This window comes from Beta vulgaris, chromosome 8 (genome assembly GCF_026745355.1).
Source record: "Beta vulgaris subsp. vulgaris cultivar EL10 chromosome 8, EL10.2, whole genome shotgun sequence".
Lineage (NCBI taxonomy): Eukaryota > Viridiplantae > Streptophyta > Magnoliopsida > Caryophyllales > Amaranthaceae > Beta > Beta vulgaris.
The window spans coordinates 5,611,231-5,670,671 of record NC_079209.1 but is presented as its reverse complement, the minus strand read 5'-3'; the positions used below and the strand labels follow the sequence as shown (position 1 = coordinate 5,670,671).

At 36.6% G+C, this 59,441-nt stretch overlaps 2 protein-coding genes and 2 long non-coding RNA genes across 6 annotated transcripts; 2 read left to right on the top strand and 2 right to left on the bottom strand.

Annotated features, from left to right (window-relative positions):
- The first annotated feature begins 4,545 nt into the window (after positions 1-4,545).
- On the top strand, positions 4,546-7,620 carry LOC125492927 (uncharacterized). The gene is made up of 3 exons (XM_048635678.1): positions 4,546-5,085; positions 5,327-5,683; positions 5,740-7,620. The coding sequence occupies exons 1-3, from the start codon at positions 4,546-4,548 to the stop codon at positions 7,618-7,620; spliced, it is 2,778 nt and encodes a 925-aa protein (XP_048491635.1).
- An 18,146-nt stretch (positions 7,621-25,766) lies between these two features.
- On the top strand, positions 25,767-26,635 carry LOC104900774 (uncharacterized). The gene is made up of 2 exons (XR_791105.4): positions 25,767-26,008; positions 26,363-26,635. It is a non-coding gene; the product is annotated as an uncharacterized LOC104900774 (long non-coding RNA).
- A 2,843-nt stretch (positions 26,636-29,478) lies between these two features.
- LOC109135689 (uncharacterized) lies at positions 29,479-33,215 on the bottom strand. 3 transcript variants are annotated; one of them, XR_007269179.2, is made up of 3 exons: positions 32,124-33,211; positions 30,207-30,332; positions 29,479-29,839 (listed from the first exon to the last, which is right to left on the bottom strand). It is a non-coding gene; the product is annotated as an uncharacterized LOC109135689 (long non-coding RNA). The 3 variants fall into 3 exon arrangements; XR_002040583.3 differs by having other exon boundaries at positions 29,479-29,784; positions 30,226-30,332; XR_007269178.2 differs by having other exon boundaries at positions 29,479-30,332; positions 32,124-33,215.
- An 11,559-nt stretch (positions 33,216-44,774) lies between these two features.
- LOC109135719 (putative cysteine-rich receptor-like protein kinase 9) lies at positions 44,775-45,644 on the bottom strand. The gene has a single exon (XM_048635679.1). The coding sequence runs from the start codon at positions 45,642-45,644 to the stop codon at positions 44,775-44,777; it is 870 nt and encodes a 289-aa protein (XP_048491636.1).
- Between the last annotated feature and the right edge of the window lie 13,797 nt (positions 45,645-59,441).

Genomic DNA, 59,441 nt, shown 5'->3' with positions numbered 1-59,441 from the left:
CACGAAAAAACGAAAATTCTGAAACGTTGCTGGTGGTGTGTCGACCACCGTTCTCTCGCGGCCGTTGCTGGGGTGTTGTTAATACTGAAATGAAGATCGAAGGTTGAGAGGCGATGAGAGGAGATGAGGAGAAAGGCATTCGAAGGTTGCGAGAAGAAGAAAGGCGTGAAGATGAGAGGAGAGAGAGAAGAAAGGCGTGAGGATGAGAGGAGAGAGGCCTATCTCAAATAACAAACCCTAAAGCCTTGTAATTTCTTCAAATTAAAGTCTTTTTTTTAAAAAAAAAAACCCCATAAAGGGCTGCGTTTTTTAGTCAAGCGCAACCCTTCACTATAAAGGGCTGCGCTTGACTAAAAAACACAGCCCTTCTAACTGTAAGAAGGGCTGCGTTTTTTAGACAAGCGCAACCCTTTAACCAAAGGGCTGCGCTTTTCTTTAAAAACGCAGCACTACTGTAAAAAAGGGTTGCGTTTTATTTAAAACCGCAGCCCTACATAAAAGAAGGGCTGCGTTTTGAAGAATACGCAGCCCTTCCTTTTTTTTTCCTAGTGATTAGAGTTCAGAGATAATAATATAACTTTCTGTTTGTGGATTCGATCCTGACTTCCCTGACTACTAGTTAGTGGACCTTAGATTATTTTTGACTAGTTGATACGACTTTAGCCTGTCATTCTACAACAAGAGATTCATCTTGTCCACTTCAGTGAGTGGTTGAGGACTAATTCAAAATTCTCATTCTTTAACAATGTACTCACAGTTTTATCTAGTTTTAAAGTAGTCAACCAACAAGCAAACTAGTAATAAGGCTAAGAACTTCAACGTTAACGCCTTATCAATTATCATCATCTAGTAGCAAGTGAAGAGCAATAAAAAAAAAACCCTAGCAACAGGAACTTCTCTCTCTAGAGAATTACCCACTTCCAGTGGAATCCTTTCTAGCCGACAATTTCTGTCTTCCGCCGCCCTTCTTTCACCCGCCGCTTTCACTACCTGCAACTCCTTCTCCACCTGCCAGATGGTTTCCATGCAAAACTGTTTGATTCTCCTGCAGACAACTCATAATTTGACTTCCTTCACCTCCATTTATTAATACTAGACCACATCTTCTCTCTTCATTCATTCCTCTCTGTAACTTCCTCAATTACTAATTACAGTACCTTTAAAGATGAACAACCCTTCAAATTACCGTTCAAGCCAAAATGACCCAAACCATCCAAATCCACACCCCCCAGGTATCCAAAGGATGGGAATACTGATCCAACATCCACCTCAACCTTTCAATAACCAGAATATTACTTGGTCCCATGTAGTTGTTGGGATGTTCTTCGACACCTCGCCTCCCAATACTAGTTTCGTTTATAATATTGTCAACAATCATTGGGAAACACGTGAACCTATTCGAATCTTTCGTACAGGTACGTTTTTTATCTTCGAATGTCAGAATGTTGACGATAGAGATTCGCTTTTGCAACTGAACACAACTTTTACCGATGGGAAACCAATCACCTTTCGACCGACTTCTCCCTATCAAATTCCTACAAGTATTAATTTCAACATGGGTAGAATTTGGGTGCGGGTCCACGATCTGCCATGGAATTATCTGGATAATGACTGGACAGTACGCATATTGAGCCATGTGGGCCTGGTTGAAGCCATAGATAACCATGGATCTGGCCTGCCGCAACAGCCTTACTTGAGAGCCAAGCTTATCATTGACCTCTCTCAATCTCTCATCCCTGGCTGTTTCTTGCCTATTGATGGTGATAAGGTTTCATGGGTTTACTTTCGTTACGAAGGGATCTTTAAGTTTTGCAAGGAGTGCGGATGTATTGGCCACAATACTGGAAGATGCCATCTATCTGCGTTTGATGCTCGAAGAATAATACAACGAAGGGTCCGAGGATTTGAGGTCCATGGAATGACGGTACTCCAAAATCAGGCAGGTATCCCTCTATATACAAATTTAATTCGTGGCTTGCATGATCGGTTTGTGCATAGAAACCCTAGAGTTAACTTGCAGGCAATACTAGCTCATCTCAACCGACCTCCCTTTGACCCTTACCTTTATCCACATCTATACATCCATGACTATGAGGAATCAGAAAGTTCACCTGAGGACTTCTTTGATGCTACTCCAGACTTCCAAGCCCCACACTTTGGTTATTCTCACCAATATTATTCTGACGATAATTCGCAAAATCATACCAACCCCCCACCAGATTTTTCCAATGCCTCCCTTCAGAATCGAACTCCTATCCGATGGGAAGAAAATGTCACCCCATCACCGGGTACACGTTTTGGGAGAGGAATTGAATCTAGGGCCTCGATTAATCCTCCCCAACCTACTGAACAACAGACCTTACACACATCTACTCCCCTTGACCTGGATCTGAACCTCCTACCACACCACTCCAGTCCTCCTTTGAACCTAGCAGCCACTACTAAACCTAATAAACCTCTCTCTGCATGTAAAAACCTACTCCACCATTTGGGCTTCACTAATTGGGCTCGAAAATCGGTTAAAGTTGCTACCAACCTATGTGGTCATCATGACCTGGATTTTGGAGACCGGTCACCTACTCAAATGCCTACACATAACAGTATTTCCCCAAACACTTTGGAGGCCCTTGTTGAGGAAGGATGGACTATTAAACCTCCTGGACCCCATGAGGCCGGGCCTAGTAACTGGATGGAGAGGAATCCACCAAATATTCAATGGGACAGGATACAGGGAACAGTACCAGAGTCACCTTTGCTACATCAGGCTCCTTCACACTTCTCTACTGAACCTGAAGCTCTGCGCAACATCTCAACAACCATCCATAACAGGTTCCGTATCTCACCTCCTTCTCCAGATTCTCTTAACTTGATTTTGCAGGGACCACATGATTATCCTCACCTACTTCATGAACATGGCAACAATAATGAGCTCTATTCCCCTACGTCTCCGCTTGATATGGCTCATCTAAACTCGGATTCTAGTAACTCTCCAGATCACAGAACAGATCACTCTTCCCAGGATACCCATATGCGACACATAGCGCAAGTTCCACCTCTTCAGCCATCATTATTCAGTGGGAAAAAGAGAAGAGATGCTCCAGGAACCCGTAGCCAGTCCCTCAACAATTATTTTCAATATGATGGTGATGAATTTCAAGCGCGTTTCAAGAGACAGAAACGACGTATGGAAGAGTGGGATGCCAAAGGTGGCTTCAATATCAGAGGGGGACTGCTTCGTAGCAAGGTGCGAGGAAAAACTATTACAGATCCTCAGATGGCAGCAGTTTTTGGGGTACTCCCAGATCATAGTCTTCTACAATCTCTCAGGACAAAACGACAAGCTAAAGTTTCACCTCCTCTGCCACTTGAAGCATGGAACCTGAAAAGAAGTAAAAGAGATACCAGTTCAACGTCATCAATGTCTGATACTGATCATGAACAGGACACTAATATGATAGTTCACTTGCACCTCGAGATTGGTGATGTATCTGCTAATGCTACAAGGGACGTGGTTGACCCTAATCAACCACCACAGTCCCAGTGAATGTAATGGCTTGGAATTGCCGAGGGTTGAATGACAGGCAAAGCCCGGCAATTCCTTACCTTAGGTGGCTCATCTCGAGTTACCATCCTACCTTCCTGTTTCTCCAAGAAACAAAAATGTCTGTAAATAGTGTGGTTAGGTTAGTTAGAGCTACTGTTCCAACATCTTTTTGTGGGGTTGATGCTGTTGATACAAGGGGCGGTTTAGTAGTGTTTTGTTGGGGGCCTTTTGTGATGGATGTGGTTGTGCAATGTAGGAATTATGTCCTTTGTAAAATATCCTCTATGAATGGAAAATCCTGGCACTGCCTCTTTTTGTATGGTGAGCCTCAGTTCGAGCTTAGACTAGGATTATGGGAAGAACTTCACCATTTACTTTGCCAATACACTAACTACATTATCATAGGGGATATAAACCAAGTGGATTCATATGCGGATAAATTAGGGGGCGCCACAACTATCCGAGGTTGGGAGGACTTTAACAATTGGAAGAATGATTTACATTTACGCGACATTCCATTTCATGGACCGAGATTTACCTGGTCCAATAACAGAGATGATGACGACCTCATTATGGAGAGACTTGATAAAGCTTATGCTTCCCTCGAATGGTGGGATGATAACCCATTGGCAGTGGTGCAAAATTTCCCCATTTTACATTCTGATCACGCTCCAATTTGGTTGCACTTGGCACCTTCAACACTTAAACCAAAGCGTCCCTATCAAATTGAAAACTGGTGCTTAAGACACTCTGAGGTAATTCATTTTGTTCATGAAGTCTGGCAGCTCTACATAGTCGGATCCCCTATGTATGTGTTATCCAGAAAGTTGGATTTGTTACGACTTAAGTTGAAAAAATGGTGTTTAGATAAACGTCTCTTTTGGGGAGTTAATTGGCGAAGGATCTTTGACGAGTTATATTTTCAAGGCACTAATGTTCATACCCTTCCGCAAGCTGTGTCAGTGGAAAGAAATAAACGCTTGCTCACCAAAGACAGTTAGATGGCCACGACATACTGGCTTCAACGTATCAAAGAATATCATCTTCAGGTTGGAGATATCCCCTCTAAGCTATTATTTAATCGACTTCGGCAAAAAAAGCAGCGCAATTATGTGTATATGTTAAGGAACCAGGAGGGGAACTGGGTTGAAAATGGTCAGGAAATAGCCTTAATGATACAACACCATTTTAAGGCTTTATATCAACCATCCACTACTACCACTTTGGATAACTTGCTACATGGTTCAGAGATTGATTTAGTACTTCGTGAGCTTGATCTTCCATGTCTTCAGGAGCCTGATAAACAAATGTTGCTCCAACACATTTCGGACCAGGAGATTCGTGATGCGATGTTTAGTATTGCGAATAATAAATCACCAGGCATGGATGGCTTTACCTCGGAGTTTTACAAGTTATATTGGGATGACATTGGACCCCTAGTTATTCAGGCTGTGCAACGATTCTTTTCAACTGGACATCTTCTGAAGGAATGGAATAAAACTCTCCTAGTTCTCATTCCGAAAGTCTCACCTCCGGAGGAGGTAAGTCATTTTAGGCCGATAAGCCTCTGCAATGTTGTCTATAAATGTATTGCCAAATGCTTGGTTAACAGGATGCGACACCTTTTACCTCGGCTCATTTCCGATATGCAAAATGCTTTCATTCCGGGCCGTCATATGGATGATAATATTTTGATTTCGCATGAATTAACTCACATCATCAACAAACAACGATCGGGGGACAGACAGTTCGCCGCTTTAAAACTGGTTATTCATAATTAAGGTGTTAACTGCGTATGGCTTCCCTGCACATTGGATCCACATGATTCAACAATGTATATCAACTGTCACTTATACAGTTCTCAGCAATGGTAGTACTACTCCTATGTTTCAGCCGATTTGTGGTCTAAGACAGGGCGACCCTTTGTCCCCATACCTCTTTTTATTCTGCATGGAGATATTGTCAAGAATGACTACTCTTGCTACAGATTTGCGGAAATTTCAGGGCATCAAAATTGGTCAACAGGGGCCAACGTTAAGCCATTTGTTTTTGCAGATGATGCTTTGTTTTTCTTCCGAGCTTCAGAAGGGGCTTGTATTGCCCTCAACTCGATCACCAACCGCTTCTGTAACATCTCGGGTCAGATGATTAACCTAGGGAAATCCTTTATAAAGTTTAGTCCAAATATTCCGTAGGAGCAACGTCTCGTCTACAAACATCTTCTTCACTTGGAGGACAAACCTTCACTAGGGACATACCTGGGTTCTCCTATTGATATTCAAGATTCTAAAACCCGACATTTCAACCCTCTCTTGGACAAAGTGTCGGCTAAACTTGCTACCTGGAACCATAGCGCACTATCTCAACCTGCAAAACTCATCATCATTAATTCCATCCTGGTAGCTTCGATTATGAACCAACTTGCTATTTTTCAGATTCCAGCGTCAATCCTCCATAAATTGGATGCTCTGTTGATTCGTTTTTTCTGGCGCAACATAGAACATAAAGGGATCCATTGGAAGAGGAAAAATATTTTACAGCAACCTAAAGGTTCCGGGGGTCTTGGTATTCGTAATCTTGCTTGCTTTAATCAGGCCTTACTTATGAAGAAGGTATGGCGTATTGTCCATAACCCCCAACTGCTACTCTCTAAGGTTTTCAAAGCTGCTCCCCTTTCCCAGTCTTGGATACGTGCGACAAACCATAAACTCTTTTGGGGGCGAAGAGGCCTCTTGGTGGCCAGTAAACACCTACAAGCTCACTGTGCGTGGAAAGTCGGTGATGGCTTAACGATCAAGGCAGCAACCCATGCTTGGGTTAATGGGCATACTCCTACATTCCGGGACTCGATTACCCTGCGAGAAGCCAAGAACATAACAGTGGCCAACCTAATGTTCTGTGATCAGCGGGTTTGGAATGCAAGCATGATCAATCACCTCTTTATTCCACAAGATGCACGCCTCATTCAAGGTATCGAGCTTCCTTCTCACTCACACATGGAGGACAAAATCTACTGGCCCATAACTCGTACGGGGGATTGCTCCACCAAATCGGGGTACGGAATTCTCCTTCAACACTATCAACAAGAAACTTGCAGCATGACATCCACAGCGGCTACGAAATTCTTTCGTCAGCTCTGGGGATTGAACATCATGCCGAAATGGAAGATGTTTGTTTGGCGGTTGTGGCATAACTGTTTAGCTACTTCCTCTAATCTACGACATCGTGGTATAACCAGTTCCGGTTCATGCCTCACTTGTTTACATGAAGATGAGGATGCTCTCCATATATTTCGTTACTGCCCTCTCGCTATAGAGGCTTGGGACCTAGCTAACATACACCTCCGGGTTCCTATTCCTCAACTACTGTCCATATCTGCTTGGCTAGAATTTTGGATTGGCAACCTCATTATTGAAGATGGCCATAATGGGAGTCGCCTACCTACGTTCCTCGGAACTTTGTGGGCCATATGGAAAACGAGGAATCATCAAATTTTCAGGAATGTCCGAGCCACGCTGCACATTCTTTCAGCTTATGTTAAAGAAAGTGACAGACAACATCAACTTTTTATGGGAACGGATTCCTTTCCGCTGGACATTCCACCGGCTCCGAATGAAGTGGACCCACCTGGGTTCCTCTCTCATAATCTGGGTATGGCTCATCATGGTAACCCAGAAATTATGATTCAATTGGACGGGTCCTGGGATGCCAAGTTCGGTACTGGAGGCCTTGCTTGGGTAGTGCATGTTAGTAACCATTGTATCTACCGGAAAGGTCTTTTCTTCTACGCGTTATCTGCACTTCATACAGAAGCACAAGCCTGCCTACAAGCTATACGATGGGCCAGAGAGAACCACTACCAGAACATTTTACTCAACACGGATTCGGTCTTACTGGTTCAATATCTACGATCTACAAAGCAGGTGGACATTACGATTCAACACACGCTAGCATCCATCAAAGCTGAGGCTGCACATCTCAATTGGTGCTGTCTACTGAAGGTAAGCCGCCAACAGGTGCAAATGGCTCACTCAATAGCTACTACTTGTCGCCATTTGAGGACTACCTTAGATTAAGTTGTATGTTTTTCTTGATGTCAAAAAAAAAAATAAAAAAAAAAAAAAAAAATCATCATCTATAGACTTTTCATCTAAATTAGACGGTTGTGTAATCATCTCATCAATTTGTTTAAGACATCGATCTTGCAAATTACCTTATAAGCATCTACAGTTCGAAAGATGTTTCTTCAAAAATAATTTGTTGGGAACCTTCTCGAACAAGAAAACCATGAGAGAGAAAACTAGAGAGAGAAGGAGAGAAAAGAAAAAAAGAAAACCCAGCCACAAAGCCCCCAGAAAACCATCTCCTACATCTAGAACATTTCTACCTAACACTATTAGAATCCTATGCAGCCTAATTCTTTCGTGGAATGCATTACCAAGTTTCTCATCTTTTCCAATCAACTCAAAACAAGATCAAAGCCACAAAAATCAGAAAAAGCTGATAACCCCAAGCCCAAATTGCTCAAACAACTTCCTTTATCCAGCGGGTAAAAGAGTAAACCCTCATCACCTGATTTTCTTCAAAAAGCTGATTCAAGCAACATTAAAAGAAGACCAAAAAAGCTGGAATTTCAAAAACATTTTTAGATGGTTCTACTGGTTCCTATTCAGATTCAATAAGGCAAATTTGCCAGATCTAGGAATGGCTGGGGCTCCCCACCTCACGCAAATCAAAAAAATTTCCCCTGTGAAGATTAAGGTGAAGATGCCGAGGAGATCGACGGGCGAAAAAGTTGATTCCCCTCCCCAATTAGCGTCAACTCGTGACTCCTTCATCTATTATGGTTCGGATTTCAAGAATGAAAATATCTGTTTCAAGTCAAAGATGCAACACAATTTGAAAGCAGAAGATAGTCAATCCAAAAGCCCAAAGGTATCCCATCTCTATTTAAAGAGATTAAAGGTCAGTCTCTCTTATCCACTCTCTCCCAAGCCTAAGTCCTTTACTCACTACATTTTCAATTTCTTTAAGAAAAATTTTACGTTGTCTAATATGGCTGAAAAAAAATCTTTCAAAGAAGTGGTAATTCAGGGCTCTTCTTCAGAGCCTTTGAACAGTGAAACCCCCTCCCAGAATTTGAACTCTCCCTCTGAAACCCCCAATATGCACTCTGCTCCCCCCACCCCCTCTGAAAATGGCCCCCATCCCCCCCTCTCTAAAAATGATCCTTCTCCCCAGCCCCCCTTGGATGAACTCCCTCAGGTCCAACAAGACATAGAGGAGCTTTCAAAAACCTGTCTAATTGGCAAAATGCTTGGTGAACCACTAGATATTCGCACTGTCATGTCCCGCACTAAAGCGGATTGGAAAATGGTGAGGGGTGATGTGGATTACCATGATCTGGGTAATCAGTGGATCCTCTTACGATTCGCTAATGTGGCTGACAGAAACCTGGTTTGGGACGAGCGACCCTGGCATGTGCAAGGGGAGCTCCTAGTCCTACTACCATGGAGACCCTTTTTTGACCCTTTTTCGGAGGAAATTGAAAAAGTGGATCTTTGGATTCGCATCCCCCGCTTCCCCACTGAATTACTAAACTCCCAATCTGTGGCTAATCTGGTTGAAATGAATAAAATTGGAAAATTCATTAGACTTGACCAAAGGTCCCTTCTGAGAAACAAAATCCGTTTTGCTCGTGCTTGTATCACTGTTAACATTCTTGAGCCCCTAAAAACATATGCTGAAATTGTTAGACAAGGTGGTAAAAAGTTTGGTTATCTCATTTGGTTTGAGGATTTTTCGAAAGGATGTGCTTTTTGTGGTGATGATTCTCACCCAATAGAATCTTGTCCCCTTCTACATGCTCCTCCGAAAGAGGTCAAAATTGTGCTGGAAAAAGCCCCGAGTTTTTCGTCTATGGCAGGTGAGAAGCCTACTCATTGTACTAGGCCAGAATCGCATCCCACCACAGCTCAGTCAGCGTATGTGGTGCATGCTAAGCCTAGACAACGAGGCAAGGCTCCACTCCATGCTGAGGGTAGTGTGATAAACAAGAATGTCCAGGTTCCCCCTCCTCCCCCTCCCTCAGCCAGGGAGGTGGGACCTCTAAAAGACACGGTTATGCAGCAGCCAGATCATCAAGACACTGAAGTAGGGTGGATTTCAGTCCCACCTAGTGCTAAAGGTAAAAGATCACTCAGGGTGGCCTCTTCCAATGCACCCAAAAGCCCCTCTAATGATGAAAGTCATACAGTCCTACCTCAAGTACTTATCCCCTCTTCTCTATGTCAACACCCAGAAGGTGTGATGTGTATGCCTGATGCAGCTCCCCCAAATCTGATGTTTTGTGGAAAAGAAAGCAGTAGCAATCTCCAGTTAGCTATTCCAGGTAACAGTTCAGAATTTATTGAGGATGAACTTGATCGGTTGGAGAAGGAAATGTGGAATAATGACCCTGATAAGGGCCCAATTCTCCTGGAAAATTCAAACAACAGCACTAGCCATTCCAACCTCAATGTAAGCCCGTTCCACTCTCTTAATTCAGATGACTCTTTCCTCAAACAAATTGAAGGTTTGGAGGTTGAGCAGCCAGGTAATTCGAGCACATCTATCCCTTCGGATGTATCTAAGAGAAAGGGAAAGGAAAGTGATGAAGATGACTCAGCATCAACCTCTCTGAAGAGGGCAAGAAAATAGTTCTATAATCTAACGAATCATGACAATTGGCTTTTGGAATATTAGGGGAGTAATGAGAAAGAATGCAATGCAAGAAGTCAGGGATTTTTGCCTCGCCAACCAAATCAGTATTATGGCACTAAGTGAAATAAAACATGTATCCCCCCCTTCTCAAGGTTTAGCACGCAAATGTGGGTTTAGTTTTTGTGATTTTATTCCATCTTTTGGCCTCTCAGGAGGATTATGGTTGTTTTGGAAAGAAAATATTGTAAACCCATATAATTTAAATGTTATATTCAAAGCCAATAGATTTATCGCTACTAAAATCAGTTTGTTGAATGAAGACAAAAGTTTTATAGCAATCTTTATTTATGCTCCTCCCAATTATTCGGAAAAAGAAGCCTTTTGGAAAGAACTCATGCTATTTGTAAACTCATTATCCACATTGTTCATAATAATTGGAGATTATAATGAAATTGGGGCACCACATGAAAAAATTGGAGGTGCTGCCCCTAACTCTTCGAGATTCAAAAGAATTAACTTGTTAAAATCTAATTGTAACATTCTTGATATTCCGTTCTCTGGCCAAGTCTACACTTGGAGGAAAAAGGTAGCTGGAGAAAATAACATTTGGGAAAGACTTGATAGAGTAATGGCATCCCCCACTTTTATAGAACAATTTCCAACAGCAAATATTAAAAATCACCTCTTCACCTCTTCCGATCACTGCCAAGTACAACTATCCTTCACTAGTAATACCAGAGAGGTCAAAGCAACACCATTTCGATTTGAAAAGCAATGGACTTTTAGAAAAGATTTCTTAGTCTTAGTGGCCAAAATCTGGAATAAAAGATTGGTGGGCTCTAACATGTATTGTTTCACCCAAAAATGCAAACTATTGAAAAACAAAGCAAAGGAGTGGAGCAAAAGTAAATTCGGAAAAGTAACGGATCAAATTAGAAAAACTGATGCTCAACTAAATAATATTCAACCCAAAATAATAGACAACACTGCATCAATAGAGTTGATCTCTAAGTACAATAGACTTTTAAAGAAACGCCACAAATTAATTGATTTTTCAACTACGTATTGGCAACAAAGAAGCAAAATCAAATATCTAAAACTCGGGGATCAAAATAACACGTTTTTCCATAGAGCAGCCTCCATAAGAAAAAACCGCAACATGATAAATATCTATACAGCCCAAAATAATTCTTCCTCACAAAACCCAAACATTATACGTAAGCTAGTGGAAGAAGATTTCAAGGACAGATTCAAATCAGATGAAAATAGCAACTTTGATGCAAGGATAGACTTCCAATTATTAGATAATATAATTACCCCCGAGGATAATTATGAATTATGCGCACAAGTCTCAGACCAAGAAATCCACAACGCAGTATTTCAACTAGACCCAGATAAATCTCCAGGCCCAGATGGTTACCCCCCCTTATTCTTCCAGAAGTACTGGGGAATCATAGGTAAATCTGTAATAAGATCTGTTAAAGCATTCTTCCATTCTGGAAAACTATTAAAAGAAGTCAATCATACTTTCATAGCTCTTATCCCCAAAATAGAAAACCCTTCCTCGGCAAATCACTTTAGGCCAATAAGCTTATGCTCAACGATGTATAAGATAATTTCAAAAATTTTAGTCAACAGGCTTAAACAAGTTTTAGGGAAAATTGTCCACCCCCTCCAAGGAGCCTTTGTTCCAGATCGACTAATCCAGGATAACATACTTATGGCGCATGAAGTTTTCCATGCTTTTAGAAAAAAAACTGGAGCCTCCGGTTGGATTGCAATAAAGCTGGATATGGAAAAGGCGTATGATAGACTAGAATGGGGTTACATTTTTACTACGCTAGAAAAACTAGGTTTCTGCCAACAATGGATTGATTGGATCCGAGAGTGTGTTTCCACCGTTTCGTTTTCAGTAATAGTTAATGGAATACCTTCTGACCAATTTTTTCCTTCGAGAGGAATAAGACAGGGAGACCCTCTGTCACCCTACCTTTTTATTCTATGTGCAGAACTATTAGCTCGACAACTTCAGTATATAGGGCCAGAAAGAGTTCAAGCACTGGGGGTTAGCCCAGGTCAATCAGGAATGAGAATCCCATTTCTCACCTTTGCTGATGATACCATGATCTTTGCAAAAGCTAACGTTCAATCTTGCCATGTCATAAAAAACATACTAAATAAATATTGTTCCATGTCCGGACAATTAGTTAATTATCATAAATCGGCATTCCAATGTACGAGCAACGTGTCAGAACAACAAATCTCAGACTTCAAAACAATTCTAGCAATGGAGTATGTTACTTCCCTAGATTCTTACCTAGGATGTCCAATCATAGACAAAAGAGTGAATGCAAATACTTTCGAAAAAATCATAACAAACACAAATAATCAACTAGCCAAGTGGAAAGCAAATACTGTGTCCCAGGCAGGGAGAACAACGTTGATAAAATCTTGTCTGGCCACTAAGCCAAACCACCAAATGCAGAGCTTCACTTTGCCAAGCTCCACCCTAGTAAACATTGATAAGATATGTAGAAATTTTTTCTGGAATCGTGATCCAACAGCCTCTACCCCCAATCTTATTGGATGGGATAGAATCTGCAAGCCAAAATATCTAGGTGGACTAGGACTTCGTAAAGCTGAAGTCAATAACAAAGCAATGCAAATGAAGCTACTTTGGAGAATTCTAATGGATCCTAGCAACTTATGGGTTCAACTAGTCACGAAAAAATATCTGAAAAGCAAAACGCTCTTTGACTATGCACCCTCGCAGTCAAGCTCTTGGCAATGGAGAAATCTAATGAAATTAAGACCAATCTTTAGCAAAGGTCTTCAAATGGAAGGTTGGAAACGGGAAAACGATTCAATTTTGGAAAGATAGTTGGATTCTTCCATATCCTTTGTTAGACATCATCCCTACCTGCACCAATCCCAACCAACGAGTGGAAGAATTCATCCTTCCCAACAAAAATTGGAACATTGATGCCCTAAAAGTTTGTCTCCCAGATCACCTTGTCCAGTCAATTAGTCATACCCCTATCCCTTCTAATGATATTCAGGATGCAATGTATTGGAGACTCACTCCTAATGGTGAGTTCTCAACCAAATCTGCAGCACTTCTTATCCAGGGGATAACCCCAGAAAACATCCAAAAATGCTCCTATAGGTGGATTTGGAAGCTCAATGTCCCGCCAAAGGTAAGCAATTTCATTTGGAAAATTTGTAATGATGGACTCCCAACGAAGGAAAGATTATTTCGCAGTCATGTGTCAGTGCCCCTAGAGTGTGTCTTCTGTAGTCACCATACTGAGACAACTAACCATCTATTCCTAAATTGCCCGTTTACTTTGGATTTGTTCAAAGCAATAGCTAGATCATTTAAATGGCCAAGATGCTGGGAGATGACGTTCCAAACCGAAGAAATGGTAGAAGTCCTAAACAAGTTACGTGCTTCCATGACATCGGAAGAAATACAAAAAGTTATGATTGGATGGTGGTTCATTTGGTTTTTTAGAAACAAAGTGTGCTTCAATGAGGAAGCCATTAACATTCAAAATGCGGCTTTAATCATCATCAATTTCTGAGGCTTGGTCTAATTCTTTGGATGAGGATGTGGGTGGTAACCCATCCTCGAAAGGAGCTCCCACCCACCACCAGACAAATTACCCTATTTCGGTCGCCTGGACCCCCCCTCCCCGGATTGCTTCAAACTTAACTTTGACGGATCCAAGTCAGATTCTAAGCACTGCTCTTTTGGGTTCATTATTAGAGATAGCTATGGTATACCAATCCATTTTGGGGCTAAGGCCCTGCCAGCCTCGTGGTCTATCCTTATGGCGGAAGCAATGGGCATGTATATTGGCATAAAGACAGCGATTTCCCTGGGCATTAGCAAACTTCTTGTAGAAGGAGATAACTTAGTGGTAATTAATTCTATTAGGAGGGAGTGGCGTGTTCCTTGGGAGATTACTAACATCATCGAGGATGCAGGTCATGATATCAAGAGGATGGAGTTCTTCTCGGCCCAACACTGCTATAGGGAGGCTAATCAAGCGGCGGATCTGTTAGCAAATTGGGGCAAGAATCAACACCAACTCTGGGTTTCTTCTTCGGAGTTTCCTCCAGGGCTTCCCCTTATCATCCGCAAGGATGAGTTAGGTTTCGCTTCCACTAGAGTGTAACCTAGTTTCCTTTCCTTATCAAAAAAAAAAAAAAAAAAAAAAAAAAAAAAAAAATAATTTGTTGGTTCAACATATACATGCTCTCCAACTTCATCTACAACATATACATGATCTCTTCTTGTAAAAAAAAATAAAAATAAATAAATTCATCCTATATTTCAATTTTCGTCACTTTCTCCTGCTCTGAAGTTTTTTATAAGGCTTTTTGTTGCGCGAGAAGGGTCCTTCACACTAGCTTGTTGTAAGGGAAAAATAGTTCTCATCACATACTTCAACTTCAAATTTTCCACTAGATTATTGAAGATCACCATGTCAAACTAACTTCAAACGAATCTAGATTCTTAATACCAATTGTTAGAAGCTTAGAGGTCTAACTAAAAATAACAAGGAAAAGTTCCACAACTTTTATCATGGGTTATTACCATGAGTATAGTACATTTAAGATTTTTTTTTTTCTCATTGTTCGGCCGAAACCTCCAAATAAGCCAAATTTACACAATAGGGAGAGGCCCGATGAGCAAATAACTTGGACTGCGAAAAAAACTTGGGAGCAAATGAATGCCTTTGAAAAAAAATAAGCACATGAGCAAAAAAAAAAATGAATATGATACACTCCAACGACTCGTTTGGTAGTTGGTTATAAATGGTGGTAATGACAATGAATTTGTATGTAAATTTGTGAAGAAAATTATTGCTCATTCCCATGGTAATGTTAATCTATCCTAAAGTGGCTATTTTTTCTTCTTGAATTTTCATTCTCATCCAATACCACATTGTTAGATGGTAATGAGAGTAAGATTGCTTTCCCATGAAGAAAAAACAGAAACTTGGGGATTGAAATTTCCTCCCCATGGAGATTTTAAGGTTGCTTCCCTTGTAACCTACACTTAAATCCATTCTTATTAATTACCACAATTTATTAACAACTACCAAACGGATTGCGAGTATACAATAAATGCTTTCAAAAAAATCTAAAAAGAAAAACCAAGCACACACACAATAAACCACACAAGGATTTACTCCCTCCGTCCCAAAATATAGTTCCCATTTCCATTTTGGATGTCCCAAAATATAGTTCCCATTTCCATATTTAGTTCCACATTTTTCCGTAATTTGTCTAAAAAAATCGTGTCCCATCATTTATTTGCTTCTTGAATTTTGTTTTTTTCCTTTGTTTATTCAACCAAAATGTTACAATTAATGCTCTTTCACCAATTATCTTCATTCTCTCTCCTAAAATCATCTTTTCCCATACAATATTTATTTAAATAAACAAAAAATCTTTTCTATCCCAACTTGCATAAATTACCGTGAAAAAAGGGAAATGAGAACTATATTTTGGGACGGAGGGAGTAAGTATTAACAAACCATGCATTTATTGAACACAATTAACAGTGCACACGTTGTATAATTATCACACCACCACAAGAACGACTTATACTTTTTACTACTCCCTCCGTCCCAAAATATAGTTCACATTTCCATATTTGGTATCCCAAAATATAGTTCCCATTTCCATATTTAGTTCTACATTTTTCCGTAATTTGTCTAAAAAAACCTTGTCCCGTCATTTATAATTATTTGCTTCTTGAATTTTGTTTTTTCCTTTGTTTATTCAACCAAAATATTACAATTAATGCTCTTTCACCAATTATACTCCATTCTCTCTCCTAAAATCATCTTTTCACATACAACATTTATTTAAATAAACAAAAGATCTTTACTATCTCTACTTGCATAAATTACCGTGAAAAAAGGGAAACGAGAACTATATTTTGGGACGGAGGGAGTACTACTTTATAGGCCCTGGTTACACTTATACCTCTTGAATAGTTTCAAGTGATGATCAATTTTTTTGCTACTAATAGAAAACTATAATTAGATATGAAAAATGCAACTGATAATAATATCTTCCTAGATCTATTAGATATCTTAAACTAGAAACTCCACTCTTATGAAAATTAACTATTCCCTACTAAAATAACGAGACATATACCTTTTAATTAGGAAACACGATTATCACGCTTACTTGGACCACGTCCTTGTACACAGTGGCGGAGCCAGGATTTTCAATCAGGGGTAACATAAGATAACTAACAAAATAACCGTTCATAATACTAAAATATAATTCACGTTAAACTACACTTATAACCCTTTTAAAAATACGACACTATATTATCAATTATATGGTTCATAATATTATATTCTTTATACTTACGTTATGAGATAGTTCTTCCAACCGTTTTAAATTCGAAGAATTTTCTCTCCTTTATAATGTAAGTCTGAAGAACTAAAAATAAGAAACTAATGAAAAACTTGATGTTGATTTGATAGAGGGATACAATATAGAATAACTAAAAAAATCAAAAAGCTACATTTTGAAGAAAAAAAAATGTAGAAATGAGAAGATACATGAAGATTTTTAGATTTTATAAAAAAATCCAAGAAGATTCTCTTATAATGCATAGGGGAAGTTAAAGAAAAAGGAAGAAAAGGAGGAAAAAAAAAGGGGGGAAAAAAAGAATGAACAAAAAGTAACAACCCAAAAAAATGTTATGTGGGTAGTCGAACCTAAGACCTCGTTGTCTTCGGACTCTAACAAAACGATCTTACCACTGCTGCTCGTAGAATTCTTCAATCATATATTGCTAGATTTTATATATATCGGTTTCTTTATTTTTTCTTCCGCCAGTTTTTTTTTTTTAATTTTTTTTTAGGGGTAGCATGTGCTACCCCTTGTTACTTAGTAGATCCGCCCATGCTTGTACACATCTTAGAAAACCTACCAAAATTTTTGCATGAACTTGATTTCTAGCTTGCATGATTTACGATACTGCGGATTGTAAATTTTGGCTTATTACCAACAAGGTTAATTCTTCGTTTCGGGTGATTTTGGGTCAAATTTGTTCAGGTTTTAAGTAGGTTTTAGTGCAAGTATATCTGGGGTTCGAATTAATATTAATCGGGATTTGATGGATTTTGTTTAATCTAATGCAGGTATAAAAGTCCTCCAAGCTCGTTCGTTATCGTTTTTTGTTTCTCGTTATCAGTTTTTTTGAAACCAAAAACAAATATATGGAAACCAGAAGAAGTAGTTTCCAGTTTTTAGTTGTCAATTTTCAGAATTGACATGTTCGGTATAAATATGACTAATTGTAAGTTTATTATCCCTTTTATATCATATGACTTTTATATTGATAAAACCAAAAACTGAAAACTTACAGTAATACCGAACATGCCCTAAAATGTCGAATAAGTTAATAGCAACTATCAAGCTTATCTAAGAAATTTGTTGTCAAATCTTGCTAGGGGGATCTCTTAATCAAGTGAGGCATGATAACTTGACTAAGGTGGTTTTAGATTGTGGACGTGAATACGTGACAAGCTAGTTAAGTACTTTCTCGTCTTTCTAGGAAGAAAGGAAGCTTTTTTTTTTTCTTTACTTTCATTATTGGAATTTGGACTCTATGAAATGGGAAAATTTGGACTTAAGAAGATCCCAGATATTTTCGGCCCTTTACAGAGTAGATGGGCTATACATGGTTCTTGTAGTTTTGTTAATGACCAGCTAGAATCTTTAAAAGAAGTCAAAATATCATGATATAGATGATAATACTGCATTAATATTAAGGGTAAATTGCTGCAAATAATCTAATTATAAATCTGGTGTAGAATATAATAGTATGGACTAAAGTCACTTGATAGTTGATACAATAGCATTTATTATTATTATTATTATTATTATTATTATTATTATTATTATTATTATTATTATTATAATTATTATTATTATTATTATAATTATTATTATTATTTATTTATTTATTTATTTGCATTGGTTATTTGATCTTGTCGATTTGGATTGAGTATGTATATATGTCTTTAATCTTTATTTATTTATTTTTGTAGCTTTTTTAAGATTTTCTATTTTATCAACCTTCCTCCAACTGATTTTCTAACTATTCGCTCCATCTCATATCTATTTTGCCTCCATTTCATAAGCTCACGAACAGAATAGACACTTGAGACTACTTTTACGCACAGGGGTGAAAAATACATCAAAGTGGTGGTCAAGGAAACTATTATTAAGGATGTGTTCTCTTTACCTGATTACCCTGAACTGAACTAGCCTGAACTTATTGGACATGAACTGAACTAAACTAATTGGACTTGATTGGACCTGATTCAACTTATTGGACCTGATTGAACCGCAATTGGAACCTATTGGATCTGATTGGAACTTATTGACCTGATTGGAACTTATTGAACCTGATTGGAATTTATTTGACCTTATTCAACAAAAAAAAAATTAATGAGTAATAACATAAATACTATCCCTCAAAATTTATTATCAAATAATAATCATTAAAATTTATCCTTCAAAAAAGTAGTGCTATTATTAGTTATATGTTATGATTAACATTTTAACAAAAAAAAAAAAAAACTATTTATATGTTTGTTTATACACAACTTTCTGACGCAGTCGGAAATCATGGAGAAAAGCAAGCGCTAATCTCGATCAAGAACAGACAGATTTACAAGCGATAAATCTGTAAAAATTCTGGAATCCACCAGAAAAGAATAGGAACTTTGTGATATTATTAAAAGTCAAAAACTGCCTCCAAACAATGACCTAATAATGTTTAAATACTTAAAATAAAACCCTAATACGAAATTAAGGAAATAATAAAATTCGAAAATAATTAAAATGCTGATTTCGGGCCTTAAACGAACTCGGATGGCTTAAAAAGCCTATAGGTCACATTATAGCGGTGAGTTTGACTCGTTGGCCCGTTCCGCTTCAGAAAAGGTATCACAATAAGCAATCGGACTCTGTCGGCCCGATTAGTGGAAATCATTTTAGGCTTTTTGTCGAACTTCATTATCGAACTTATCCGCTAACCTTCCTACGTCAGTCTCCTCCACCTCTAAAGAACTCGACCTCGAGTTCGTATTATCATAAAGAGCCTTATCTGCATAGTACTCATAAATGTCAGCAACATTGAACGTGTTGGAAATGTTCATATCATCCGGAAGAGCTACCACGTATGCATTGTCATTAATCTTGCGCGTCACCTTGAATGGCCCATACTTGCGTGGCTTCAGTTTATTGTAGGTACCAACAGGGAACTCTCCTTACGCAAAAACACCATCACTTCATCACCCACGCTGAAAACCTTTCCTCGCCTGTGTTTATCAGCAACAGCTTTATTCTTTTGCCCAGCAGCATATAACTTAGCCTTCACAGTCTCCTTGACATCGACAATATCTTCGGCCATATTCCTAGCTGCCACGCTAACTCCCGGACTCTTAGGAAGCTTAATCAGATCAACCACATGCCGAGGAACAGAAGTGTAGACCACAGAAAATGGTGATCTCGCTATGACCGAATGCACAACACTGTTGTAAGCAAACTCTACCTGATGTAAAGCCAAATCCCACTACTTTTGGCTTGTCTCCAGAGACACTACGAATCATATTCCCCAACGTCATGTTAGTGACTTCAGTTTGACCATCTGTTTGTGGATGAGCTGTTGAACTCCTATTCAGCGTCGTCCCAAACATTCTCCACAGAGTTATCCAAAAATGGCTAAGAAATTTGGTGTCCCTATCCGAAGTGATAGAGGTAGGAACACCATGAAGTCTGACCACCTCTCGGAAGAAAAGCTTAGCCACATTCGAAGCATCAGCTGTCTTTTTACATGCAATGAAATGAGACATCTTCGAAAATGATCAACCACCACAAAAACTGAATCCACCCTCGTTGAGTACGAGGCAATCCCAACACAAAATCCATGGCCAGATCTTGCCAAATATCATCAGGAACAGGCAAAGGCATATAAAGACCCGTATTTTGAGACTGACCTTTGGAGACTTGACACACATAACAGCGACAAACTAAGGTGCCAGCATCCCTTCTCAAGTGAGGCCAATAAAGCCTCTCTTCTAAACCTGCAATAGTCTTGTCACGTCCCAAATGTCCTCCAAGGCCACCCTCATGAAGATCCCTGATCAACTTCTCTCGTAAGGATGAACAAGGAATGCACAACTGATCACCTCTAAAAAGGTAGCCCTCTCGAATGTGGAAGTCTGCACTAGGCTGCCCCTTGCTACACTTTGCCATAACTCCTTAAACTCAGCATCATCCTCATACAACTCCTTCAAGCATTCAAAACCCACAATTTCCTGAGCTAACGTGATGAGTAAGGAAGCTCTACTACTCAGTGCATCTACCACCTTGTTCAGCACACCAGATTTATGTTGTATAATGAAAGGAAATTTTGCAGGAAACTCACCCACCAAGCATGCATTTTATTGATCACCTTCTGGCCATGAAGGAACTTTAGTGCCTGATGATTAGTGAAAAGAATGAACTCCCTCTGCACCAGATAGTGCTCCCACTGACACAATGCCCTAAACACTGCATAGAACTCCTGATCATATGTACTCCATTTCTGCCTAGCATCACTCAATTTTTCACTGAAATAGGCCACATGCCTCTTCTCTTGAGACAGAACTGCTCCAATACCGACCCCACTGGCATCACATTCAACTTGAAACACCTTGTCAAAATCTGGAAGTGCTAGAACCGGGGCACTACAAAGTTTGGCTTTAATCAAAGAAAAACTCCTTTCATGCGCATTTCCCCACTGGAACTTCCCTTTCTTCAAACATTATGTTATCGGTGCGGTTATGGTACTGAAATCCCGGATATAGAAAGTTGCTAGGCCATGAAAGCTACGAACTTCAGTCACTGATGTAGGTGTGAGATAATCCCGGATTGCGCTCACCTTCTCCGCATCCATCTTCTCCTTCTAAGACAGCAGTGACTCTCCGAGTTGGGCAGACATTGGATCTATGACCCTTGCCGTTACAACAATAGCAAGTGTCCCCACTAGGTCTGACATACGGATTATTTTGCTTCTGGACAGGGGCCTTTCCTTGTGATGCACTACTAGGACCGATTTTTGGTGCAGACCCAGACTCCTTAGTTGCTGCACTCTTCTCCTTCTCTCTGTTAAATTCAAAGTTACCCTGGGGTGAGTATCTTTTGAATGAAGAGAAATTTCTAGGGGATTTCTCTATTTGCTCTGCCTTTAACGCCAAAGTAGATGCCTCAGCCACAGTTCACACAGTTTGCAAACCCATCTTCTCTTGCAGCGAATTCTTCAACCCACTAATATATCGATCCACCTTCTGATGACTGATTATAGAGTAAAAGCAGATATTCCGTTGTTTTATGAAAATATGGGAGTGGTGGAATTTCTGGATTGGCAGATTGATGTCGATAGATTTTTCGAGGTTAGGGAGGTTCCTGAAAATAAACATGTTAAGATGCTGCTTTGATACCACTTGACGCAGTCGGAAATTATGGATAAAAGCAAGTGCTAATCTCGATCAAGAACAGACAGATTTACAAGCGATAAATCTGTAAAAATTCCGGAATCCACCAAAAAAGAGCAGGAACTCTGTGATATTATTAAAAGTTAAAAACTGCCTCCAAACAATGACCTAATAATGTTAAATACTTAAAACAAATCCCTAATACGAAATTAAGGAAATAATAAAATTCAGAAATAATTAAAATGCTGATTTCGGGCCTTAAACGAACTCGGATGGCTTAAAAAGTCTTTTTGTACTTTGATGCTTTTTAAGGAAATAATAAGCAATCGGACTCCGTCGGCCCGATTAGTGGAAATCATTTCAGGCTTTTTGTCGAACTTCATTATCGAACTTATCCGCTAACCTTCCTACGTCACTTTCACCACTAATATATTTAATAGTGTTGCTTTAATTTCGTAAAACACTGGTAGAAAAATAATTAATAACATGTATATATTTCATTGTTCTTAGTAACAAAAACATGTTGTATCTATTTACTTAAAGACACGTTCCAAATATTATAATTGTTAAGTTTATATGATCATGATTATAATATTTTTTAACAATAACATAATCAACCAATAGTAATACGAGTAATATAATAATAGATAATCATACAAATATAATACTATATAATCATAAAGGTAATTTAATTAAGAAATTTAATAATAATATATCACTTAATCGTAATATGAATAATAAAATATTAGACAATATTACAAATATAATACTAAATAATAAATTCAAACTTATTGATCATTGACTATTGAACCTGATTGGAACTTATTGCACCTGATGGAAACTTATTGGACTTGGTTGGAACTTATTGTCCTGCTTGGACCTGATTGAAAATTATCTGAATTGAACTGAACTAATTGGACCTGAAACTTAATTTATTAAGCTGAAGAGAATTCACCTTAAGCTGATTTTTCAATGCATGAGATGAAACCTACCGATTTTCCCTTCAAGGGGCGATTTTTTCATTCTTTCCTCAAGCCCAAATGTTGCTTTCAGGATTTGAATTTAGTGCAAGATCTTTGATTTTCATATTTGCCAATATACAACTTTAATTATTGCTATCTTAAATATCTATTAACAAAAAGTGTATAAAATTGTTCTGAAATTTTATATGGAAATAATCTCACAATATATTAAATACCAATATTTGTTTTCTTATAATAATAAAAAAATGGTCAACACTATATATAAATAGTGCTAAAATCAATATACCGCGATAGAAACAAACGGAGGAAATACCAAATACAAAGTACCAAGAATATAATCTACTCCACTTTGACACTATATTAACATTTTGTTGTTAAGTCTATACATTTTCTCCCCTCAAAAAAAAAAAAAAAGTCTATACATTTTCTCAATTGATTTATGATCTTCTAAGCAATACCCCACTTTGGTTTATGGTCTTCATGAATGGGTATGTACTCCGTCTTACATATACAAGTTCTTTTGCTTAGTTTCCAAGATTTATCTTGACCTTTGATATCTTCATTTATGAATAAATAAAAAAATTATAAGAACTTGATATTATGAGAGTACATATTAATGCGAATCTAACAAGATTCTACATGAGTATGTTTCTTTCTTTATACTAATAAGAATATTTGGTCAAAAATCGTGAAATTTGACTCTCAAATATTAAACATAACTTATATCATGAGACGGAGCTAATACTATTTTGTAAGAAAATATTTCATACAAAAGTCCATATATAATAATGCTTGTCCATTATGAAAAAAAACCATTTTATTTTTTTCACTAACTGAGAGTATTAAATGATAATCAATGTCAATTACCATAAACATTGACATGATATTCCCCTTAAAAAAATAAACACCCACTTGAGATCATACATAAAATTAATTATTACTACTATCGCCCTACATGCTACATTATCAAATGGGCTATTATGGCCTATCAAATGAATAGTAAATATTAGTATTATTCCGTGTGGGTTTAATTGGTAACGCATCATGACTTTATGACTACATTATTGCAGGAAAGTAGAGCACTTAAGAAATATATGGGTGGTCCTGTATGTATATAAAACAAAGATATAAATAAACTAATTATAGAAATTGAATTAACAGGATTTAGTGATTTCATAATAAGCATGCATTATAACTCGTATGCATGCGCCTGTTACATTTTGCATGATCTTACAATCTAGCACATTAACATTTAATGCTAGCTTAGGGACAAATTTAGCAGCAATCAATACAAAGCACAACTAAATAAGTTATACTCCCTCCGTCCCATAATATAGTGCCTATTTCATTTTTGGTGGTCAAACTTTAAAATCTTTGACCGAGTATTCTCATTTGTATATATAAAAAAACATATTCATGTAGGATCTTGTTAGATTCGTCTCAATGTGTAGTTTCATAATATCAACTTTTTATATTTTTTATTAATAAGGAATTGAAGATATTAATGGTCAAAGTTACGTTTTGGAGACCGTGAAAAAAGAAACAAGCACTATATTATGGGACGGAGGGAGTATTAAATTTTTTTTTAGGATAATGATATATACAACCCTTAAAGTTGTATATAAGCATTAAATACATTTCCTAAAATGGTACTCCATATGTTTCAAAATATAAGGCATTCACGCTTTACGAAAATTTGCTTTTGACTACAAATATCTCTCAAATACGGTAAATAAAAATTATACCGTTGGATCCGTCTTGAAAAATATTATAATAATATTATTTTTTAAAATTTTTTAAACAACATAAATTGAGAGTAATTAACGGTCAAAGTTTGACCTCGAACCTCGTGCGTGCTTTATATAGTGAAACAGAGGGAGTATTAAGCTGTGAATATATGTCACAATCACGCGTCAATTGATGTAATTAATATTTGAATATTACTTAGAATTTCTTCTTTTAGGTTCTTAAGTTCAGCCCTTAAGGTTGTATTTATCATTTTTTTTTATTGGACACAAGTTCTATAAACTATAGTTAAGAATTAAGATTATTTAGCCATTGAGAAAAAGAACTCATTGAGACAAAATGTACTTTATCGATACTGAATATAAAGTTTTTATTGTGATAAGATCTAAAAATGATTTCAATCACTAATAATATTGGACAAACATCATCTACGTTGTTTCACAAAGTGGAAACGAGGTGCCAACATGGAGACATATTTAGGATAAAGTATCCTTTCTAAATTAGTAAAGCTCGAAGGCTCGAAGGCTCGAAGCACAATGAAATGAGATTAATGCTTTGGGATTTTAGTCGATGGATCGAATTTAATCTCACTACTACAAAAGTATTGATGCACATTATTCAGATTCCTTAAGCTTTATATTTTTCTTTACAGTTAATTTATTTAAACTATAAAAATCATGTAATTCTTTACCAAAGCTTTTACAAAATTCTATCTACTACCTAGACAACTTAGTAACAATCACTAGGGGAAAAAAAAGGAAGGACTGCATTTTTTAAGAAATTCGCAGCCCTTTTAGTGAAGGGTTGCGTTTTTTTTGAAAAACGCAGGCCTATAAGCCATAAAGGGGTGCGGTTTTTTTGAAAAAATTTGAAATGAATTCGTGGGCTTCAAATATTAAGCGGACTTCAAATATTCTCCCTCATTCTCTCTCCTCTCTCACGTCCCTTCTCCTTCTCCCTCATTCTCTCTCAGATCCCTTCTCCTTCTTCTCTCTCACCTCTCCTCTCCTCCTTCTCTCTCACCCTCCTCCTCCTCAGGGGCGACTTTTAGCATGTTCAACATGTTCTATGGAACAGGGCCTCTTAATTGTGAGGGCCCCAAAATAGAAAAAGTCCAAGTAGTAAAAAGAAAAAGTTTATCTACTTATTTGGACTATTTTTTTTCATAATATGATTATATGAAGTATGGATGAGTTACTACATTATTGAATTCTTTAAATATGAGATCGCACAGGGCATCTATATAGTTTGAGACGGGCCTGCTCCTCCTCCTTCTCAGTTCACCTCCCTTTATAATCTCTGCCCGTCTTCCTCGTTCACCCTCCTCCTCGTTCGAGGCTTAAGCAATGACAACAACAAACCTTTGCAAATTTTTTCTCTTCTGTAATTGCGAAATATGGAATTTCGAAGAGCACAACAGTTTGGGAGAAGTATTATGGTTGTCCGAAGTGGCCAGTGATTTTTTTGCTCTTCAATTTTACATCTTGGCTCTTAATTCTGTCCAAAAAGTAGATTTAATTGAACTTATAAACCTAAATTAGGGTTGTGCATTGTTGAATTTTCGTTTTTCAGATCTATAATTTCTTGATGTTTGTTTTGGTTAGTGTCCATGTATTTTCAGATCTATAATTTTTTCTCTTCTGTATTTTCGTTTTTGTTCCTTTTTTTTCCATTTTCGTTCTTTTTTTTTTCATTTTCCTTCCGTTTTTTTTTTCATTTACGTTCATTTTTTCATTTTCGTTCTTTTTTTTTCATTTCGTTCCTTTTTTTTCATTTTTGTTATTTTTTGTTTTTTTTTTTTTTCAGATCTATAATTTTTTGATTTTTTTGTCTAATCCTCGGTCTTCTTTTGATCTGTGCAGTTCTAGTGATACCGAAGTGGAAAGGAAGAAGGGACGTTCGAGTTTTGCTTTTTTTCATGTATTTTTTCTCTTCTGTAATTTCTTGCCATTATTTCCCCTTCCTCTACAACCTTTGCAAATTGCAAGGTTTTTGTTTAGTGTTTCTGTAATGCACCAACAATATCAAGCAATGCGGTTACAAGTTATTAATGGATCATGTTTTGGTTTTTTTGTTTCGAAAGATGGTGTTGGTTATGGTTTCAATAATAAGATACTACAAGTTTCTATCTGTTTTCCAGCTTATGTGTTTCCAGCTTATATGTAATCTATCTGGGTCAATAGCTGAATAAGCTTTAATGTTATTTCTTGATATATTTAGGGCCTGTTCTCTTCGGCATAAAACAACTGAACTGAACTGAACTGAACTGAATTGAACTGAACTGAACTGAATTGAACTGAATTGAACTGAACTGAACTGATCTGAACTGATCTGAACTGAACTGAACTGAATTGAACTGAACTGAACTGAAATGAATAGTGATATGTGAGAGTAAAAGTATTGTCAAGAGCTGAACTGAACTGAACTGGTCTGAACTGAACTGAACTGATCTGAACTGAACTTAACTGATCTGAACTGAACTGAATTGAACTGAACTGAACTGAATTGAACTGAACTGAACTGAACTGAACTGAAAATAAGCTGGGGAGAACAGGCCCTTAAGAGTAAAAAAATGTCAAAAAATTTTTTTATGGGTCGAAAGGGCTGCGTTTTTGGGCCTCAACCGCAGCCCTTCATTGTGAAGGGTTGCGGTTTAAAAACGCAGCCCTTCACTTTTAGTGAAGGGCTGCTATAGAAAGGGCAGCTGGCCAAAAACGCAGCCCTTCCGTTTTTTTCCACTAGTGAATAGAGCATTAAAAAAAAATTATGTTGAGTTTAATTCCTTTACTACAACCCTCAACAAGTCTTTATTAATAGTGAGGTAGACAAAAAAAAAATCCGTGAATAAGTTTGAGGCCGTACCCATTAAGAAAAAGGCCAATTAAAAGACCTACATTAGTATATGTTACCTCCGTTTCAAATTAAATGCTACACTCTCCCAAGCTTCCTACTTCCTCTGAAGAGGGAGATCTCCTTTCTCGTTCCACCAAAAGTCTAAACGCAAGATAAACCATCTCATTTTCAACCATGATATGGAGTTAGATGGCATTTCCAACGCTAGCAACTGTACTGCCCCCCACCAGTTCCAAATGGATTACAACCTCCTCCCCCAAGCAAGTTTCCTTTAGAGATATGGTTGCCTCTGGCCAAATGTAAGGTTTCATTTCAAATCCTATTAATCTTGATGAAGATGAGGATGATTTGTCAGATGATGATGAACCTCATGCGGACATGGTGGATGACCCTCGTTGCCCTATCACCCTCCTCACCAAGGAAGAGAAACGTAAATCGAGACTCCCATGAAAAAATGCTTTAATCATAAAGATGTTTGACAGTAAAAATGGATACATGTCTCTCATGAAGATACTTAAGAGAAAATGGGAGTTAAAAGGTGGTCTCACCCTAACTGACATAGGTCATGAGTATTTCATTGCTAGATTTTCATGTCCCGATGATAATAACTATGTTCTTACACAAGATCCATGGATGCTGGATGATAATTACTTAACCATTTGCAAATGGAAGGCTAATTTCATCCCGAATGACGTCCCGTTGAGATATCTAACTGCTTGGGTTCGAATACCACACCTTTCTGTAGAGTATTTTGACAAGGATTTCTTGTAAAATATATGTAACAAGATTGGTAAGGTCACCAGGATTACTCACAACACTGCTCTAGCCCAAAGACGGTAATACACTAGACTAAATGTGGAGCTTGATTTATCTAATCCCCTTCTATCCAAGTTCTAGCTTAAAAGGAGGATCTGGAAAGTCCAATGTGAAGGCCTGAGAATGATCTGCTTTAAGTGTGGTAAAATTGGTTATCAAGAAACGCAGTGCATCAATAAGTCCCAAGATCTATCACATATGGATGCTAATAGTGACAATGAGAATTTTGTGCAACCGAAGGAACAAAATAATATTCCAACTTCCCCTCCTATAGTTGGTGACTTTGGAACTTGGATGATGGTTAAAAAACATCCGCCGCAAAGACGTGCCCCCAAGTTGGATAAACCACCTATAGTAAATCCACATGGGCCACCGGAAAAAATCCTGCAGCGCAAGCCACCGCCACCAAGCTCCACACTGGATTGGTGGGAGGTTGAAAATTCGAAATTTTGGAGGATCAAATTTTGGAAGGTGCTAAAGATAAGGATAATAATCAAGGAAATTCTATCATTAACTCGCTGGATAACAACCTTTCCTTCTCGGATGCCATAGATTTTGATAAATCTTCCCAACCTTTGCCTACAATCAAGCAAACAAATCAAGCAAACAATCAAGCCGAGATATGATGCGGCATAATTTTTTTTTTCTTTTTCTTTTTCCTTTTTTTGCAAATCTTTTTTCCTTTTTTCCCTTCTTTTCTTTTCTAAACCTTTTTATATTTCTTTAAAACATTTTTAAAATTTTATTACCAAAGTACTTGGGTTTTAAATCTAGTAAACTTAGGCCCAAATATCTATTTGGGCTAAAATTTATTTTAATACTCAAAATATTTCTAAAAACCTATTTGTTAGTCATGTACAAACACTAGATCAACTTCAATAGGGGGGGTGAATTGTAGTTGGAGAGATTTTCAATCTTTTTGCGGAAATAAAACAATCTTTAACTAAGAAAGAGGTAAGTACATAAACTTAAAAGAAATAAGAACACAGAAATTTTTACAAGGAAAACTTCCTAGGCCCAATAGGAAGAAAAACCTTGACCACGAGGGATTTTGACTCAATTCTCTTTAATATACTAGGCCAAAAAACTCTCTTTTGTACAACCTAATATTGGACCTTCTCTGTTCCTCTAGGAACTCATTCCCTGTCACCTTGTTCCCCCTGAACAAGTGACTTTCTCTCTTGACCTCGCTAGAAGTCTTCTCTTTCTCTGTTTTCTTTCTCTTTCTCTTTTTCTCTCAAAATGATTACTGATTTTTGTTTCTCTCAACCCCATCTCTATTACAATGATTGACAATGAAAGAAGAGTAGAAAACGAATATACTTTCTTTGAATTATTACATGAAAAACTGAAAGCGTAATATTTTAGTTCGTTAAAACACAACTATATGTAGATAATAGATTGCCCCATGATCTTCTTTACACGTACATAGTGGGAGCTAAAATTTAGCTTCACTTCATCCACTTTATAGCCGTTAGAAGTCCGTTAGAAGTTGTGCTTGTTATGGTTCCACATCTTCAGCCATGATCGCACGCCTCAGAGATAGGTAGGTTGTTGTGGGTTGTTGTGGTTCCTAAAATCTAGGAACTACTTCAACAACCCTCCTTTTTAGGCGCTGGAAGTTAGCAGCATCAAATCAGTTTGTTATTTCTTCTCCTGCGCATACATAACTAACTTCCAAGAATATTATGGTTTCTAATATTTTCACAAATTAAAGTCCATAATGTAATCATGTAAATATCAGTCAAAACACAGATAAGTTAAATAACTTAATTTTTGATTAAGCTCATAATCAATTCTCCACAAGTTATTACTCTATTTGTGAGATAAAATAATAAACCTAAATTACCCTACAAATAAAATTAAATAAATAAATCTAATAAAACAAACTAAATAAAAGAAACTAAATTAAACGAAGATAATAAATATTTGTCATCATCAAAATAGTGAATACAACACTATTTTAAAAACCTTTTAAATATATAAAAAGTCTTTTTAACAACCAAAACTTTTCTAAAGATATAAATATTAACTTACTAAAGATACGGAGTATTACAGGCATAAACCTCACGACCAACTCCAAGATCATTAGCTCTATTCACCAGGTTTCCTAGATGCTTCTTTGTCATAGAAAACCAAGAGCCTTGCACTACCCACCAATCACTACTCACGAACATCCAAGCACATACAAACACAAAAGGCAAGGGATATTGGATTTGGAAGTTACCGAAACAACACTGAAACATAAAACAAACAACAACCAAACTAAAAACTGAAATAATAAATTCATAGTAGCACTCGACACCGACGCAAGAAAGGGGAAAAGTGACCAGCACAAGGTACAAACGTAACAGGGGAGGGGGTGGAGAAGCCCGACGCGGAATACAACGGGGAAAGGGGAAGGAAAGTCCTACTAACTAACTAGGGGAGGGGAGAGGGATGCCCGACGAAGAACACAACAGGGGAGGGGAAACTGCAGACCTTGCGGGCGACGAGGAAAGTAAGACCAAGCGGATGATGAAGGAACATGCTAACTTCCGACAACCTCCAAACGCCGCACACTCAGCTTACAGGGGAAGGGAATGGGGAAACCTAAAACTAACAGGGGGAGGGGAATCGACAGGAGCAACCCTGCAACGACGAACTAAAGAAGGACAACCGCAGAAAAAATAATAACACAGACACTATACTATAAGGAAAACAGAAGAAACTACGACGAACTAAAGAAGAAAGAGCCCGACGCAGGCTCGCTGGCAACCTTTGCGGCCACCAGCGAGCCTGCGACGAGAGAAGCTGGAGTTTTTTTTAGGGTTTTGGTGATGGGTGGCGAGAGATAGTAGGCGAGACAAAATAGTATTTTTTTACAACTAATATTTTTAGTGTTGACTTATGTATAAATGAGTAATGAGTAATGACTCTCTTTTTTAAGTGACCTTTTTATATCACCATGCTAGAGTTACCATTTTATTATGTGAATATAGTGAGCATTGAAAATAAAAAAAAAGCATCAAAGTATAAAAACACTGAATTTGCATAAGGGAGCATGACCATGTGAAATTTAGGAGTGAAGAAGGGTTGCAAAAACAATCTCTTGTATATATGAGAACTCTTGTATAATTGATCGTGTGAAATTCAACTGTTTTACGCCGAAGAGAACAGGCCCTTAATCTCTATTATATATGATAACTCTTGTATAATTTGGTGCCCACCTGAATTCCTTAAAACACTCTCTATGTATTTGTTCTTCCAAAATATATTTATGAGGGAGTTTTAATTGAGAATGAGAGGGTTTTTATTAAAATTATATAATTAACTAGAGAGATAGGTTAGTAAATTTACATTAAATGATGAGTTAACATTTTTAAATGAATTAAGACCACTAAATATAATTAGTCAAAGTAGGAGGTCACTTGATATAACATTTTTTTTAGCCTGCCACCAAGTAGAAAAACCCAAAATATAAAGCATGGTATGTAGAATTTTCCAATTATTTTTTAAAAAATGCTCTAATGTTACTGCTAGATTTATTTTCCCTTCAAATAAAAACTACCACATTTTAAAAATAAACATAGCTTCCTAATTTTTAAAAACAAAAGAAATTTGTGCCAATGCAATATCACTGCAATGTCACGCACGCATGGCGTGAAAAAAACACTAATATGCGGCCCATTATCTATATGTCTGTAAGAGCCTAGGCTTCATATTACAAGCTCATGAATTGAAGCTAAGGCTTCTGCTCTTCATATCTCCAACTCGAGCAGACATCTTTGAGTTGTGGCCCCTTTCTTAATTCTAGCCCAACAATGAGCCTCTAGAATTGTAGAATTTAAAGGCCTGTTAGCAAATAAATAAATTTCGAAGGCCCATTTATGCAGCATGGATTGTCAAACAATGAGTATATCTTAAAATACCCGAAACAACCAAAATGACATAATTTAAAGAGAACTTTATTACCATCCTTCAAAAAACAGAAGAACGCATAAAACAATGGGAAGCTGGTCCTCTCCAAAGCCGGACGATTTACTTTTATCCAACCAAATCTCGAAGCTCTGCCAGCCTACTCCTGCTAATTTTCCCTTCTCCCCTCTAACATTTGTCAGAAAATAGATACGCATCATAGACTGTCTTTTTGGAGACAAAATAAAGATAAAAACAACATTTCCTTAATAAGCCGGGACAAAATATGCCAACCTAAAAGCCAAGAGGGTCTCGGTCTATGCAAGACCTCTCCCCTGAACCAAGTGTTTCTTGCTAAACTCGGTTGGCTTCTCCTCTCCTAGCACAAAAGTTTACAACCATCCCCCATCTTGCCAACACCACCGCCACGACCACCCCGCCACCACCATCAAAACCACCATTACAACCACCCAGCTATCCATCTTCCATTTCTTTGAATCCTTCTATCAAAATCCACAAAATTTCACCAAAATCCTTCTACCTAATGCTTCTATATGATCAAAATTTTACGAAAATTCACTAAGATCTTCTGCTTCTCCATCTTCATCTTCTAGGTGACCAAAAATACTCAGAATATTCATTCAAAGATTCTTCAACCACAACTCACCATCAATGAGTATAGGGAGATAGATCCAACCCTAAAAAAAAAATATATCTACAACAATCATAAAAATTCACCAAAATTCACAAAATAAGGAGAACACATAGATGTCGTGCGAAGATCGCAGGAGAGATAAAAGGAGATTGAAGGAGAGAGAAACAAGGAGAATGAAGGAGAGTGAAAAAAGGAGATCGACAGAGAAAGAAAGAAGGAGAATGAAGGAGCTCGCAGGATAGAGAAAGAACGAGATTGTGGTAGATAGAAAGAAGGAGAACGAAGGATAGAGAAAGAAGGAGATCGATTATGGTGAAGTTGCCATTGGTGGCGTTGTGTTAGGTGGTTGTGGCAGTTGTGGTAGGTAGTAATTTTGGTGGTTTAATGTCGATGAAGTTAGAGGAGATGAGATGGTGGGTTTAATGGAGGTTGGTGGGCTTTGAAGGAGGGGAGGAGAGAAGAGAGAGGATGGCTGAGGTATATATATTAGGAGTTTGTAGTAACCTACTAATATGAGGTTAAGGTAGATTAGTGTAGATTAATATTATAAGTAAGGATAAAAAAGTCATTTTGGTAGCAAAAACTTATTAAATAAGGAAAGAAAAATAAGTGCATTATCTAATTTGAAACATCCCTTTAGAAAAGTGTAGCATCTAATATGAAATGTAGGAAGTATAATGGAAAGAAAGCGTATGCCAAATTCAATTTAGCTTATTTTCAAGAAAATGTTAAATATGACCAAAGTGACCAAAATTGCTAAATCAACATAAATATGATTTTAAATGTCAAAAACAAATATCTTCAGCGAAGCAACTTAGTTGCTTCTACTGCTATTGATGCGCTTGCACTCTGTTGGCTTCGATGGTATATTTAGTTGTTCTCATGAACAAGACACATAAACTTCCACTAATGTTAACTTAGGGATATAAGTACAACTCATTCATGACATAACACTCCCTACAACTAAAAAACTTGTGACTGGTAGAATATAAAACCAATAGTTTATCTCCAACCAAAAGCTTACACAAATGGTTGGAGACTCGGAGCCCGTCAATTGTTAATCAGCTTGTTAAAACAAAACACACAGAGTCCCATATAGGATAATCATCGAGGTAACAACTCAGAAATTTCCCTTGTGCCCGAAAATTTATCTTGGCTAGAACTTCCCATATTTCTGATGGTATAGATTCAGAGCTAATCACTTGCACATCTATAGGATGCCTCATTAGTGGTGGTGCTGGTTCAGGGAGATTGGTTGTGGAATCGTTATTTAGTTGATTTACAATCCATGACATTGTAGGTCTTCTGGAAGCTTCATCTTGAATACACAATAATCCAATGTGGATGCATTTGATTACTTCTTCCACAGAGAAGTTTCCACTCAATGACATATCAACCACTGATAATGGTTGTTTGACATTCTAACACATCCATGTCTACAAGAAACTTGTAAAATTTGTTAGCAAACTTCGTTTGAAATTTGCATTATAATTAACTTTATTGAAATACTAGATTTAATTAATTGATAATAAGCCACAACTATAAGAAAAAAAGTGATAAAAAAGTATTACTTACGTGATATAGTAGGCTATTTTCATATTCAGATGGATTGTTTAAAGTGCAACTTTGACCACTTAATATCTCCAGAATTATCATTCCAAAACTATAAACATTAGATTTATCTGAAAAATGTCCATGCATAGCATACTCCGGGGCCATATATCCGCTGTATTTGTGTTCGTTTAGCCACAAACTATATATTTTTAACTAAAAAAACTGAAAAAGTTAGTAAACTTACTATGTCCCAACAATTAATTTTGTACTAGCATAGATTTGTTCAGCACCAAAGAGCCTCGCCATTCCAAAGTCTGCTATTTTTGGGTTCATAGCTTCATCCAGTAAAATGTTGCTACTTTTGAGATCTCGATGGACAATTGTTAATCGAGAGTCTTCATGGAGGTACAAAAGACCTCGTGCGATTCCTATAATAATATTGTACCTCGTTCTCCAATCCAGATTTGCACGTTTTTTGGTATCTACATTTGTGTCAAATATCGTGGTGTCTCAGTGTTATTAACTATGAAAGAAACAATTATCACTTTTGAAATAGCAATAGATAAATCTGTCATACCAAACAAAAATTTATCGAGGCTTAAATTTGGCAGAAGCTCATAAACAAGAATGTACTCTTCTTTCTCAATGCAAAAACCAAGGAGTCGAACTAGATTTTTGTGTTGGAGTTTTATGATGATAAGGACTTCGGTTTTGAACTCTCTGAAGCCCTGTCTAGAGTGTATAGAGAGCCTCTTAACAGCTATTTCTTGTCCATTTCCTAACCTTCCCTGTAATGAAACATGCAAAATTTCTATATACACTAGGGGAAAAAACATAAAGGGTTGCGCTTTTCGTAAAAGCGCAGCCCTACTAGTGAAGGGCTGCGCTTTTTTAAAAAAGCGCAGCCCTACTAAGAAGAAGGGCTGCGCTTTTTAAAAAAGGCGCAGCCCTTCACTAGTAGGGCTGCGCTTTTTCAAAAAGCGCAGCCCTTCTGTAGGTAAGAAGGGCTGCGCCTTTTTGAAAAGCGCAGCCCTACTAAGTGAAGGGCTGCGCTTTTTTAAAAAGCGCAGCCCTTCTGCTTAGTAGGGCTGCCTTTTTTAAAAAAGCGCAGCCCTTCTAAAAATTTTGAAATTTCGGAATGCGCGCTTTGAAATATTGAGCGGGGATTCGTCAAATATATTATCCCTCATTCTCTCTCCTCTCTCACGTCCCTCATTATTCCTTTCCTCCTTATCTCTCACCCTCTCTTCTCTCTCATCCTCTCTTCTCTCTCAAAAACTCCCATAAACATTTGTCTCAAAAACCCATTTTAAGTTTTTCCGATTTGCACTAAACATGACGACGGAGTCCGATTGCCTATTGTGATACCTTTTCGGAAGCGGAACGAGCCAACGAGTCTAACTCACCGCTATGCCGTGACATTTAGGCTTTTTAAGCCATCCGAGTTCGTTTAAGCCTCCAAATAGCCATTTTAAGTTTTTCCGAAATTTTTTTTTCCTTTAAATTATGTATTTGGGTTTTGTTTTATGTATTTAAACATTATTAGGTTGTAGTTCTTGTATTTTTTCAGATCTATAATGTTCTTGTATACTTCTCTTTGTTTATATGTTTTGATTAATGTTCTTGTATACTTCTCTCTTTGTTTTGATTAATGTTCTTGCTTGTATCTTCTCTTTGTTTTGATTAATGTTCTTGTATACTTCTCTTTGTTTTGAATGTTATTCATGTATACTTCTCTTTGTTTATTTTGATTAATGTTATTCTTGTATACTTCTCTTTGTTTATTTTGATTAATGTTGTTATACTTATTGTATACTTCTCTTTGTATATTAGTTTTTGTTCCTTTTTTTCGTTTTCGTTTCATTCTTTTTATTGTTTTGGGTTTAGTATTTTCGTTTCGTTTCTCTTCTCTTCTGTTTAATTTCAGAAAATGTGAGATTATGAGTAAAAAAATGACAAAAAAAAATTTTTTTTTTATTTTTTTTTTTGGTAGGAAGGACTGCGCTAGTTAGGAAAAAGCGCAGCCCTTCTAGCCCAGAAGGGCTGCGCTTTTTCCTAACTAGCGCAGCCCTTCTGGGCTAGAAGGGCTGCGCTTTTCCTAACTAGCGCAGCCCTTCTAGCTTAAGGGCTGCGCTTTTCTAGCACCAGCCTACTTAAAAAGTGAAGGGCTGCTACTGAAAGGGCTGCTGTCAAAAAACGCAGCCCTACATGCCTTTTTTAGCGCAGCCCTTCTTCATTTTTCCACTAGTGATATTAGTTCTTGTATCATTTGAGTGCATATGTTTTATTTTACTTAGTGAGAATTAGAAATTATTATGCATATACCAATTAAAGAAGAGCGAAAAGAAGAGAAGCAACCTCTATAATATGGTTGTAAACTACGAAATCTTACCTTGTAAACTGAACCAAATCCACCTTCACCAAGTTTATTATCAGCGGCGAAGCCATTTATTGCAGCATTTATCTCACTGAAATTAAATTGCACCGAGTCCGGACAATTCAATTCATTTAAATCTGCAAAGGAACAAAGTTAGTAATTTCCTGTACCAAACGTAAGATAAAGTGCAAATTATATCTTACACACAGGTTCATGTTGTACATCATACTTCCAACAGAATGAGCATGTTAAATTGAGAGAATATAATTGTTTCATAATAAAACATGTGTCATCTTCATTCGTAAAAGAACATAATCAAAGAGCATTAGTAAGGTAATTTAGCAGTATAATGCAAGTGTTGGGTATATTGTAAATATGGGGCTCAAGGAGGTGTATGGGTGTGGAGATAAGGTTGCTTAGAAGGAAAAGGCGTAAATCACTGTGTCAGGGGGCTTCCTCCGATCGGGTAGGGTAGTGGCCGCCCGATCGGACCCGCGACAGAGAGCACATCAGCATGTTTCGTGAAGCGCCCGACGACTTCGGGCTTGTTCACCCATTCGGGTGGAGGAATGTATTACGATCGGGCGTCCTTTCACCAAATTGGGCCGGCGTGCGTTTTGGCTTGGCGAAGTAGTCGCCCGATAGGACGGTCTCGTCCGACCCGATCGGACGGTGGGTTATTTTGGCCTAAATCGACGCGGAAACGCGTTTTTTCCGAAGGGGTGTAAATAGATTTACCCTAATACGCTCATAATGGTATTCCACATTATTATTCTCATATTCAAGAGAAAGAAATCTAGAGAGAGTTCTTTGAGTGCTTTTGTAATCGTTCTTGAACGTTCATCAATTCCTAGTGCATATTCGTGGTTTTTCTCCCAATTCTTGGATTTCCACGTAAAAGTTCTTGGGTGTCTTTTATTGCTTTGTTATTCATTATTTTATTATTGTTTGCTATTACTTACTAGATTAATAGTCAATAGAACTTTCAAGTGGTATGAGAGCTAGGTTGGTTTATTGTCTAGATCTAGAAGTAATTAACAATGGAGGATGGGAAGATCATAATTGAGAAGTTTGATGGAACATATTTTAGATATTGGAAGATGCAAAATGAAGACTTCCTATATCAGAAGAATTTGTATCAACCCTTGTCTGCAAAGCCAGATGACATTGAAGAGGCTAAGTGGAAAGTACTCGATCGACAGGCACTAGTGGTGGTGCGTTTGACATTGGCTCGGACTTTGGCCTTCAATGTCAAGGATATCAAAAAAAGGACGAGATTGATCAAAGCACTGTCAGATATGTATGAAAAGCCCTCGGCTATGAATGTATATCTGATGCATCGTTTATTTGATTTAGAGATGAATAATGGTAGTTCTGCTGCTAAACATATTAATGAATTTAATTTAATAATAAGTCAATTATCTTCGGTTAATATTGTCTTTGAGGATGAAGTGAAAGTCCTAATTTTGCTATCCTCCTTACCTACTTCTTGGGAAACTGTAGTAACTGTTGTTAGTAATTCTTCCGGTAAAGAACAATTGGTTTATGATGTTGTCCGTGATCTGATTTTGAGTGAGAGCATTCAAAGGAAGGAGAGTGGAGAATCATCTAGAGCAGATAGTGCTGAGGGTAGAGGGATGGGAAAACAAAAAGAAAAGGGGAAGAAGTTTCAGGGAAGATCAAAGTCAAGGGGTCGGAGTAAGTCAAAAGGCATGACTGGTTTTATCTGGTGGAAAATCTGACCATAATGATAAACAGGAGGATAGTGATAACTCATCGATATATTCTGCATTGAATGAGATTGAGGAGGCTTTTATTTTAAGTGTTGATAGTTCCATAGAGTCGTGGATCCTAGATTCGGGGGCATTGTTTCACTCTTCACCCATGAGAGAGTTGTTTCATGACTTCAAGGCAAATAAGTTGGGAAAGGCCTATCTTGCTGATGACAAGACCTTGGATATAATGGGGAAGGGAGATGTGGTGGTCAGGACTGCGAACGAGGGAACATTAAAACTGCCAAATGTTAGGTACATTTCAAGCCTAGCAAAGAATCTGATTATGTGAGTCAAGTGGACCCATGTGGCTACAAGACCATGTTCTGTGAGGGACAATGGAAATTTTCCAAAGGTTCCATGATCTTAGCTAGAGGTACTAATAAGATGGGAACCCTATAAAATATTCTAGGGTGTAAAGACATGGTTGATGCAGCTATAGTGGATGAGACCAAGTTATGGCATACTAGACTTGGTCACATGAGTGAGAAATGAATGAAGATTTTAGTTTTGAGTGGTAAATTGTCAGGGTAAAAAGGATTTGTGTGCCTTTCATTTAGGCCTGAGCGTCTTTCATGTGGGCCACACTGATTTGGGCGAACAAAAGTCCAACAAGCGGATGCAGTTTACTAATATAAATGACCGAATCAATTAATTTTCACTGATCTGGTTTGATAAATGAATGGATTAGTTAATTTCAAAACCGAATCATTCATCTTGTGTCATATAAGGTTTTTTCCACTAGTGTTAAAAGTTCTAGAGGGAAGGAACTTTACAAAGATCGTTGTTTACTCGGTTTTTTGGTAGCGCTGCAGCTCCTCAATAATCTAAACCCAAATTAGGACAAATATTTGAATGTGTTAGATGTTTGCAGGGCAAAGCTGATGATTTACAAGGAGATCATAATTGAGCACTATAACGAAAACCAAAACGTGGTGGTAGATGCGGTTGCCAAGAAGTGTAGGATGGCAGATAGTTTATGTAATGTAACCCGGATGTTTCCTCACCACCCTAATTACTGTATGAACATTATTATGCTAGATTGTATTCTACTATTTAACTTATCTTGAATTATTATGCTTTTTTGAACAAAAAAAACTAAAGTCGTGACGCCTAAAAAGATTTTGTATGCACGAATCAAGATTAACCTAGTTATTTATTGGATACGTTCCTTTCACCTCCATATAGGGTCGAGTTTGATTCTTTTCAGTTGCCCCTTGTAAAGTAGGATCCCCGAATTCCTCTCACTTACGAAGGATCTTCATCTTACCTAAATAAATAAACGTTATGGGCCTTGATATGTACTAAATAGGATAAATGAATGTCGGAGCTATGTCAATAGTTTAAAGAAATGAATATATTCCACTCGCCACATTGTGCGTGATTGAAACATGATGGCAAAGACTACGACAATGACGACGAGAACCCTAATTAATTGCATGAATGTAAACAATATTTTTCCCCATTCCTAGCGAATTATTTAAGAATGCTTATCTCGTGAATTGTTCCCCTAAAAGAAAAATTAGGCCCACAAAAAGTCAGCCTTTTTCCCTCAAAATAGTTAAAAACAAAGAAAAATATAAAACAGTCTTTTTCTCATCAAAAGATAATGAATAGTTTTACCTTTTGGTACTTCTTGTATTACATGAATGGTTGGCAGTTCTTTTGTGTTTTTCTTATGTTTATAGAACCAGCAGGTGCAAAAGAAAATCAGTACCAAAACTGTTGCGGCTGCGATTATGGGAAGTACCACAGTGGTGATTATTGATGGCTTCTTTTCCTGGGGTGAGGGAAAAGACCCTATTGACATATCCATGAGTGTGAGTCGCAAGTTGAATTCAAAGAAATAATGTACCATATCATTGTTATTGGAATTTAGAGTAGCAAAAACTAATTACTTGCAATTAACACTAATTAAAAATTAATGAGAAATATTATGAAAACCAATAAACAATAAAGAAAGCAATTAATAACACACTATACAACGTGGGAAAATCCAAGTCCCCGGAAGAAAAAACCACAAACCAAGCAACTTGATTAATGGCAACAATGGATGATGATTACATCATTAATGGATGAGTTAATCATCTTTCACTAATCCCTAGGAAGATCTCATTTTGTGTAAATCATGACCTAAAACCAGATGAAGGGGGGATTTATAGGAGATAAATACAATTCAAGAGTTAAGATTTAAACTCAAACCCGTAAATGAGCAACCTGCTCGGATACCAAAGTCCTAAAAGTTTTCGCCTTAAGATGTGAAACTTGGAATACGGAGTTCAAGCACTCCCCTAGAGTCACTCGAGCCACCGGCCCGAGCACACAGACCGCCCTCTCGGGTGCCCCTACATTCAAGTTTATCCTCTCCTTTGGTTGGTTTATTTGCTCAAGTACTCAATAACCCATCAATTATAATCAATATATTAAATGTATGTAAGTTTTAAACAACTTATATACAAAAAATGAGTATTGGGGTAAATCAGAAGGGGTAAACATATATGAAATTTAAATGTCAAGGAAATTTTAAATGAAACAATATTTAATTAGTAACTATTCCAATTCGCCCGAGAGAAATGAAAGAGAGACAAAGCTCTCCCCCAAACCCAATCCCACCACCACATACCATACCTCCCTACCCAGCCCTACGGTCATAAGTGAGCAACCTCGCCGGAATCTCCCTGCGCAAAACCCCCATTGGTTCAAGAAGAGGTCGATATGAGCCTTGAACCTAACCCCCTACCTTTGATGGCCTAGGTAATTGTCACTTGTTTCCCCCGAATATGTTCTTATCCCCTCATACTCCCTCCCTTGTTGTTGAAAGATTCAATTATCATTGGGAGGCATCTAGATCCTCGAGTTTCTGAATGTGTACTATTGGGAATGGCCTCACTGTCATTTGCAACCTTACATCTACATCTGTGTGAGAAAGAGGAAGTCTTTATTCCAATTCCCAAATCCTAATATGAGGAACTATGTTGTAGTTGGTAAGTATGTGTGGCGGGTGGCTTAGAAAGCTGACGTACTATGAATTAAATGGGTCCACATAGTTTATATCAAGGAACTGAATTGGTCGAGTTATAGTCCTCCACAATATGTGAGTTGGGGTTGGAGGAATATATGTAAAGTGAAGGATATGGTGAAAGGTGGGTATGACTCTAGGAATAACTGACTAGATGGCAGCAAGGCTTATACTGGCAAAGGGGGTTACAATTGGCTTAGAGGGTAGTTTGAGAAGGTGCAATGGCATAATTGGGTGTGGGCTGCTTATAATGTTCCGAAGCACTCCTTTGTAGCATGGATGGTGGCTTTGGGGATACTCAGAACTAAGGAGAGATTAATGGCAGCAGGCATTTGCACTGATGATGACTGTCTATTGTCTGTAAATGGAAAAGATGCATGTCTACATCTTTTCTTCAGATGCCAGTTCAGTAGGCAGATATGTGTACAGGTGATGAATTGGCTTAGCATCAAAGTAAATCAAGATGAGTGCCTTTATACAACATGGAGAAAGTGGGGGAGAAAGTACTGAAGCAAAAGGATGCAACAACATGTTATTGTGCCGTAGCTGCTACTGTATATTATTTTTGGAGAGCTAGAAATCAAGCTCTATGGCAGCAAGTTGTCCCTAGACCTGAGAATATAGTGAAAGAAATTAAAAGTGTAGTCTGCAGTAGAGTTAGAGCCGAGATGAATGAGAAATGGAGCAGTTCAGAGGTGTCGTGGCTGGAGGGTTTAATTGACAGTAGAGCTAGCTAGGTGAATATAGTTAGTTCTTGTAAGGAGTTGTATTCATTGTTTTGTTTTTGCTGTGGGTTGTATGATGTAGTTGTTAATGATTGTTTGTAGGTGGCTTTTCATGCTAATTTTGGTAATATAACTCTTACATTTTACCAAAAAAAAATCCTTATATGAAAAGGGGGATTCCTTTTCTACTCCGCTACCGTATACTTACAGGATCATACTTCATAGGATGTAATAGTATATTTAGATAGGAATGTTATTAAAAAACTCGATCCCCCCAATATCCAATCCATTTATCCCCTAGCCAACAATAAAAAACCCGCTTAATTAAGAATAGCAATGTTTTTTTTTTTTTTGGCAATGAAAATCAATGGCAATGGAAGTTGTATCTTGGGATCGAGTATCCCCATGCATGAACCCCGTTAACTTGTTTTATGACTTGCGTAAAATCATCCTTAAGCTTTCTCTCCCCCCCCCCCACCCCCTTTTTGGCAACGAAAAGCAATGGCAATGGAAGTTGTATCTTGGGATCGAGTATCCCCTTGCATGAACCCCCTTAACTTGTTGTATGACTTGCGTAAAAACCATTCCTTCTCCCCCCCCCCCCCTTCCCTTTTTTCTCTTCTCTCACTCCTTTCACAAAATCCTAATCTTTAACCTAGGGGATACCGTCACTCTTTTGGGCGATGGTAAACCTCTTCTCTCCTTTTATTACTAGTTTTTATGTTATTTTTTCTAATAAAGTTCAGTCTCTCTTTGATGGAGAGCTTTTCTATCCATATATGTATTAGATTATATCTACCCCTATATTGAGTTATATTTACTCCTATATTGGATTTTATCTCTCTGCACACGAGAGTTTGAAACTTTATTTTTGGTTTTTTGTGTTATTCAACAGGTTGATTTGTTGATTGAAATTTGTGCAAGGTTTCAATACATGTTAGTACTTTGTTTACAATCAATTGAATTAAATCCAATTTTACTTTAAAACTACAAAAGATCGACAGACCCCCTTGTAGAAGGCTGCACCAGACAGCGATGTGAAAGACAAGGGTTTTCAGAAGTGTTTCATCTCCTCAACGATCGTAGTTTTCTCATATTAGAATTGTATTTATCTTATTTTAATATGTATTTGTTGGTTTTGACTTCTATTGTTGATATCGTATGACTTTGAATCAATGAATTAATTTTAGTTTCAAAAAAGTAAAACCATCCCTTTTCTCCTCTCTAAACCCTAGTTTCTTCCTAGCCTCTTCTCTCCTTCCCCTTTTTCATTGTAGTTTCTCTGAAGACAAATTTGATTTGATGTTTTTTAATTGTATCTTGCTTTTTTTTAATACCTATCATAGATGTCGTTTGGCCTTCAATTAGTGAAATTTCTCTTTAGAAAAAAAATAACTTGTTGTATGACTTTTAGCTACTAATAATATTATTCTCTTTCAACCAAAAAACAATGTCCTTTTCAGACAGGCTTGGTTCTCATGCCAGATCGGAAAAAAGAGTAAAAACTAGGTTAAGTCCTACGTCGAGTTTCAAATAAAAGGTATACTCGATAACCGGCCAAAAAGTTTGATCTTATGAAAAAAATTCAATCTGCTTCTTTTATAACGCGATTTACGGATGAAAATTCTAAAATCCTGAAATTAAGTACAAGGATGTTAGAGTATGATTGTATGGATTGCACTTTAATGGAAATGGATGAGATAGGTGACAATTATGTTGAGGATAACGTAGTTATCGATAGAATATTATGTATGGTATTATTATGATAATATAAGTCTAGTAGTAGGAGATATGATTAAAGTTAATAAAATAGAATTAGGAGATATACTTTATTAATTATACAATTAGAAATTTAGTTGGATATATTTTAGGACTTAGTGTTTAGTAAGGTTTCTAACCTTGTACTATAGATTGAGGTAATTGATTAATGAGAAAAGGTATGAACAATATTGACATTGATATTGGTTGCCACATAGAAATTTGACAAATTAACATCATGAACTTTTGTTCCCTCAGAGGATGTACTATATTTAAGAGAGTGATTAGGTCTTTAAGAGTTTTGGATTTTCTTTTGTTTCGTTTCTTTTTTTTTATCCATATGAACCACGAAGGCAGTACAAAGTACAAAGAAGGGGAGGGGGATTCGAACCAGTGACCTATCGTTCACAGCACCTCAATCTTAACCACTAGGCCAAGACATCCTTGGTTCTCTTTTGTTTCGTTTCTAAGGGGTGCTTTGCAATCGTATAAAATTATTCTCTCATGAATAATCAACATCTTCTATAAGTAATGAATGTTAGCTGCATCTTTCTTCTTAATTATAACATACCTTCCTCTTTCTCTTTGTCCATCCATCTTCTCCCTTGCATTTCAACGTTTTTTTTCTTTCTTTCTAATTTTCGTTTTATGAACCTAATAAACAACAGCTAATTCACACTAGTTTATTTCCTTGTTATTTTGGGGAAAAGGTATTCTTATATTTCCAGTGGCAATGCATTTTGTTCAACCAAACCAAGCCTAAATGAAATAAGGTATTATGAAGGTGACATTTAAAGATCATGCCATCAGACATTGCCATGGGCATATATACTTCAACAAAAATTTAGCTAAGACTTGAACTGTTGAACACCTAAAACAATCTGCTGTCTTAAAAGAAAGAAAAGATATGCATTATTAGTACCTTTGATAAATGGAGTAGGGGGTACCGCAGAATCATTGTTTGTAGTACCTGCAGCGAAATATCCAATACGATAAAACACATTGCAACTGGGCGAGAAGATCATATAAAATGTAAGGTCCTTAGGCATTGTAGTCATAGCTGAGCGTAGGCATTTCTCACACTGGCTACCAAGGATATCCGGGGTGCACTGGACAAGGCAATGCAGTGTATCAACATACTTTGTCAGGATGCCTTTCCCCTCCGCATAGCCTTTTGTGGAGTTGTCATAAGCTGCTTTCTTGATTAAACCATTCATTGTGTCTCTAAGCAATTCAGCTAAGTTCGGGTCTGGGTAGACTTCACTATACTCGGTAGCGATAGGGCTGTCTTCAAAGTGCGAAGATATTGATCTGTTAGCATATCGCAACGTGCACTCGTGGTACCATATGATTGCTTCCATCTTGGAAGGGCATTCAGTGATGATTAATTTTGAGGCCTCCTGTACACATTCATGGCACATTGGGGAATCAAGGTCACCTCTACAATTGTACAAGCCATAGACCGTGTTACTTCCTACTCCTGCTTTGTAGGTACCGAAACCTGTCACGGAGGATTTGTTTGTGAGATTTGAAAGGACTTTATTAAGGTTGTTTTGGTATGTGCTATTATTATTGTACGTGCCAATTTCTTCGCAATAAGAATCAGAAAGAATGGAAGACGATGAAACTGGGATGCAAAGAAGTGGGATAATTAACAAGTATAGCAAAATGATTTTGTGATAAACAATAACAGGTAGCTTCATTCCCTGTATATTCATATCTGACAGTTTATGAAGCATAACGGTTACATAGACTGGGGGTTCAAAGATATAGGAGTATTAGGTTATTATGTAGGACCTGTTTGGCACTAGAGTTTGAGGTAGCGGTTAGCAGTTGGACAAAATTGAAACGCTACTTAAGAAAATTATGAGTGTTTGGTAAGGTAGTGGTTGTAGTAACGGGTAGCAATTGGAGTAGATTATGAATAGCGGTTGTGAAACGTGACTACAAGTAACGTTTGAGATTTAGAGGTAGCGGTCTAGCAAATAAACACTATATAATATCTATAAGGTAGAATTATTAACCAATGTTTTTTTTTATTTTTTTTTCATTTTACGGTTTATTAATTGTTTTATTTTATGGCAATTCAATATTTGTTTTACAATAGCATAGATGTAATTTAAATATTTATTTTAAAGATAATATATTTTATAAGTATTTCTAGTTAAAATTGGTAATACATAGAAGAATTTTTTAAGGGTTGAATATCTTCTTATATTTATATATTTTTTTGAGCAGCTAAAAAGTCGTATACTCTTTTTTGTGTAACTTCTTTCAAAAAATAAATATTGAATTTAACTAATAAACGAACATATGAAATTGTTTTAGTTCATTTTATATTAGAATAAATGTTATTTATTATCTTTTACAATTCGAACAGCTACTTTTGCCAAATACTTCTAAATAAACAACTAATTTAATCTCTGACCGCTGACAACTACTAGTAGACAGCTAGCAGCTACTCCCAACAGTTACCGCTACTGCAACCGCTAACAGCTACTAGAACCGCTAGTTTTGCCAAACATGCCCGTATTATGTTTGTATTCGGTTTATATTTGTCATATCTCTATTATATAAGGCAACACATGGGGGACACCAAAGAATAGTAAAAGGAATTAAAGAAAAAAAAATAGGGAGATAACAAACTGTTTCATTTTGAATGAAAAAAGGGGGAAAATTAGGACATTTAAACTTAACATCAGTTTTTTTGAAAAAAGAAAATGTAAAGACAGTTTTTCTACCCAATTAATTTCATTTCTACTTTATATGCTATCACACGCTATTGTTCGCATTGCTTGCATGCAAGGCTAGTTGTATTATGGGCCAACGCCCTTATTATACCTTGTATATAAGCTGCACATTGAGTCATTGACAGCTTGTAAAGATTAAGGAAATACATGACCTAATTCTGGCAATCACTCAGTATTGTCCTCCACGTTCATATTTGACATTGTCATTCATGTCTCGAGAAAACTAGTATGGAGGATTCTGTCAAAATGTTCTTAAAATTGCTTTTGATGAACTTCGCTTTTGGGAGTTTGAAGAATTAAAATACCTTTTGAAAGATGCTGAGTTTTGGAATAATCTCTTTCAAATTTTTTTAAAGGACTAGTTGCAATAGAATCAACTAATCAAGTGTCAGCTTGATCTTTTAGGTTGTTTTAAAGAAATGGTTGCAATATAAAATCTAGTGTCAGCTTGATCTTTTAGGTTTTTTAAATAACTAGTTGAAATATAATTTAGTGTCAGCTTAATTATTCTTCCCTGTTTTTGGGCTGAAGTTCTGCTCGCCTTATATGTCTTCCTTCCACCTACTTAGAATGATATGATCTCCACTATGGTCTCGTGACTTTGTCCCAAGGAAAATAATCTCAGAAAATTTTAGCAAAGTCTATTGGAAAATATGCTTCATAGTGCAATGGTCTTCCTTTATTTTAGGCATAAATTTTAGGAATAAATGTTAGTGATTTATTAATGGTTGACTAAATCAGATTATTCATGTCAAAAAAAGGATTTTTTGTCCAAAACCCCCTTAACTTTTGGGCACTTTGCAAGAAACTACCTTAAATACACAAAATTGTCCAAAACTACCTGAATTGTACAAAACCGCTGTTGACCACTACCTTACCCCGTCGACCGTGGTTTTCAGCCCCAAAAACCACGTGCGAGCACGTGCACGGTTTTCCACCAAAGAAAAGCCCATCCCAGCCGTGGCCGCCACAACCACCCTACACCCACCCCTTTTCCAGGCTAACCAACCACCCTCACCCCTGTTCGACCCTCCCCCAGCCACCCCGACCCCATTTCGACCACCCCCACTACCTTTCACCATCACAATCGCCGCCCAACAAACCTAGCCCCTCCTCACCACCACCGCCTAACGAACCCAGCCCGTCCTCACCAAAATTAAGCCACGACATCTAACCAAACCCACCTTTAAACCCAATGGGGTTTGAATTGGGGGCAAAAAGGGGCGGGGGTGGCTGAATTAGGGGGAAAAAGAGGCGGGAGTGGCTGAATTGGGGCGAAAAGGGGCGGGGGTGGCTGGGGGATGGTCGAACAAAGGTGTGGGTGGTTGGTTAGGCTGGAAAAAGGGTGGGGGTAGGGTGGTTGTAACACCCCGATAATTCTCTCTTTCTAGAAAATACTTTCATAACAAATCTAGAGAATTACCCAGGCATTATCGCCCGTGTGATAACGTTTCGGCTTACTCAGAATTTTGCAGCGGAAAACAATTTACTAAAAACCAACTTTATTGAAACTCATTAAATAAATGACAAGTGTTTGAAAATTAAAACACACCAACTAAATAAACCTCAAACTTAAGTAAAGATGTCCCTACGAAAACAACTTAAACTACGCTAAGTATAAGCCTCTCCATTCCAGATTCCCAATGTGATGCATCTGCAAACCTGTAATGTCAATGCAATACTGACTCTGCTCACCAGAAGGATCATCACAGGATCAATAGGCAAGGCCATGATCACACACACAAACAAGCACGTAATCAGCAAAGCTGAGTACTACATATCAGACAAAAATAATCCTAAACATGATACTACAACACAACTTGTAGAGTATAATAATAATAACATAACAACTGCAGATGACTCTTACTGAACTAGACTCTAACTTTATTTCTTCTTTAAATGGAATAGTTATGGACGAGTTGTCTATACTGAAATAGGAAATACGGTCATGACTCCGTAAACCAAATTGACCTGCGATATCGAGGAACCTTTGAACTAAAGAGGAAAGGTGATCAATCCAATCCCAGGAAAGCCATGGGCTACCACCATGTACTCCAACCCTTAGTGTCCAACTCTGGACGTGCACCAGTCTAAAGTCATAACCTATTCTCGTTTCACTTTACGTTGCATTCATTTATACTTGTGTTGACACCAAACCAAGCACATAATACTCACAACTAAATAATCACATCACATCACAAAACTCCTTTTTAATCTTAGAATCAATAAGTGTTCACAACTTAGCATCCAAGACTCTTTTAACTTCTTTTATTCTTTACTAACTTGCCTGTTGAACCTAGCCAACAGTAAACTGACCTTTATATAGGTATAACTCATATTTACCAAATAAGATCCACGGTTCTTATAAGACAAATAAATGAAACTCATGAATCTATGTAACACATGATTCAACTTACTTACATTAATTCTCTCACGAATTAATACATGAACTGAACTCTTTTGTTTGCATCAAACTTCCATACAAACATACATATTCATAATTGCTTCTAATTTACATGTAGCACATAGGCAAAATATCATGTAAAACAATTCAATAACTCATATATACGAACAACAAGGTCCTATACATGATACTAATAAATAAAAACATCCCTAAGGCATGTTTCTAACCAATACAGCACGTAGACTATGTACGTACCTTGTATAAACGCAACGGTAGGCCACTTTTAAGCTCTAAAAGTCCCCTACAATGAAATCTCCGCCTAGAACAATAAATAATCAAGTAAATACTTGAACTAAAAAAAATACAGCAACTTTAAAACGTCCCAAACCCTTTTTAAACCTCTTTAAAAATCGTTTTTATAATTTAAACTCTCGTTATTTTTAATCCCTAGTATAGATCAACTATTCTAGTGATTAAAAACCATTAAAAACCTTAAAATATTAACTTTCTGAATTTCCAGCATCTATAAAATTTTCTAAACCTTCTGAAAATATTTTAAATGCATATAAAAATCGTATTCCAATCAAAATTCATATTCATACTTTAAATATACGATTTCTAGTGATTTAAAACCCTAAAAATCACATCTTTCATGATTAAAACTAAAAATAATAAATCTGAAATTTTTTTCTTTTATACATATGATCCGAAAAATATTCTTCATAAAAATAATAACTCAAATCGTAATCATGTAAATAGTAATAAAATAAAATAAAAATTAGGACTTTAATGGAATCTTAAAGGAGAAGTAAAGAAAAACAACCAAAATAAGAGGAAGAAGAGCAGGCCGGCGGCTGTGACAGCAGCAAGGAGTGGCGGCAGCAGGTTTTGGCTTCAAGAAATTATTCGTGACGTTTCTTGTTCAACAAGAAACGTTACTTAGCGAAGAAGAAACGATTTTTGAGAGAAAAATGAAACTCACGCTCAAGAGGAAGAGGAGAGAGAAAATGTCGAGTGAGAGAGAGGAATCGGAAGTCACGTGCAAGGGAGGAGAGAGAAAATAAAGTGTAGGGCAAAATATTTGGGTTTTTAGGATATTTAAATAGGCTAATCCTATTGGGCTTAGGAAAAGGAATTTCAATAATTAAAACTTTGATGACTAACAAGATGGGCTTATTAGGACTTTAGTCATCAAATATCCTTTCCCTTTTTATTACTTTTGGGCTTTCGATTCCATTAAGTTTTCTTTTCAAATGTGCTTTTAATAATTAAACTTTATTTAAAACACGCTTAATTAAAATATTACAATTTTATTAAGCTAAGAAAAATATTTTTAGTTGACTTTTAAAATAGTCAACCCTTTTTAAAAGTCAAATCATTTTCCAAACCCATTTGGATTTAGATATAATTACATAAATAACTTAATATATTTATGAAAATCCTTTAAAAATGTGGGGGATTACAGTGGTTGTGGCGGCCAGGGCTAGGGATTGACTTTTTTTTGGGTCGAAAACCGCCGCACGTGCTCGACACGTGGTTTTTCGGGGCTGAAAACCACGGTCAACGAGGATAAGGTAGTGGTCAACAACGGTTTTGTACAATTCAGGTAGTTTTGGACAATTCTGTGTATTTAAGGTAGTTTCTCGCAAATTGCCCAAAAGTGAAGGGGGTTTTGGACAAAAAACCCTCAAAAAAAACTAAATCAGATTATGGAGCAGCACTTGTAGTCTGTTAAGAGTAATGAACAATGAACATGGGCCATGTTGTTAAATTTCATATTATATGAAAATGGGTCTGGGTGACCCAATAAGGAGGAGGAGAGTTCAACCCACTTACAAGCTAGGAGGTTCCATCCTAAAACCAATTGGTGATAGAAGGAGTAACTTCTCATCTTATAAAGTGGTTTATTCTCTCCTATTTCTCCAATGTGGGACACTCACAAGTGGGAATTTAATGGGTTTCAATACACCCCCTCACTTGTGAGTGTCTTTAGAATTTAGAGCTAACTGGAAAGATAATCATAAATAATCCTCTTAGGGGCTGGACATCCTGTTGAGGTAAACCCTTACCCAGTTGCTTGATTAGAGGCCCGGTTTAGAAGAGACCCACAACCCGGGCTCTGATACCATGTTAAATTTCAGATTATATGAAAATGGGCCTGGGTGACCCAATAAGGAGGAGGAGAGTTCAGCCTACTTACAAGCTAGGAGGTTCCATCCTAAAACCAATTGGTGATAGGAGGAGTAACTCCTCATCTTATAAAGTGGTCTATTCTCTCCTCTTTCTCCAATGTGGGACACTCACAAGTGGGCATTTAATGGGTTTCAACACATGTCTACCCACTTTCGTTTATTATGCCATTTACTAAGTTACATGGTGTTAGGTTGTGAGCCTTTAAGCCAAAAACCCTAATCGTCGCCACGAAGGAGAAGGAGAAAGGAAAAAAAGGAAAAACAAAAAATAAACCTTAGCCTCCCCTCTCTTTTTTTCTCTCAAACCCTAGCCTCCCCTACCCCTTCTTCATCAATTAAGGGCTGCCATGGATGTTTTCATCCATGGTAAGCCCCTTTTCTTATTTTTATTTTCAGTTTTTAGTTCATTTTCTTGTTTTGTTCAATAAATTAGTCTCTCTTTTTGAGATTTTCTCAAACCCTGTTATGGGGTTTTTAGTTTCTGTTTTGGAAATCTACTTCTCCCCTGTGGGAGTTGTGAGTATGATTTTTTTTTGTTTTTAGGTATGAGAAATTATTCTCATTGGTTGAAGTTCGAGACTCAACATGAAGGTATTAGAATCTCGGATGCGGTCAACCTGACTCGATCAAGAATGTTCTTCCCAAACTATATCAGAATGATAGACTTCCTCATCAATAGCTGCTTGATTCAGCAAATACAAGGGGGATGTGCTGTATTGTTCGATCTAGTTCATTGTAGTTTCTTCGAAGACGAATTTGATTTAGTCTTGTTTAATTGTATCTTGTTTTACTTTAATACCTATTGTAGATGCCGTTTAGCCTTCAATTAATGAAATTTCTCTTTCAAAAAAAAAAAAAAAGGTTGTGAGCCTTTAAAGTTTAAATAGGCCTTTAGCTTTGCTTTGTTGGAAGTAGCATTGTGTAGTTCGTAAATACAAATCCATTATATTGTTTTATCTGCTGCATTAATCTCTCTTAGGGTGCGTTCTATTCAACTTATTGGCCCTGAACTTATTGGACCTTATCTAAACTGAACTTATTGAACCTGAACTGAACTTATTGGAACTTATTAAACTTGATTGGACCTGATTCAACTTATTGGACCTGATTGAACCTGATTGAAACTTATTGGACCTTATTGGAACTTATTGACCTTATTGAAACTTATTAGACCTTATTGGTCCTGATTGAAACTTATTAAACCTTATTGAACCTGATTGAAACTTATTAGACCTTATTGGACCTGATTGAAACTTATTAGACAAAAACATTGACCATGAATAACATAAATATTACCACTAACGGAAATACTACCCCTCAAAATTTTTTATGGAGTAATAATTATTATAATTCGTCTTTTAAATAATAATGATTATTAATTATCTTTTATGATAATTAATTTAACAAAAAAATTTACTATTTATATATTTGCCTATACATAACTTTCACCACTAATATATCTAATAGTCTTGTTTTGATTTTATAAAACACTAGTACAAAATCAAAAATTAATTAACATTTATTGCTAACAAATTAAAATTGGCACATATAAAAAATTCTCACTTCACTTTCATCAATGTGAAGGTAAGTAGATAGCATTAACTCCTTCCTTCATCTCTTCTCCTTTCTTCTCCTTTCATTTATGTGAATGTACTAGAAAATAAAAAGAAAACAAAAAGAAAGAGAAAAAAAATGCTCAAAATCACCGTAGCTTTGCAACATTGCTTCATTCATTTCTTCTCCTTTCTTCTCCTTTCTTCCTTCTGTTTTTTCTTTTTTTTTTTTGCTTTTCTCCAACACTCCATTAGAGACACAAACACGAAGTCACCAATCATAATCTTAATTATTTGACCATGATTATAATATTATTTAATAATAATATAATAATCACCTAATAGTAATATGAATAATCAAATAATAAACAATAATAATACAAGTATAATACTATACATTGTGGTACTTTAATAAAAAATTCTAATAATAACATAATCAACTAATAGTAATATGAATAATAAAATAATAGACATAATACAAATAAATAATAAAATAATAGACAAAAATACAAGTATAATACTACATAATCATTGTGGTACTTTAATTAAAATTCTAATAATAACATAATCAGCTAATAGTGATATGAAAATATGAATAACAAAATAATGGACGATAATACAAATGTTTATTAGACATTGACTATTTGGACCTTATTAGACCTGATTGGAACTTATTGGATCTTATTAGACCTGATTGGAACTTATTGCACCTGATTGGAACTTATTGGACCTTATTAGACCTTATTGGAACTTATTGCCCTTATTAGACCTTATTGCAACTTATCTGAACTTATCTGAACTTATTGGACCTGAAACTTAATTTTTTAAGTTGAACAGAACGCACCCTTACTCTATCTATTTTTTTTACTAGAACAAAGTCAAAACTACTTAATAAACAATAACTTTATTGCAAAGAAGAATTATGGTCTTTATACAACGTATGTCTTGCTAATTCTGAATTTTTCTACATTATCAAGTAAAAATGTTATGAAATATATCATATATGTAAGTCAAAATGATGGACTGTTAAGATTTTTTTTTTTTTTGAGAGGAAAAGCGAGCTAGTTCACTATTCCAAAGACAAATTGTCTACAAGTCATACGGGAAATTCTCAGAGGGACAATGATTTTCCCATATTTGTTCAGTACCAAATGGAACTAATTTCGCTAGGTGATGAGCAACAAAATTGCCATCTCTACAAACATGAGACCAAGCTATAGAAATAAAACAAGAGCAAACAGAAAAAATTTCATCAAGCACAATGTCTAAATCTGCAAGAAAAAGAGCTCCTCTCGAGAGACGGTGGATAAGCCCCTCACAATCGGATTCCAAGATGCAACGATGAAACCCATACTTCTCCCCCAGTCTACACACCATAGCTAAAGCTCGCGCTTCAGCAACTTGAGGATCCCAAGTTGCCCTGACTCTTCTTGTAGCCGCAAATTTCACATTTCTCTCCATGATCTCTAGCAACCACCACTAAACCAATCCAACCGTCCTCGAAAACAGCCGCATCTGCATTGATTTTTATCACTCCTTCCTCCGGAGGTTGCCAAATCTTGGAGCTCGTCGAGGTGCGTGAGCATACAGCTCGGTAAATACGGGTGGCAAACTTATCAAACTCCTCCACCGAGTGCGAGACTCGCTCTAAATGGATTGCTTTTGGTGTGTCTTTGCTTTCAAAGACCCTGGTATTGCGCTCCCTTCATAGATTCCAAGCAAGAAAGGCTTCCCTTTGAACCATCTTTTTATCGAGCGAATCCCAACCTGCGATCAGCTCTTGCAAATTCTCCATATCCTCCTCACTCACTAGTGGTTTACAGTCACAATCTTCCCACAAGCTTTTAATGGCTGGGTATGTGAAGATGGAGTGCATATCAGTTTCATCCGCATTGTTACAACGTGGGCACATTGCATTATCAAGCAAATGGCGCTTCATCAACAAGCTACATACAGGGAAAGTACCAGTACAAAGCCTCCATAAGAAGTGCCTAACTTTAGGACTCACTTCTAGCCCCCACACAAAAACCCAATTGATAGTTTTTATAGTAGAGAGGATATTGAATAAAAAATGGAGAAGTTTTGCATTAAACTTGCTCAATTAATCTCAATACAATAAGTGCCTTTTATAGGCTTACAATAAAAAGTAACTAACCTAAAAGTTAGCCGCACAACTAAGTAGTGGAGAACATGTCCTATACCATATCCTCCATAACTACTATTCACTAATCACATTTTAATTATAAAATAAAGGGTTTTTTGTCAGAAAGGACCTAATAAAATACAAGTTTTGTGGGGAAGGACCTAATAAAATTTTTTTTGTCAAAAAGGACCTAATAAAATACTTCCGATTGTGAACAGGAACCACTTTATGAATTTCCGACCAAATTTACCATTTACCGGCGTTGACCCTTTTGTTTACCCCTAGTTGACTCTTTAATGTTCAATTCTTATTTTAACTGACCCAAACATATTGAATTCTCACACTTTTCTCCCAACAGCGCAATCTCCATTGAAGTGAAGTATCAACTTATTCGATCTTATCCTGCAACCTTCATCAAATCCAAGCTATGTTTTGCTCTTCAGATTTTACTCTCTCAATGTTTAAGGGTTTTTGAAATTTAGGGCTACTATTATACGTTTTTCCCAAAAACGCAAATTAGGGTTCTTAATTTTACTGTAATTTCTCTTCTCCTCCTAATTTTACGGTAATAGAAACAGAACATTAAAGACTTAACTAAGGGTAAAAAAAAGGGTCAACGCCGGTAAATGGTAAATTTGGCCGGAAATTCATAAAGTGGTTCCTGTTCACAATCGAAAGTATTTTATTAGGTCCTTTTTGACAAAAAAAATTTTATTAGGTCCTTCCCCACAAAACATGTATTTTATTAGGTCCTTTCTGACAAAAAACCCTAAAATAAATTACCCACTAACTTACTACTAGCCACTAATCCAAATTGTTAGGAAAATCATTTGACTACTTTTGGAGCATAATCTAACAGGTGGAAATCCTCCAAACTCCCCCCTTTGCCTAGTAGGTAAGTCGTTTTCAAGGAGTAGTAGCCATCTTTTGTTAGAGCCCAAGTAATTTCATCCTGGAGGTTCGTTGTGCTAACTGGGATTGATGTAATACAACGGAGTATCCCGCTCGTTAAAATGTGCAGCAAGCTAGCAGTTCGTGGTTCCTGGACTGTTAAGATTATTCATACATAACGAAGATTATAGAAAAAATTCACTTAAAAACAACGGAATACAGATTAAATGTAGAGAAATTTGTAAAAAGAAACTTTTTAAAGGTTCAATTTTGCCCAAAAAAAACCTTTTAAAGCATTCATTGCCAAAACCACAAACTTAATTGTTTGCAAGATCAAACCTATTTTCTTTTCCCAATGTGGTTTTTCAGATGTATAGAGGTGACCATTCTATCTGCCTTTAACCCCCTATTTCTATTAACTACATCACCAACCCTAAGCATCTCAAAAACCACACCACAAAATATGAATAGGTTTATCTTGCAAAGAAAATTATTTTTGTGGTTTTTTCTTGCAAAGAATGATTTAAAAGGTTTTTTCACAAAATTGAATTGTTAAAAGGTTTTTTTTGGCTAATTTTCCTTAAATGTATTATAGTTGCTACTAGTGGTGTCAAAATAGGTTATCGAACATGTTCTGGGTTGACCCACGGCTAGAGATGGCCAACAGTGCGGGCCAATCAAACCTATCCAGCCTAGCCCACCTCATGGGTCGTGTGGGTCGAGCCTCCAACAAGACTGGTCCGACCCAACTCGAACCGTGAAATTGGTGGGTGGGCCTTGGGTTGGAGTTTTTGAGCCCAGCCCATGAAAGCCCACTGTCCACCCATGATAACAAAAAACTAATAAAATACTATATTGTTTATCGTGATGTTTAGTGTATTCTTTTAGTCAACTCGTGTCTGGGCTAGTCAATTGCGTAAAACCACTCTAACATATAAATGAGTAGAACGATTCTTCATATATTCTAATAATGCACCATATAGGCATGTATGTTTTCACATGATCTCCTTTATCTAGTACTTTAATATTTAGCATCAAATTCTTTGATTATGTTACTTGTATGTATTAAGTAATGCAAAACCGTCCAGCATACAGGCATAGCCACAAAAATGATCTTGTAAGGGCCAAACATGATATGGCCCAATTGATGAATTGATGATAATACTTTATACTTCGTATCTCATTAAGTGAATGTTCTGTTATACAGGCGTATCGCCATTCAAGATTAATAAGTGGGGGACTAAACTGGTTAACTTATCTAAAAAGATGTTGAGGGAAAATACATGCAATCTCCCTTATTTAACTTAAATCTCAGGGAAATAAAGAAAGCTATTTGTATTTCTTCTTTTCTTACATGCATATAGATATACTTGAGCAATTCCTAGTTAATCTCATGAGATATGCAACAGTAACATATCTCAATAGCATAAGCGTAAATAAGTTAAAAATGAAAATTGTTTATAAAATATCTAAACCTTTAACTTTTATATTTTGCATTTTGCATTTTAGATAATCTCAATTCGGCAGATGACGGTCTTGGTACGTTTCGGAGGAGAGAGAAGGTAAGTTTTGGTTGTATTAGTGGTCTGGAGGAGAGAGGGAGATGAGGTTGTGGTGGTTCAACAGCAGTATTTAGAATACAAGTAGTGGCGTCAATTCAGTTAACCAGTTCAGTTCTAGTTTAAACCAAACAGTTTAGTTGACTTCAGTTCAGTTAATTCAGTTTATTTTTCCGAACTTAATTGATTCAGTTTAAACTTTTTCGGTTTCAGTTTCAATTCATACAGTTAATTCAATTTTCAGTTAAGTTCAGTTCAGTTCACAGTTATCTTTTGGTTTGACCCGTACAGTTTTGGTTTAAACAGTTAGCTTTTTACGGATTACTATCAGTTAAACAATTATTTTCGGTTCGGATACGGTTATTTTCGGTTCTTAAGGAAACCCACGTTAGCTCGGGTGAAAGTTGATATCAGTTATGCCATGTGTTTCGGGTCTCGCTTCGGGTCAATTCGTTGTTCATTGCAGGTTATTCCAATTCAGTTGGACTTTTATCACATAGGTTAAAGTGCCATTAAACTTGTCGAACACAACAATGGCACCAAGAGACGTATATATATTTGTATACGAAAGGGCATTTTGAAGTTGCCATATTTTCTATAAAATTATTTTATTAAAGGTTCAACATTTGGCCGATATTGAAAAATTCAATTTCAAATTCTTCATTATTCTATAGTTTTCCAATGTGTAACTATCAATTATGAATTTGTGATTGGTTGACACTTAGTCAGTTACTCTTGATGGCAATGAAAACAATAACAATAATGATCATAAATTATAAGAAGTTACTATCAACTCAATGAAATTCATATAAGTTATATCGTTACACAATAAGCTCACTTAAATAGATATAATCTATCTGTAAAATTATTTTATTAAAGGTTCAACATTTGGATGATATTGAGAAATTCAATTTCAAATACTTCATTATTCTATAGTTTTTCAATGTGTAACTATCAACGATGAATTGGTAATTGGTTGTGTTTAAAGACTAAGATGATGATTGATAATGATGAATTAGTTTATAAATTAGTTAATGTAAGTGGTTAATTATTACGCTAGTTGTCTTTCAAGGTATAATGGAATTTGAAACAAAAAACATCTTAAATTATCCAAGTATTTATTATTGTACATAACAAAAAACTCCATTGATTATAAATTAATATAACGACTATGTTATAATGTTATAACAAATGACAATCATACATTCATATGTTTACAACAATAGTTCATATGAGGCCTAAGTGATTATAACGAGGGTTCATGTATTGCACAATAATAATAATAAATTATACCCCCAAATCATTATCCCATATGTATGTGTGCGATATATATATAGATGATAACGAAAAAACTAATAAAAATATTAGATTATTTACCTTGATGTTTAGTGTAGTCTTTTAGTGAACTCGTATTTGGACTAATCAACTGAGTAAAACCACTCTAATGAGTAAAGGAATAGAACGACTCTTCATATGTTCTAATATTATATATTATAACTAATGACATATATTATAACCAATGACAATAATAACGAGTAGATGATCAATTTTAAGGTTTATATAAATGACTTATTATTATAAGCATTGTGATTGATATATAAGTTTGTAAATAGCTATGATGATAATGAAATAGTAATAATAATAAACATAAAGCGACGATAATAATAATAATACAAAATATTAACAGTAACAGTAACAATGCTAACAATAGCAATAGTAATACAAATAAGAACAAGAATACTAACAATAACAATATATACAAACACTAATAATAGTAGTAGCAACAATGCTAATAATAGCAATAACAATACAAACATAACACGATATATATGTATTATGTTGTGATTATATATGATAAAATAGTATAACAACTCTTGATATGTTATAATATTATAACAAATGACAATCATAAATTCAAATATTTACAATGATGGTTCATATATGATACCTAAGTAATTATAACGAGGGTTCATATGTTGCACAATAATAATAATAAACATAACAACATAGCCCCAAATTATTC

What these genes read in the sequence shown, in the direction of transcription:
- LOC125492927 (XM_048635678.1), top strand. Translation starts at nt 4,546, where the DNA reads ATGGCCACGACATACTGGCTTCAACGTATCAAAGAATATCATCTTCAG. An exon ending in AAGTCTCACCTCCGGAGGAG is followed by an intron (nt 5,086 to 5,326) that starts GTAAGTCATTTT and finishes TTCATAATTAAG; the next exon opens with GTGTTAACTGCGTATGGCTT. An exon ending in CCGCTTCTGTAACATCTCGG is followed by an intron (nt 5,684 to 5,739) that starts GTCAGATGATTA and finishes AATATTCCGTAG; the next exon opens with GAGCAACGTCTCGTCTACAA.
- LOC109135719 (XM_048635679.1), bottom strand. Translation starts at nt 45,644, where the DNA reads ATGAATATACAGGGAATGAAGCTACCTGTTATTGTTTATCACAAAATC.